This window comes from Danio rerio, chromosome 9 (genome assembly GCF_049306965.1).
Source record: "Danio rerio strain Tuebingen ecotype United States chromosome 9, GRCz12tu, whole genome shotgun sequence".
NCBI classification, from domain to species: Eukaryota; Metazoa; Chordata; class Actinopteri; order Cypriniformes; family Danionidae; genus Danio; species Danio rerio.
Genome location: NC_133184.1, coordinates 17,167,172 through 17,239,260, shown reverse-complemented (window position 1 = coordinate 17,239,260; position 72,089 = coordinate 17,167,172).

Sequence of the window (72,089 nt, the reverse complement as noted above, 5' to 3'; positions counted from 1 at the left end):
AAAACAGATCCAGCCATAAAATGCATCATTCTTTTTTGTTTTAGACAACATTTCATGCACTGTTAAACATGTTAAAGCAAGTTGCAAGTGAAAATCTATGTCTCTGACTGAGTTTGCATTACTGTGATTTGACCTCTCTGCTGGCTGAGATAAGCTCATTTTCAACGTCCAATTCAGAATATAATAAAACCAGATCCAGCCATAAAATGCATCATTCTTTTTTGTTTTAGACAACATTTCATGCACTGTTAAACATGTTAAAGCAAGTTGCAAGTGAAAATCTATGTCTCTGACTGAGTTTGCATTACTGTGATTTGACTTTTCTGCTGGCTGAGATAAGCTCATTTTCAACGTCCAATTCAGAAAGTGATAAAAACAGATCCAGCCATAAAATGGATTATTCTTTTTTGTTTTAGACAACATTTCATGCACTGTTAAACATGTTAAAGCAAGTTGCAAGTGAAAATCTATGTCTCTGACTGAGTTTGCATTACTGTGATTTGACCTATCTGCTGGCTGAGATAAGCTCATTTTCAACGTCCAATTCAGAAAGTGATAAAAACAGATCCAGCCATAAATTGCATCATTCTTTTTTGTTTTAGACAACATTTCATGCACTGTTAAACATGTTAAAGCAAGTTGCAAGTGAAAATCTATGTCTCTGACTGAGTTTGCATTACTGTGATTTGACCTCTCTGCTGGCTGAGATAAGCTCATTTTCAACGTCCAATTCAGAATGTAATAAAACCTGATCCAGCTATAAAATGCATCATTCTTTTTTTGTTTTAGACAACATTTCATGCACTGTTAAACATGTTAAAGCAAGTTGCAAGTGAAAATCTATGTCTCTGACTGAGTTTGCATTACTGTGATTTGACCTCTCTGCTGGCTGAGATAAGCTCATTTTCAACGTCCAATTCAGAAAGTGATAAAAACAGATCCAGCCATAAAATGGATCATTCTTTTTTGTTTTAGACAACATTTCATGCACTGTTAAACATGTTAAAGCAAGTTGCAAGTGAAAATCTATGTCTCTGACTGAGTTTGCATTACTGTGATTTGACCTCTCTGCTGGCTGAGATAAGCTCATTTTCAACATCCAATTCAGAATGTAATAAAACCAGATCCAGCTATAAAATGCATCATTCTTTTTTTTTAAACAACATTTCATGCACTGTTAAACATGTTAAAGCAAGTTGCAAGTGAAAATCTATGTCTCTGACTGAGTTTGCATTACTGTGATTTGACCTCTCTGCTGGCTGAGATAAGCTCATTTTCAACGTCCAATTCAGAATGTAATAAAACCAGATCCAGCCATAAAATGCATCATTCTTTTTTTGTTTTAGACAACATTTCATGCACTGTTAAACATGTTAAAGCAAGTTGCAAGTGAAAATCTATGTCTCTGACTGAGTTTGCATTACTGTGATTTAACCTCTCTGCTGGCTGAGATAAGCTCATTTTCAACGTCCAATTCAGAATGTAATAAAACCTGATCCAGCTATAAAATGCATCATTCTTTTTTGTTTTAGACAACATTTCATGCACTGTTAAACATGTTAAAGCAAGTTGCAAGTGAAAATCTATGTCTCTGACTGAGTTTGCATTACTGTGATTTGACCTCTCTGCTGGCTGAGATAAGCTCATTTTCAACGTCCAATTCAGAATGTAATAAAACCAGATCCAGCCATAAAATGCATCATTCTTTTTTGTTTTAGACAACATTTCATGCACTGTTAAACATGTTAAAGCAAGTTGCAAGTGAAAATCTATGTCTCTGACTGAGTTTGCATTACTGTGATTTGACCTCTCTGCTGGCTGAGATAAGCTCATTTTCAACGTCCAACTCAGAAAGTGATAAAAACAGATCCAGCCATAAAATGCATCATTCTTTTTTGTTTTAGACAACATTTCATGCACTGTTAAACATGTTAAAGCAAGTTGCAAGTGAAAATCTATGTCTCTGACTGAGTTTGCATTACTGTGATTTGACCTCTCTGCTGGCTGAGATAAGCTCATTTTCAACGTCCAATTCAGAATGTAATAAAACCAGATCCAGCTATAAAATGCATCATTCTTTTTTGTTTTAGACAACATTTCATGCACTGTTAAACATGTTAAAGCAAGTTGCAAGTGAAAATCTATGTCTCTGACTGAGTTTGCATTACTGTGATTTGACCTCTCTGCTGGCTGAGATAAGCTCATTTTCAACGTCCAATTCAGAATGTAATAAAACCAGATCCAGCCATAAAATGCATCATTCTTTTTTGTTTTAGACAACATTTCATGCACTGTTAAACATGTTAAAGCAAGTTGCAAGTGAAAATCTATGTCTCTGACTGAGTTTGCATTACTATGATTTGACCTCTCTGCTGGCTGAGATAAGCTCATTTTCAACGTCCAATTCAGAAAGTGATAAAAACAGATCCAGCCATAAAATGCATCATTCTTTTTTGTTTTAGACAACATTTCATGCACTGTTAAACATGTTAAAGCAAGTTGCAAGTGAAAATCTATGTCTCTGACTGAGTTTGCATTACTGTGATTTGACCTCTCTGCTGGCTGAGATAAGCTCATTTTCAACGTCCAATTCAGAATGTAATAAAACCTGATCCAGCTATAAAATGCATCATTCTTTTTTGTTTTAGACAACATTTCATGCACTGTTAAACATGTTAAAGCAAGTTGCAAGTGAAAATCTATGTCTCTGACTGAGTTTGCATTACTGTGATTTGACCTCTCTGCTGGCTGAGATAAGCTCATTTTCAACGTCCAATTCAGAATATAATAAAACCAGATCCAGCCATAAAATGCATCATTCTTTTTTGTTTTAGACAACATTTCATGCACTGTTAAACATGTTAAAGCAAGTTGCAAGTGAAAATCTATGTCTCTGACTGAGTTTGCATTACTGTGATTTGACCTCTCTGCTGGCTGAGATAAGCTCATTTTCAACGTCCAATTCAGAAAGTGATAAAAATAGATCCAGCCATAAAATGGATCATTCTTTTTTGTTTTAGACAACATTTCATGCACTGTTAAATATGTTAAAGCAAGTTGCAAGTGAAAATCTATGTCTCTGACTGAGTTTGCATTACTGTGATTTGACCTATCTGCTGGCTGAGATAAGCTCATTTTCAACGTCCAATTCAGAAAGTGATAAAAACAGATCCAGCCATAAAATGCATCATTCTTTTTTGTTTTAGACAACATTTCATGCACTGTTAAACATGTTAAAGCAAGTTGCAAGTGAAAATCTATGTCTCTGACTGAGTTTGCATTACTGTGATTTCTCCTCTCTGCTGGCTGAGATAAGCTCATTTTCAACGTCCAATTCAGAATGTAATAAAACCAGATCCAGCTATAAAATGCATCATTCTTTTTTTGTTAAACAACATTTCATGCACTGTTAAACATGTTAAAGCAAGTTGCAAGTGAAAATCTATGTCTCTGACTGAGTTTGCATTACTGTGATTTGACCTCTCTTCTGGCTGAGATAAGCTCATTTTCAACGTCCAATTCAGAATGTAATAAAACCAGATCCAGCCATAAAATGCATCATTCTTTTTTGTTTTAGACAACATTTCATGCACTGTTAAACATGTTAAAGCAAGTTGCAAGTGAAAATCTATGTCTCTGACTGAGTTTGCATTACTGTGATTTAACCTCTCTGCTGGCTGAGATAAGCTCATTTTCAACGTCCAATTCAGAATGTAATAAAACCTGATCCAGCTATAAAATGCATCATTCTTTTTTGTTTTAGACAACATTTCATGCACTGTTAAACATGTTAAAGCAAGTTGCAAGTGAAAATCTATGTCTCTGACTGAGTTTGCATTACTGTGATTTGACCTCTCTGCTGGCTGAGATAAGCTCATTTTCAACGTCCAATTCAGAATGTAATAAAACCAGATCCAGCCATAAAATGCATCATTCTTTTTTGTTTTAGACAACATTTCATGCACTGTTAAACATGTTAAAGCAAGTTGCAAGTGAAAATCTATGTCTCTGACTGAGTTTGCATTACTGTGATTTGACCTCTCTGCTGGCTGAGATAAGCTCATTTTCAACGTCCAATTCAGAATGTAATAAAACCAGATCCAGCCATAAAATGCATCATTCTTTTTTGTTTTAGACAACATTTCATGCACTGTTAAACATGTTAAAGCAAGTTGCAAGTGAAAATCTATGTCTCTGACTGAGTTTGCATTACTGTGATTTGACCTCTCTGCTGGCTGAGATAAGCTCATTTTTTTAACGTCCAATTCAGAAAGTGATAAAAACAGATCCAGCCATAAAATGCATCATTCTTTTTTGTTTTAGACAACATTTCATGCACTGTTAAACATGTTAAAGCAAGTTGCAAGTGAAAATCTATGTCTCTGACTGAGTTTGCATTACTGTGATTTGACCTCTCTGCTGGCTGAGATAAGCTCATTTTCAACGTCCAATTCAGAATGTATTAAAACCAGATCGAGCTATAAAATGCATCATTCTTTTTTGTTTTAGACAACATTTCATGCACTGTTAAACATGTTAAAGCAAGTTGCAAGTGAAAATCTATGTCTCTGACTGAGTTTGCATTACTGTGATTTGACCTCTCTGCTGGCTGAGATAAGCTCATTTTCAACGTCCAATTCAGAATGTAATAAAACCAGATCCAACCATAAAATGCATCATTCTTTTTTGTTTTAGACAACATTTCATGCACTGTTAAACATGTTAAAGCAAGTTGCAAGTGAAAATCTATGTCTCTGACTGAGTTTGCATTACTGTGATTTGACCTATCTGCTGGCTGAGATAAGCTCATTTTCAACGTCCAATTCAGAATGTAATAAAACCTGATCCAGCTATAAAATGCATCATTCTTTTTTGTTTTAGACAACATTTCATGCACTGTTAAACATGTTACAGCAAGTTGCAAGTGAAAATCTATGTCTCTGACTGAGTTTGCATTACTGTGATTTGACCTCTCTGCTGGCTGAGATAAGCTCATTTTCAACGTCCAATTCAGAATGTAATAAAACCAGATCCAGCTATAAAATGCATCATTCTTTTTTTTTAAACAACATTTCATGCACTGTTAAACATGTTAAAGCAAGTTGCAAGTGAAAATCTATGTCTCTGACTGAGTTTGCATTACTGTGATTTGACCTCTCTGCTGGCTGAGATAAGCTCATTTTCAACGTCCAATTCAGAATGTAATAAAACCAGATCCAGCTATAAAATGCATCATTCTTTTTTGTTTTAGACAACATTTCATGCACTGTTAAACATGTTAAAGCAAGTTGCAAGTGAAAATCTATGTCTCTGACTGAGTTTGCATTACTGTGATTTGACCTCTCTGCTGGCTGAGATAAGCTCATTTTCAACGTCCAATTCAGAATGTAATAAAACCAGATCCAGCCATAAAATGCATCATTCTTTTTTGTTTTAGACAACATTTCATGCACTGTTAAACATGTTAAAGCAAGTTGCAAGTGAAAATCTATGTCTCTGACTGAGTTTGCATTACTGTGATTTGACCTCTCTGCTGGCTGAGATAAGCTCATTTTCAACGTCCAATTCAGAAAGTGATAAAAACAGATCCAGCCATAAAATGCATCATTCTTTTTTGTTTTAGACAACATTTCATGCACTGTTAAACATGTTAAAGCAAGTTGCAAGTGAAAATCTATGTCTCTGACTGAGTTTGCATTACTGTGATTTGACCTCTCTGCTGGCTGAGATAAGCTCATTTTCAACGTCCAATTCAGAATGTAATAAAACCAGATCCAGCTATAAAATGCATCATTCTTTTTTGTTTTAGACAACATTTCATGCACTGTTAAACATGTTAAAGCAAGTTGCAAGTGAAAATCTATGTCTCTGACTGAGTTTGCATTACTGTGATTTGACCTCTCTGCTGGCTGAGATAAGCTCATTTTCAACGTCCAATTCAGAATGTAATAAAACCAGATCCAACCATAAAATGCATCATTCTTTTTGGTTTTAGACAACATTTCATGCACTGTTAAACATGTTAAAGCAAGTTGCAAGTGAAAATCTATGTCTCTGACTGAGTTTGCATTACTGTGATTTGACCTATCTGCTGGCTGAGATAAGCTCATTTTCAACGTCCAATTCAGAATGTAATAAAACCTGATCCAGCTATAAAATGCATCATTCTTTTTTGTTTTAGACAACATTTCATGCACTGTTAAACATGTTACAGCAAGTTGCAAGTGAAAATCTATGTCTCTGACTGAGTTTGCATTATTGTGATTTGACCTCTCTGCTGGCTGAGATAAGCTCATTTTCAACGTCCAATTCAGAATGTAATAAAACCAGATCCAGCCATAAAATGCATCATTCTTTTTTGTTTTAGACAACATTTCATGCACTGTTAAACATGTTAAAGCAAGTTGCAAGTGAAAATCTATGTCTCTGACTGAGTTTGCATTACTGTGATTTGACCTCTCTGCTGGCTGAGATAAGCTCATTTTCAACGTCCAATTCAGAATGTAATAAAACCAGATCCAGCCATAAAATGCATCATTCTTTTTTGTTTTAGACAACATTTCATGCACTGTTAAACATGTTAAAGCAAGTTGCAAGTGAAAATCTATGTCTCTGACTGAGTTTGCATTACTGTGATTTGACCTCTCTGCTGGCTGAGATAAGCTCATTTTCAACGTCCAATTCAGAAAGTGATAAAAACAGATCCAGCCATAAAATGCATCATTCTTTTTTGTTTTAGACAACATTTCATGCACTGTTAAACATGTTAAAGCAAGTTGCAAGTGAAAATCTATGTCTCTGACTGAGTTTGCATTACTGTGATTTGACCTCTCTGCTGGCTGAGATAAGCTCATTTTCAACGTCCAATTCAGAATGTAATAAAACCTGATCCAGCTATAAAATGCATCATTCTTTTTTGTTTTAGACAACATTTCATGCACTGTTAAACATGTTAAAGCAAGTTGCAAGTGAAAATCTATGTCTCTGACTGAGTTTGCATTACTGTGATTTGACCTCTCTGCTGGCTGAGATAAGCTCATTTTCAACGTCCAACTCAGAATGTAATAAAACCAGATCCAGCCATAAAATGCATCATTCTTTTTTATTTTAGACAACATTTCATGCACTGTTAAACATTTTAAAGCAAGTTGCAAGTGAAAATCTATGTCTCTGACTGAGTTTGCATTACTGTGATTTGACCTTTCTGCTGGCTGAGATAAGCTCATTTTCAACGTCCAATTCAGAAAGTGATAAAAACAGATCCAGCCATAAAATGCATCATTCTTTTTTGTTTTAGACAACATTTCATGCACTGTTAAACATGTTAAAGCAAGTTGCAAGTGAAAATCTATGTCTCTGACTGAGTTTGCATTACTGTGATTTGACCTCTCTGCTGGCTGAGATAAGCTCATTTTCAACGTCCAATTCAGAAAGTGATAAAAACAGATCCAGCCATAAAATGGATCATTCTTTTTTGTTTTAGACAACATTTCATGCACTGTTAAATATGTTAAAGCAAGTTGCAAGTGAAAATCTATGTCTCTGACTGAGTTTGCATTACTGTGATTTGACCTCTCTGCTGGCTGAGATAAGCTCATTTTCAACGTCCAATTCAGAATGTAATAAAACCTGATCCAGCTATAAAATGCATCATTCTTTTTTGTTTTAGACAACATTTCATGCACTGTTAAACATGTTAAAGCAAGTTGCAAGTGAAAATCTATGTCTCTGACTGAGTTTGCATTACTGTGATTTGACCTCTCTGCTGGCTGAGATAAGCTCATTTTCAACGTCCAATTCAGAAAGTAATAAAAACAGATCCAGCCATAAAATGGATCATTCTTTTTTGTTTTAGACAACATTTCATGCACTGTTAAACATGTTAAAGCAAGTTGCAAGTGAAAATCTATGTCTCTGACTGAGTTTGCATTACTGTGATTTGACCTATCTGCTGGCTGAGATAAGCTCATTTTCAACGTCCAATTCAGAAAGTGATAAAAACAGATCCAGCCATAAAATGCATCATTCTTTTTTGTTTTAAACAACATTTCATGCACTGTTAAACATGTTAAAGCAAGTTGCAAGTGAAAATCTATGTCTCTGACTGAGTTTGCATTACTGTGATTTGACCTCTCTTCTGGCTGAGATAAGCTCATTTTCAACGTCCAATTCAGAATGTAATAAAACCAGATCCAGCCATAAAATGCATCATTCTTTTTTGTTTTAGACAACATTTCATGCACTGTTAAACATGTTAAAGCAAGTTGCAAGTGAAAATCTATGTCTCTGACTGAGTTTGCATTACTGTGATTTAACCTCTCTGCTGGCTGAGATAAGCTCATTTTCAACGTCCAATTCAGAATGTAATAAAACCTGATCCAGCTATAAAATGCATCATTCTTTTTTGTTTTAGACAACATTTCATGCACTGTTAAACATGTTAAAGCAAGTTGCAAGTGAAAATCTATGTCTCTGACTGAGTTTGCATTACTGTGATTTGACCTCTCTGCTGGCTGAGATAAGCTCATTTTCAACGTCCAATTCAGAATGTAATAAAACCAGATCCAGCCATAAAATGCATCATTCTTTTTTGTTTTAGACAACATTTCATGCACTGTTAAACATGTTAAAGCAAGTTGCAAGTGAAAATCTATGTCTCTGACTGAGTTTGCATTACTGTGATTTGACCTCTCTGCTGGCTGAGATAAGCTCATTTTCAACGTCCAATTCAGAATGTAATAAAACCAGATCCAGCCATAAAATGCATCATTCTTTTTTGTTTTAGACAACATTTCATGCACTGTTAAACATGTTAAAGCAAGTTGCAAGTGAAAATCTATGTCTCTGACTGAGTTTGCATTACTGTGATTTGACCTCTCTGCTGGCTGAGATAAGCTCATTTTTTTAACGTCCAATTCAGAAAGTGATAAAAACAGATCCAGCCATAAAATGCATCATTCTTTTTTGTTTTAGACAACATTTCATGCACTGTTAAACATGTTAAAGCAAGTTGCAAGTGAAAATCTATGTCTCTGACTGAGTTTGCATTACTGTGATTTGACCTCTCTGCTGGCTGAGATAAGCTCATTTTCAACGTCCAATTCAGAATGTAATAAAACCAGATCGAGCTATAAAATGCATCATTCTTTTATGTTTTAGACAACATTTCATGCACTGTTAAACATGTTAAAGCAAGTTGCAAGTGAAAATCTATGTCTCTGACTGAGTTTGCATTACTGTGATTTGACCTCTCTGCTGGCTGAGATAAGCTCATTTTCAACGTCCAATTCAGAATGTAATAAAACCAGATCCAACCATAAAATGCATCATTCTTTTTTGTTTTAGACAACATTTCATGCACTGTTAAACATGTTACAGCAAGTTGCAAGTGAAAATCTATGTCTCTGACTGAGTTTGAATTACTGTGATTTGACCTCTCTGCTGGCTGAGATAAGCTCATTTTCAACGTCCAATTCAGAATGTAATAAAACCAGATCCAGCTATAAAATGCATCATTCTTTTTTTTTAAACAACATTTCATGCACTGTTAAACATGTTAAAGCAAGTTGCAAGTGAAAATCTATGTCTCTAACTGAGTTTGCATTACTGTGATTTGACCTCTCTGCTGGCTGAGATAAGCTCATTTTCAACGTCCAATTCAGAATGTAATAAAACCAGATCCAGCCATAAAATGCATCATTCTTTTTTGTTTTAGACAACATTTCATGCACTGTTAAACATGTTAAAGCAAGTTGCAAGTGAAAATCTATGTCTCTGACTGAGTTTGCATTACTGTGATTTAACCTCTCTGCTGGCTGAGATAAGCTCATTTTCAACGTCCAATTCAGAATGTAATAAAACCTGATCCAGCTATAAAATGCATCATTCTTTTTTGTTTTAGACAACATTTCATGCACTGTTAAACATGTTAAAGCAAGTTGCAAGTGAAAATCTATGTCTCTGACTGAGTTTGCATTACTGTGATTTGACCTCTCTGCTGGCTGAGATAAGCTCATTTTCAACGTCCAATTCAGAATGTAATAAAACCAGATCCAGCCATAAAATGCATCATTCTTTTTTGTTTTAGACAACATTTCATGCACTGTTAAACATGTTAAAGCAAGTTGCAAGTGAAAATCTATGTCTCTGACTGAGTTTGCATTACTGTGATTTGACCTCTCTGCTGGCTGAGATAAGCTCATTTTCAACGTCCAATTCAGAAAGTGATAAAAACAGATCCAGCCATAAAATGCATCATTCTTTTTTGTTTTAGACAACATTTCATGCACTGTTAAACATGTTAAAGCAAGTTGCAAGTGAAAATCTATGTCTCTGACTGAGTTTGCATTACTGTGATTTGACCTCTCTGCTGGCTGAGATAAGCTCATTTTCAACGTCCAATTCAGAATGTAATAAAACCAGATCCAGCTATAAAATGCATCATTCTTTTTTGTTTTAGACAACATTTCATGCACTGTTAAACATGTTAAAGCAAGTTGCAAGTGAAAATCTATGTCTCTGACTGAGTTTGCATTACTGTGATTTGACCTCTCTGCTGGCTGAGATAAGCTCATTTTCAACGTCCAATTCAGAATGTAATAAAACCAGATCCAACCATAAAATGCATCATTCTTTTTTGTTTTAGACAACATTTCATGCACTGTTAAACATGTTAAAGCAAGTTGCAAGTGAAAATCTATGTCTCTGACTGAGTTTGCATTACTGTGATTTGACCTCTCTGCTGGCTGAGATAAGCTCATTTTCAACGTCCAATTCAGAATGTAATAAAACCAGATCCAGCCATAAAATGCATCATTCTTTTTTGTTTTAGACAACATTTCATGCACTGTTAAACATGTTAAAGCAAGTTGCAAGTGAAAATCTATGTCTCTGACTGAGTTTGCATTACTGTGATTTGACCTCTCTGCTGGCTGAGATAAGCTCATTTTCAACGTCCAATTCAGAATGTAATAAAACCTGATCCAGCTATAAAATGCATCATTCTTTTTTGTTTTAGACAACATTTCATGCACTGTTAAACATGTTAAAGCAAGTTGCAAGTGAAAATCTATGTCTCTGACTGAGTTTGCATTACTGTGATTTGACCTCTCTGCTGGCTGAGATAAGCTCATTTTCAACGTCCAATTCAGAATGTAATAAAACCAGATCCAACCATAAAATGCATCATTCTTTTTTGTTTTAGACAACATTTCATGCACTGTTAAACATGTTAAAGCAAGTTGCAAGTGAAAATCTATGTCTCTGACTGAGTTTGCATTACTGTGATTTGACCTATCTGCTGGCTGAGATAAGCTCATTTTCAACGTCCAATTCAGAATGTAATAAAACCTGATCCAGCTATAAAATGCATCATTCTTTTTTGTTTTAGACAACATTTCATGCACTGTTAAACATGTTAAAGCAAGTTGCAAGTGAAAATCTATGTCTCTGACTGAGTTTGCATTACTGTGATTTGACCTCTCTGCTGGCTGAGATAAGCTCATTTTCAACGTCCAATTCAGAATGTAATAAAACCAGATCCAGCCATAAAATGCATCATTCTTTTTTGTTTTAGACAACATTTCATGCACTGTTAAACATTTTAAAGCAAGTTGCAAGTGAAAATCTATGTCTCTGACTGAGTTTGCATTACTGTGATTTGACCTTTCTGCTGGCTGAGATAAGCTCATTTTCAACGTCCAATTCAGAAAGTGATAAAAACAGATCCAGCCATAAAATGCATCATTCTTTTTTGTTTTAGACAACATTTCATGCACTGTTAAACATGTTAAAGCAAGTTGCAAGTGAAAATCTATGTCTCTGACTGAGTTTGCATTACTGTGATTTGACCTCTCTGCTGGCTGAGATAAGCTCATTTTCAACGTCCAATTCAGAAAGTGATAAAACCAGATCCAGCCATAAAATGCATCATTCTTTTTTGTTTTAGACAACATTTCATGCACTGTTAAACATGTTAAAGCAAGTTGCAAGTGAAAATCTATGTCTCTGACTGAGTTTGCATTACTGTGATTTGACCTCTCTGCTGGCTGAGATAAGCTCATTTTCAACGTCCAATTCAGAATATAATAAAACCAGATCCAGCCATAAAATGCATCATTCTTTTTTGTTTTAGACAACATTTCATGCACTGTTAAACATGTTAAAGCAAGTTGCAAGTGAAAATCTATGTCTCTGACTGAGTTTGCATTACTGTGATTTGACCTCTCTGCTGGCTGAGATAAGCTCATTTTCAACGTCCAATTCAGAAAGTGATAAAAACAGATCCAGCCATAAAATGCATCATTCTTTTTTGTTTTAGACAACATTTCATGCACTGTTAAACATGTTAAAGCAAGTTGCAAGTGAAAATCTATGTCTCTGACTGAGTTTGCATTACTGTGATTTGACCTCTCTGCTGGCTGAGATAAGCTCATTTTCAACGTCCAATTCAGAATGTAATAAAACCTGATCCAGCTATAAAATGCATCATTCTTTTTTGTTTTAGACAACATTTCATGCACTGTTAAACATGTTAAAGCAAGTTGCAAGTGAAAATCTATGTCTCTGACTGAGTTTGCATTACTGTGATTTGACCTCTCTGCTGGCTGAGATAAGCTCATTTTCAACGTCCAATTCAGAAAGTGATAAAAACAGATCCAGCCATGAAATGGATCATTCTTTTTTGTTTTAGACAACATTTCATGCACTGTTAAACATGTTAAAGCAAGTTGCAAGTGAAAATCTATGTCTCTGACTGAGTTTGCATTACTGTGATTTGACCTCTCTGCTGGCTGAGATAAGCTCATTTTCAACGTCCAATTCAGAATATAATAAAACCAGATCCAGCCATAAAATGCATCATTCTTTTTTGTTTTAGACAACATTTCATGCACTGTTAAACATGTTAAAGCAAGTTGCAAGTGAAAATCTATGTCTCTGACTGAGTTTGCATTACTGTGATTTGACCTTTCTGCTGGCTGAGATAAGCTCATTTTCAACGTCCAATTCAGAAAGTGATAAAAACAGATCCAGCCATAAAATGCATCATTCTTTTTTGTTTTAGACAACATTTCATGCACTGTTAAACATGTTAAAGCAAGTTGCAAGTGAAAATCTATGTCTCTGACTGAGTTTGCATTACTGTGATTTGACCTCTCTGCTGGCTGAGATAAGCTCATTTTCAACGTCCAATTCAGAATGTAATAAAACCTGATCCAGCTATAAAATGCATCATTCTTTTTTGTTTTAGACAACATTTCATGCACTGTTAAACATGTTAAAGCAAGTTGCAAGTGAAAATATATGTCTCTGACTGAGTTTGCATTACTGTGATTTGACCTCTCTGCTGGCTGAGATAAGCTCATTTTCAACGTCCAATTCAGAAAGTGATAAAAACAGATCCAGCCATGAAATGGATCATTCTTTTTTGTTTTAGACAACATTTCATGCACTGTTAAACATGTTAAAGCAAGTTGCAAGTGAAAATCTATGTCTCTGACTGAGTTTGCATTACTGTGATTTGACCTATCTGCTGGCTGAGATAAGCTCATTTTCAATGTCCAATTCAGAAAGTGATAAAAACAGATCCAGCCATAAAATGCATCATTCTTTTTTGTTTTAGACAACATTTCATGCACTGTTAAACATGTTAAAGCAAGTTGCAAGTGAAAATCTATGTCTCTGACTGAGTTTGAATTACTGTGATTTGACCTCTCTGCTGGCTGAGATAAGCTCATTTTCAACGTCCAATTCAGAATATAATAAAACCAGATCCAGCCATAAAATGCATCATTCTTTTTTGTTTTAGACAACATTTCATGCACTGTTAAACATGTTAAAGCAAGTTGCAAGTGAAAATCTATGTCTCTGACTGAGTTTGCATTACTGTGATTTGACCTCTCTGCTGGCTGAGATAAGCTCATTTTTAACGTCCAATTCAGAAAGTGATAAAAACAGATCCAGCCATAAAATGCATCATTCTTTTTTGTTTTAGACAACATTTCATGCACTGTTAAACATGTTAAAGCAAGTTGCAAGTGAAAATCTATGTCTCTGACTGAGTTTGCATTACTGTGATTTGACCTATCTGCTGGCTGAGATAAGCTCATTTTCAACGTCCAATTCAGAAAGTGATAAAAACAGATCCAGCCATAAAATGCATCATTCTTTTTTGTTTTAGACAACATTTCATGCACTGTTAAACATGTTAAAGCAAGTTGCAAGTGAAAATCTATGTCTCTGACTGAGTTTGCATTACTGTGATTTGACCTCTCTGCTGGCTGAGATAAGCTCATTTTCAACGTCCAATTCAGAATGTAATAAAACCTGATCCAGCTATAAAATGCATCATTCTTTTTTTTTAAACAACATTTCATGCACTGTTAAACATGTTAAAGCAAGTTGCAAGTGAAAATCTATGTCTCTGACTGAGCTTGCATTACTGTGATTTGACCTCTCTGCTGGCTGAGATAAGCTCATTTTCAACGTCCAATTCAGAATGTAATAAAACCAAATCCAGCCATAAAATGCATCATTCTTTTTTGTTTTAGACAACATTTCATGCACTGTTAAACATGTTAAAGCAAGTTGCAAGTGAAAATCTATGTCTCTGACTGAGTTTGCATTACTGTGATTTGACCTCTCTGCTGGCTGAGATAAGCTCATTTTCAACGTCCAATTCAGAATGTAATAAAACCAGATCCAGCCATAAAATGCATCATTCTTTTTTGTTTTAGACAACATTTCATGCACTGTTAAACATGTTAAAGCAAGTTGCAAGTGAAAATCTATGTCTCTGACTGAGTTTGCATTACTGTGATTTGACCTCTCTGCTGGCTGAGATAAGCTCATTTTCAACGTCCAGTTCAGAAAGTGATAAAAACAGATCCAGCCATAAAATGCATCATTCTTTTTTGTTTTAGACAACATTTCATGCACTGTTAAACATGTTAAAGCAAGTTGCAAGTGAAAATCTATGTCTCTGACTGAGTTTGCATTACTGTGATTTGACCTCTCTGCTGGCTGAGATAAGCTCATTTTCAACGTCCAATTCAGAATGTAATAAAACCTGATCCAGCTATAAAATGCATCATTCTTTTTTGTTTTAGACAACATTTCATGCACTGTTAAACATGTTAAAGCAAGTTGCAAGTGAAAATCTATGTCTCTGACTGAGTTTGCATTACTGTGATTTGACCTCTCTGCTGGCTGAGATAAGCTCATTTTCAACGTCCAATTCAGAATGTAATAAAACCAGATCCAACCATAAAATGCATCATTCTTTTTTGTTTTAGACAACATTTCATGCACTGTTAAACATGTTAAAGCAAGTTGCAAGTGAAAATCTATGTCTCTGACTGAGTTTGCATTACTGTGATTTGACCTATCTGCTGGCTGAGATAAGCTCATTTTCAACGTCCAATTCAGAATGTAATAAAACCTGATCCAGCTATAAAATGCATCATTCTTTTTTGTTTTAGACAACATTTCATGCACTGTTAAACATGTTAAAGCAAGTTGCAAGTGAAAATCTATGTCTCTGACTGAGTTTGCATTACTGTGATTTGACCTCTCTGCTGGCTGAGATAAGCTCATTTTCAACGTCCAATTCAGAATGTAATAAAACCAGATCCAGCCATAAAATGCATCATTCTTTTTTGTTTTAGACAACATTTCATGCACTGTTAAACATTTTAAAGCAAGTTGCAAGTGAAAATCTATGTCTCTGACTGAGTTTGCATTACTGTGATTTGACCTTTCTGCTGGCTGAGATAAGCTCATTTTCAACGTCCAATTCAGAAAGTGATAAAAACAGATCCAGCAATAAAATGCATCATTCTTTTTTGTTTTAGACAACATTTCATGCACTGTTAAACATGTTAAAGCAAGTTGCAAGTGAAAATCTATGTCTCTGACTGAGTTTGCATTACTGTGATTTGACCTCTCTGCTGGCTGAGATAAGCTCATTTTCAACGTCCAATTCAGAAAGTGATAAAACCAGATCCAGCCATAAAATGCATCATTCTTTTTTGTTTTAGACAACATTTCATGCACTGTTAAACATGTTAAAGCAAGTTGCAAGTGAAAATCTATGTCTCTGACTGAGTTTGCATTACTGTGATTTGACCTCTCTGCTGGCTGAGATAAGCTCATTTTCAACGTCCAATTCAGAATATAATAAAACCAGATCCAGCCATAAAATGCATCATTCTTTTTTGTTTTAGACAACATTTCATGCACTGTTAAACATGTTAAAGCAAGTTGCAAGTGAAAATCTATGTCTCTGACTGAGTTTGCATTACTGTGATTTGACCTTTCTGCTGGCTGAGATAAGCTCATTTTCAACGTCCAATTCAGAAAGTGATAAAAACAGATCCAGCCATAAAATGCATCATTCTTTTTTGTTTTAGACAACATTTCATGCACTGTTAAACATGTTAAAGCAAGTTGCAAGTGAAAATCTATGTCTCTGACTGAGTTTGCATTACTGTGATTTGACCTCTCTGCTGGCTGAGATAAGCTCATTTTCAACGTCCAATTCAGAATGTAATAAAACCTGATCCAGCTATAAAATGCATCATTCTTTTTTGTTTTAGACAACATTTCATGCACTGTTAAACATGTTAAAGCAAGTTGCAAGTGAAAATCTATGTCTCTGACTGAGTTTGCATTACTGTGATTTGACCTCTCTGCTGGCTGAGATAAGCTCATTTTCAACGTCCAATTCAGAAAGTGATAAAAACAGATCCAGCCATGAAATGGATCATTCTTTTTTGTTTTAGACAACATTTCATGCACTGTTAAACATGTTAAAGCAAGTTGCAAGTGAAAATCTATGTCTCTGACTGAGTTTGCATTACTGTGATTTGACCTATCTGCTGGCTGAGATAAGCTCATTTTCAATGTCCAATTCAGAAAGTGATAAAAACAGATCCAGCCATAAAATGCATCATTCTTTTTTGTTTTAGACAACATTTCATGCACTGTTAAACATGTTAAAGCAAGTTGCAAGTGAAAATCTATGTCTCTGACTGAGTTTGAATTACTGTGATTTGACCTCTCTGCTGGCTGAGATAAGCTCATTTTCAACGTCCAATTCAGAATATAATAAAACCAGATCCAGCCATAAAATGCATCATTCTTTTTTGTTTTAGACAACATTTCATGCACTGTTAAACATGTTAAAGCAAGTTGCAAGTGAAAATCTATGTCTCTGACTGAGTTTGCATTACTGTGATTTGACCTCTCTGCTGGCTGAGATAAGCTCATTTTTAACGTCCAATTCAGAAAGTGATAAAAACAGATCCAGCCATAAAATGCATCATTCTTTTTTGTTTTAGACAACATTTCATGCACTGTTAAACATGTTAAAGCAAGTTGCAAGTGAAAATCTATGTCTCTGACTGAGTTTGCATTACTGTGATTTGACCTATCTGCTGGCTGAGATAAGCTCATTTTCAACGTCCAATTCAGAAAGTGATAAAAACAGATCCAGCCATAAAATGCATCATTCTTTTTTGTTTTAGACAACATTTCATGCACTGTTAAACATGTTAAAGCAAGTTGCAAGTGAAAATCTATGTCTCTGACTGAGTTTGCATTACTGTGATTTGACCTCTCTGCTGGCTGAGATAAGCTCATTTTCAACGTCCAATTCAGAATGTAATAAAACCTGATCCAGCTATAAAATGCATCATTCTTTTTTTTTAAACAACATTTCATGCACTGTTAAACATGTTAAAGCAAGTTGCAAGTGAAAATCTATGTCTCTGACTGAGCTTGCATTACTGTGATTTGACCTCTCTGCTGGCTGAGATAAGCTCATTTTCAACGTCCAATTCAGAATGTAATAAAACCAAATCCAGCCATAAAATGCATCATTCTTTTTTGTTTTAGACAACATTTCATGCACTGTTAAACATGTTAAAGCAAGTTGCAAGTGAAAATCTATGTCTCTGACTGAGTTTGCATTACTGTGATTTGACCTCTCTGCTGGCTGAGATAAGCTCATTTTCAACGTCCAATTCAGAATGTAATAAAACCAGATCCAGCCATAAAATGCATCATTCTTTTTTGTTTTAGACAACATTTCATGCACTGTTAAACATGTTAAAGCAAGTTGCAAGTGAAAATCTATGTCTCTGACTGAGTTTGCATTACTGTGATTTGACCTCTCTGCTGGCTGAGATAAGCTCATTTTCAACGTCCAGTTCAGAAAGTGATAAAAACAGATCCAGCCATAAAATGCATCATTCTTTTTTGTTTTAGACAACATTTCATGCACTGTTAAACATGTTAAAGCAAGTTGCAAGTGAAAATCTATGTCTCTGACTGAGTTTGCATTACTGTGATTTGACCTCTCTGCTGGCTGAGATAAGCTCATTTTCAACGTCCAATTCAGAATGTAATAAAACCTGATCCAGCTATAAAATGCATCATTCTTTTTTGTTTTAGACAACATTTCATGCACTGTTAAACATGTTAAAGCAAGTTGCAAGTGAAAATCTATGTCTCTGACTGAGTTTGCATTACTGTGATTTGACCTCTCTGCTGGCTGAGATAAGCTCATTTTCAACGTCCAATTCAGAATGTAATAAAACCAGATCCAACCATAAAATGCATCATTCTTTTTTGTTTTAGACAACATTTCATGCACTGTTAAACATGTTAAAGCAAGTTGCAAGTGAAAATCTATGTCTCTGACTGAGTTTGCATTACTGTGATTTGACCTATCTGCTGGCTGAGATAAGCTCATTTTCAACGTCCAATTCAGAATGTAATAAAACCTGATCCAGCTATAAAATGCATCATTCTTTTTTGTTTTAGACAACATTTCATGCACTGTTAAACATGTTAAAGCAAGTTGCAAGTGAAAATCTATGTCTCTGACTGAGTTTGCATTACTGTGATTTGACCTCTCTGCTGGCTGAGATAAGCTCATTTTCAACGTCCAATTCAGAATGTAATAAAACCAGATCCAGCCATAAAATGCATCATTCTTTTTTGTTTTAGACAACATTTCATGCACTGTTAAACATTTTAAAGCAAGTTGCAAGTGAAAATCTATGTCTCTGACTGAGTTTGCATTACTGTGATTTGACCTTTCTGCTGGCTGAGATAAGCTCATTTTCAACGTCCAATTCAGAAAGTGATAAAAACAGATCCAGCAATAAAATGCATCATTCTTTTTTGTTTTAGACAACATTTCATGCACTGTTAAACATGTTAAAGCAAGTTGCAAGTGAAAATCTATGTCTCTGACTGAGTTTGCATTACTGTGATTTGACCTCTCTGCTGGCTGAGATAAGCTCATTTTCAACGTCCAATTCAGAAAGTGATAAAACCAGATCCAGCCATAAAATGCATCATTCTTTTTTGTTTTAGACAACATTTCATGCACTGTTAAACATGTTAAAGCAAGTTGCAAGTGAAAATCTATGTCTCTGACTGAGTTTGCATTACTGTGATTTGACCTCTCTGCTGGCTGAGATAAGCTCATTTTCAACGTCCAATTCAGAATATAATAAAACCAGATCCAGCCATAAAATGCATCATTCTTTTTTGTTTTAGACAACATTTCATGCACTGTTAAACATGTTAAAGCAAGTTGCAAGTGAAAATCTATGTCTCTGACTGAGTTTGCATTACTGTGATTTGACCTTTCTGCTGGCTGAGATAAGCTCATTTTCAACGTCCAATTCAGAAAGTGATAAAAACAGATCCAGCCATAAAATGCATCATTCTTTTTTGTTTTAGACAACATTTCATGCACTGTTAAACATGTTAAAGCAAGTTGCAAGTGAAAATCTATGTCTCTGACTGAGTTTGCATTACTGTGATTTGACCTCTCTGCTGGCTGAGATAAGCTCATTTTCAACGTCCAATTCAGAATGTAATAAAACCTGATCCAGCTATAAAATGCATCATTCTTTTTTGTTTTAGACAACATTTCATGCACTGTTAAACATGTTAAAGCAAGTTGCAAGTGAAAATCTATGTCTCTGACTGAGTTTGCATTACTGTGATTTGACCTCTCTGCTGGCTGAGATAAGCTCATTTTCAACGTCCAATTCAGAAAGTGATAAAAACAGATCCAGCCATGAAATGGATCATTCTTTTTTGTTTTAGACAACATTTCATGCACTGTTAAACATGTTAAAGCAAGTTGCAAGTGAAAATCTATGTCTCTGACTGAGTTTGCATTACTGTGATTTGACCTATCTGCTGGCTGAGATAAGCTCATTTTCAACGTCCAATTCAGAAAGTGATAAAAACAGATCCAGCCATAAAATGCATCATTCTTTTTTGTTTTAGACAACATTTCATGCACTGTTAAACATGTTAAAGCAAGTTGCAAGTGAAAATCTATGTCTCTGACTGAGTTTGCATTACTGTGATTTGACCTCTCTGCTGGCTGAGATAAGCTCATTTTCAACGTCCAATTCAGAATGTAATAAAACCTGATCCAGCTATAAAATGCATCATTCTTTTTTTTTAAACAACATTTCATGCACTGTTAAACATGTTAAAGCAAGTTGCAAGTGAAAATCTATGTCTCTGACTGAGCTTGCATTACTGTGATTTGACCTCTCTGCTGGCTGAGATAAGCTCATTTTCAACGTCCAATTCAGAATGTAATAAAACCAAATCCAGCCATAAAATGCATCATTCTTTTTTGTTTTAGACAACATTTCATGCACTGTTAAACATGTTAAAGCAAGTTGCAAGTGAAAATCTATGTCTCTGACTGAGTTTGCATTACTGTGATTTGACCTCTCTGCTGGCTGAGATAAGCTCATTTTCAACGTCCAATTCAGAATGTAATAAAACCAGATCCAGCCATAAAATGCATCATTCTTTTTTGTTTTAGACAACATTTCATGCACTGTTAAACATGTTAAAGCAAGTTGCAAGTGAAAATCTATGTCTCTGACTGAGTTTGCATTACTGTGATTTGACCTCTCTGCTGGCTGAGATAAGCTCATTTTCAACGTCCAGTTCAGAAAGTGATAAAAACAGATCCAGCCATAAAATGCATCATTCTTTTTTGTTTTAGACAACATTTCATGCACTGTTAAACATGTTAAAGCAAGTTGCAAGTGAAAATCTATGTCTCTGACTGAGTTTGCATTACTGTGATTTGACCTCTCTGCTGGCTGAGATAAGCTCATTTTCAACGTCCAATTCAGAATGTAATAAAACCTGATCCAGCTATAAAATGCATCATTCTTTTTTGTTTTAGACAACATTTCATGCACTGTTAAACATGTTAAAGCAAGTTGCAAGTGAAAATCTATGTCTCTGACTGAGTTTGCATTACTGTGATTTGACCTCTCTGCTGGCTGAGATAAGCTCATTTTCAACGTCCAATTCAGAATGTAATAAAACCAGATCCAACCATAAAATGCATCATTCTTTTTTGTTTTAGACAACATTTCATGCACTGTTAAACATGTTAAAGCAAGTTGCAAGTGAAAATCTATGTCTCTGACTGAGTTTGCATTACTGTGATTTGACCTATCTGCTGGCTGAGATAAGCTCATTTTCAACGTCCAATTCAGAATGTAATAAAACCTGATCCAGCTATAAAATGCATCATTCTTTTTTGTTTTAGACAACATTTCATGCACTGTTAAACATGTTAAAGCAAGTTGCAAGTGAAAATCTATGTCTCTGACTGAGTTTGCATTACTGTGATTTGACCTCTCTGCTGGCTGAGATAAGCTCATTTTCAACGTCCAATTCAGAATGTAATAAAACCAGATCCAGCCATAAAATGCATCATTCTTTTTTGTTTTAGACAACATTTCATGCACTGTTAAACATTTTAAAGCAAGTTGCAAGTGAAAATCTATGTCTCTGACTGAGTTTGCATTACTGTGATTTGACCTTTCTGCTGGCTGAGATAAGCTCATTTTCAACGTCCAATTCAGAAAGTGATAAAAACAGATCCAGCCATAAAATGCATCATTCTTTTTTGTTTTAGACAACATTTCATGCACTGTTAAACATGTTAAAGCAAGTTGCAAGTGAAAATCTATGTCTCTGACTGAGTTTGCATTACTGTGATTTGACCTCTCTGCTGGCTGAGATAAGCTCATTTTCAACGTCCAATTCAGAAAGTGATAAAACCAGATCCAGCCATAAAATGCATCATTCTTTTTTGTTTTAGACAACATTTCATGCACTGTTAAACATGTTAAAGCAAGTTGCAAGTGAAAATCTATGTCTCTGACTGAGTTTGCATTACTGTGATTTGACCTCTCTGCTGGCTGAGATAAGCTCATTTTCAACGTCCAATTCAGAATATAATAAAACCAGATCCAGCCATAAAATGCATCATTCTTTTTTGTTTTAGACAACATTTCATGCACTGTTAAACATGTTAAAGCAAGTTGCAAGTGAAAATCTATGTCTCTGACTGAGTTTGCATTACTGTGATTTGACCTTTCTGCTGGCTGAGATAAGCTCATTTTCAACGTCCAATTCAGAAAGTGATAAAAACAGATCCAGCCATAAAATGCATCATTCTTTTTTGTTTTAGACAACATTTCATGCACTGTTAAACATGTTAAAGCAAGTTGCAAGTGAAAATCTATGTCTCTGACTGAGTTTGCATTACTGTGATTTGACCTCTCTGCTGGCTGAGATAAGCTCATTTTCAACGTCCAATTCAGAATGTAATAAAACCAGATCCAACCATAAAATGCATCATTCTTTTTTGTTTTAGACAACATTTCATGCACTGTTAAACATGTTAAAGCAAGTTGCAAGTGAAAATCTATGTCTCTGACTGAGTTTGCATTACTGTGATTTGACCTATCTGCTGGCTGAGATAAGCTCATTTTCAACGTCCAATTCAGAATGTAATAAAACCTGATCCACCTATAAAATGCATCATTCTTTTTTGTTTTAGACAACATTTCATGCACTGTTAAACATGTTAAAGCAAGTTGCAAGTGAAAATCTATGTCTCTGACTGAGTTTGCATTACTGTGATTTGACCTCTCTGCTGGCTGAGATAAGCTCATTTTCAACGTCCAATTCAGAATGTAATAAAACCAGATCCAGCCATAAAATGCATCATTCTTTTTTGTTTTAGACAACATTTCATGCACTGTTAAACATTTTAAAGCAAGTTGCAAGTGAAAATCTATGTCTCTGACTGAGTTTGTATTACTGTGATTTGAACTTTCTGCTGGCTGAGATAAGCTCATTTTCAACGTCCAATTCAGAAAGTGATAAAAACAGATCCAGCCATAAAATGCATCATTCTTTTTTGTTTTAGACAACATTTCATGCACTGTTAAACATGTTAAAGCAAGTTGCAAGTGAAAATCTATGTCTCTGACTGAGTTTGCATTACTGTGATTTGACCTTTCTGCTGGCTGAGATAAGCTCATTTTCAACGTCCAATTCAGAAAGTGATAAAAACAGATCCAGCCATAAAATGCATCATTCTTTTTTGTTTTAGACAACATTTCATGCACTGTTAAACATGTTAAAGCAAGTTGCAAGTGAAAATCTATGTCTCTGACTGAGTTTGCATTACTGTGATTTGACCTCTCTGCTGGCTGAGATAAGCTCATTTTCAACGTCCAATTCAGAATGTAATAAAACCTGATCCAGCTATAAAATGCATCATTCTTTTTTGTTTTAGACAACATTTCATGCACTGTTAAACATGTTAAAGCAAGTTGCAAGTGAAAATCTATGTCTCTGACTGAGTTTGCATTACTGTGATTTGACCTCTCTGCTGGCTGAGATAAGCTCATTTTCAACGTCCAATTCAGAAAGTGATAAAAACAGATCCAGCCATGAAATGGATCATTCTTTTTTGTTTTAGACAACATTTCATGCACTGTTAAACATGTTAAAGCAAGTTGCAAGTGAAAATCTATGTCTCTGACTGAGTTTGCATTACTGTGATTTGACCTATCTGCTGGCTGAGATAAGCTCATTTTCAACGTCCAATTCAGAAAGTGATAAAAACAGATCCAGCCATAAAATGCATCATTCTTTTTTGTTTTAGACAACATTTCATGCACTGTTAAACATGTTAAAGCAAGTTGCAAGTGAAAATCTATGTCTCTGACTGAGTTTGAATTACTGTGATTTGACCTCTCTGCTGGCTGAGATAAGCTCATTTTCAACGTCCAATTCAGAATATAATAAAACCAGATCCAGCCATAAAATGCATCATTCTTTTTTGTTTTAGACAACATTTCATGCACTGTTAAACATGTTAAAGCAAGTTGCAAGTGAAAATCTATGTCTCTGACTGAGTTTGCATTACTGTGATTTGACCTCTCTGCTGGCTGAGATAAGCTCATTTTTAACGTCCAATTCAGAAAGTGATAAAAACAGATCCAGCCATAAAATGCATCATTCTTTTTTGTTTTAGACAACATTTCATGCACTGTTAAACATGTTAAAGCAAGTTGCAAGTGAAAATCTATGTCTCTGACTGAGTTTGCATTACTGTGATTTGACCTATCTGCTGGCTGAGATAAGCTCATTTTCAACGTCCAATTCAGAAAGTGATAAAAACAGATCCAGCCATAAAATGCATCATTCTTTTTTGTTTTAGACAACATTTCATGCACTGTTAAACATGTTAAAGCAAGTTGCAAGTGAAAATCTATGTCTCTGACTGAGTTTGCATTACTGTGATTTGACCTCTCTGCTGGCTGAGATAAGCTCATTTTCAACGTCCAATTCAGAATGTAATAAAACCTGATCCAGCTATAAAATGCATCATTCTTTTTTTTTAAACAACATTTCATGCACTGTTAAACATGTTAAAGCAAGTTGCAAGTGAAAATCTATGTCTCTGACTGAGCTTGCATTACTGTGATTTGACCTCTGCTGGCTGAGATAAGCTCATTTTCAACGTCCAATTCAGAATGTAATAAAACCAGATCCAGCCATAAAATGCATCATTCTTTTTTGTTTTAGACAACATTTCATGCACTGTTAAACATGTTAAAGCAAGTTGCAAGTGAAAATCTATGTCTCTGACTGAGTTTGCATTACTGTGATTTGACCTCTCTGCTGGCTGAGATAAGCTCATTTTCAACGTCCAATTCAGAAAGTGATAAAAACAGATCCAGACATAAAATGCATCATTCTTTTTTGTTTTAGACAACATTTCATGCACTGTTAAACATGTTAAAGCAAGTTGCAAGTGAAAATCTATGTCTCTGACTGAGTTTGCATTACTGTGATTTGACCTCTCTGCTGGCTGAGATAAGCTCATTTTCAACGTCCAATTCAGAAAGTGATAAAAACAGATCCAGCCATAAAATGCATCATTCTTTTTTGTTTTAGACAACATTTCATGCACTGTTAAACATGTTAAAGCAAGTTGCAAGTGAAAATCTATGTCTCTGACTGAGTTTGCATTACTGTGATTTGACCTCTCTGCTGGCTGAGATAAGCTCATTTTCAACGTCCAATTCAGAATGTAATAAAACCTGATCCAGCTATAAAATGCATCATTCTTTTTTTTTAAACAACATTTCATGCACTGTTAAACATGTTAAAGCAAGTTGCAAGTGAAAATCTATGTCTCTGACTGAGTTTGCATTACTGTGATTTGACCTCTCTGCTGGCTGAGATAAGCTCATTTTCAACGTCCAATTCAGAATGTAATAAAACCAAATCCAGCCATAAAATGCATCATTCTTTTTTGTTTTAGACAACATTTCATGCACTGTTAAACATGTTAAAGCAAGTTGCAAGTGAAAATCTATGTCTCTGACTGAGTTTGCATTACTGTGATTTGACCTCTCTGCTGGCTGAGATAAGCTCATTTTCAACGTCCAATTCAGAATGTAATAAAACCAGATCCAGCCATAAAATGCATCATTCTTTTTTGTTTTAGACAACATTTCATGCACTGTTAAACATTTTAAAGCAAGTTGCAAGTGAAAATCTATGTCTCTGACTGAGTTTGCATTACTGTGATTTGACCTTTCTGCTGGCTGAGATAAGCTCATTTTCAACGTCCAATTCAGAAAGTGATAAAAACAGATCCAGCCATAAAATGCATCATTCTTTTTTGTTTTAGACAACATTTCATGCACTGTTAAACATGTTAAAGCAAGTTGCAAGTGAAAATCTATGTATCTGACTGAGTTTGCATTACTGTGATTTGACCTCTCTGCTGGCTGAGATAAGCTCATTTTCAACGTCCAATTCAGAAAGTGATAAAAACAGATCCAGCCATAAAATGCATCATTCTTTTTTGCTTTAGACAACATTTCATGCACTGTTAAACATGTTAAAGCAAGTTGCAAGTGAAAATCTATGTCTCTGACTGAGTTTGCATTACTGTGATTTGACCTATCTGCTGGCTGAGATAAGCTCATTTTCAACGTCCAATTCAGAAAGTGATAAAAACAGATCCAGCCATAAAATGCATCATTCTTTTTTGTTTTAGACAACATTTCATGCACTGTTAAACATGTTAAAGCAAGTTGCAAGTGAAAATCTATGTCTCTGACTGAGTTTGAATTACTGTGATTTGACCTCTCTGCTGGCTGAGATAAGCTCATTTTCAACGTCCAATTCAGAATATAATAAAACCAGATCCAGCCATAAAATGCATCATTCTTTTTTGTTTTAGACAACATTTCATGCACTGTTAAACATGTTAAAGCAAGTTGCAAGTGAAAATCTATGTCTCTGACTGAGTTTGCATTACTGTGATTTGACCTCTCTGCTGGCTGAGATAAGCTCATTTTTAACGTCCAATTCAGAAAGTGATAAAAACAGATCCAGCCATAAAATGCATCATTCTTTTTTGTTTTAGACAACATTTCATGCACTGTTAAACATGTTAAAGCAAGTTGCAAGTGAAAATCTATGTCTCTGACTGAGTTTGCATTACTGTGATTTGACCTATCTGCTGGCTGAGATAAGCTCATTTTCAACGTCCAATTCAGAAAGTGATAAAAACAGATCCAGCCATAAAATGCATCATTCTTTTTTGTTTTAGACAACATTTCATGCACTGTTAAACATGTTAAAGCAAGTTGCAAGTGAAAATCTATGTCTCTGACTGAGTTTGCATTACTGTGATTTGACCTCTCTGCTGGCTGAGATAAGCTCATTTTCAACGTCCAATTCAGAATGTAATAAAACCTGATCCAGCTATAAAATGCATCATTCTTTTTTTTAAACAACATTTCATGCACTGTTAAACATGTTAAAGCAAGTTGCAAGTGAAAATCTATGTCTCTGACTGAGCTTGCATTACTGTGATTTGACCTCTCTGCTGGCTGAGATAAGCTCATTTTCAACGTCCAATTCAGAATGTAATAAAACCAAATCCAGCCATAAAATGCATCATTCTTTTTTGTTTTAGACAACATTTCATGCACTGTTAAACATGTTAAAGCAAGTTGCAAGTGAAAATCTATGTCTCTGACTGAGTTTGCATTACTGTGATTTGACCTCTCTGCTGGCTGAGATAAGCTCATTTTCAACGTCCAATTCAGAATGTAATAAAACCAGATCCAGCCATAAAATGCATCATTCTTTTTTGTTTTAGACAACATTTCATGCACTGTTAAACATGTTAAAGCAAGTTGCAAGTGAAAATCTATGTCTCTGACTGAGTTTGCATTACTGTGATTTGACCTCTCTGCTGGCTGAGATAAGCTCATTTTCAACGTCCAGTTCAGAAAGTGATAAAAACAGATCCAGCCATAAAATGCATCATTCTTTTTTGTTTTAGACAACATTTCATGCACTGTTAAACATGTTAAAGCAAGTTGCAAGTGAAAATCTATGTCTCTGACTGAGTTTGCATTACTGTGATTTGACCTCTCTGCTGGCTGAGATAAGCTCATTTTCAACGTCCAATTCAGAATGTAATAAAACCTGATCCAGCTATAAAATGCATCATTCTTTTTTGTTTTAGACAACATTTCATGCACTGTTAAACATGTTAAAGCAAGTTGCAAGTGAAAATCTATGTCTCTGACTGAGTTTGCATTACTGTGATTTGACCTCTCTGCTGGCTGAGATAAGCTCATTTTCAACGTCCAATTCAGAATGTAATAAAACCAGATCCAACCATAAAATGCATCATTCTTTTTTGTTTTAGACAACATTTCATGCACTGTTAAACATGTTAAAGCAAGTTGCAAGTGAAAATCTATGTCTCTGACTGAGTTTGCATTACTGTGATTTGACCTATCTGCTGGCTGAGATAAGCTCATTTTCAACGTCCAATTCAGAATGTAATAAAACCTGATCCAGCTATAAAATGCATCATTCTTTTTTGTTTTAGACAACATTTCATGCACTGTTAAACATGTTAAAGCAAGTTGCAAGTGAAAATCTATGTCTCTGACTGAGTTTGCATTACTGTGATTTGACCTCTCTGCTGGCTGAGATAAGCTCATTTTCAACGTCCAATTCAGAATGTAATAAAACCAGATCCAGCCATAAAATGCATCATTCTTTTTTGTTTTAGACAACATTTCATGCACTGTTAAACATTTTAAAGCAAGTTGCAAGTGAAAATCTATGTCTCTGACTGAGTTTGCATTACTGTGATTTGACCTTTCTGCTGGCTGAGATAAGCTCATTTTCAACGTCCAATTCAGAAAGTGATAAAAACAGATCCAGCCATAAAATGCATCATTCTTTTTTGTTTTAGACAACATTTCATGCACTGTTAAACATGTTAAAGCAAGTTGCAAGTGAAAATCTATGTCTCTGACTGAGTTTGCATTACTGTGATTTGACCTCTCTGCTGGCTGAGATAAGCTCATTTTCAACGTCCAATTCAGAAAGTGATAAAACCAGATCCAGCCATAAAATGCATCATTCTTTTTTGTTTTAGACAACATTTCATGCACTGTTAAACATGTTAAAGCAAGTTGCAAGTGAAAATCTATGTCTCTGACTGAGTTTGCATTACTGTGATTTGACCTCTCTGCTGGCTGAGATAAGCTCATTTTCAACGTCCAATTCAGAATATAATAAAACCAGATCCAGCCATAAAATGCATCATTCTTTTTTGTTTTAGACAACATTTCATGCACTGTTAAACATGTTAAAGCAAGTTGCAAGTGAAAATCTATGTCTCTGACTGAGTTTGCATTACTGTGATTTGACCTTTCTGCTGGCTGAGATAAGCTCATTTTCAACGTCCAATTCAGAAAGTGATAAAAACAGATCCAGCCATAAAATGCATCATTCTTTTTTGTTTTAGACAACATTTCATGCACTGTTAAACATGTTAAAGCAAGTTGCAAGTGAAAATCTATGTCTCTGACTGAGTTTGCATTACTGTGATTTGACCTCTCTGCTGGCTGAGATAAGCTCATTTTCAACGTCCAATTCAGAATGTAATAAAACCAGATCCAACCATAAAATGCATCATTCTTTTTTGTTTTAGACAACATTTCATGCACTGTTAAACATGTTAAAGCAAGTTGCAAGTGAAAATCTATGTCTCTGACTGAGTTTGCATTACTGTGATTTGACCTATCTGCTGGCTGAGATAAGCTCATTTTCAACGTCCAATTCAGAATGTAATAAAACCTGATCCAGCTATAAAATGCATCATTCTTTTTTGTTTTAGACAACATTTCATGCACTGTTAAACATGTTAAAGCAAGTTGCAAGTGAAAATCTATGTCTCTGACTGAGTTTGCATTACTGTGATTTGACCTCTCTGCTGGCTGAGATAAGCTCATTTTCAACGTCCAATTCAGAATGTAATAAAACCAGATCCAGCCATAAAATGCATCATTCTTTTTTGTTTTAGACAACATTTCATGCACTGTTAAACATTTTAAAGCAAGTTGCAAGTGAAAATCTATGTCTCTGACTGAGTTTGCATTACTGTGATTTGAACTTTCTGCTGGCTGAGATAAGCTCATTTTCAACGTCCAATTCAGAAAGTGATAAAAACAGATCCAGCCATAAAATGCATCATTCTTTTTTGTTTTAGACAACATTTCATGCACTGTTAAACATGTTAAAGCAAGTTGCAAGTGAAAATCTATGTCTCTGACTGAGTTTGCATTACTGTGATTTGACCTTTCTGCTGGCTGAGATAAGCTCATTTTCAACGTCCAATTCAGAAAGTGATAAAAACAGATCCAGCCATAAAATGCATCATTCTTTTTTGTTTTAGACAACATTTCATGCACTGTTAAACATGTTAAAGCAAGTTGCAAGTGAAAATCTATGTCTCTGACTGAGTTTGCATTACTGTGATTTGACCTCTCTGCTGGCTGAGATAAGCTCATTTTCAACGTCCAATTCAGAATGTAATAAAACCTGATCCAGCTATAAAATGCATCATTCTTTTTTGTTTTAGACAACATTTCATGCACTGTTAAACATGTTAAAGCAAGTTGCAAGTGAAAATCTATGTCTCTGACTGAGTTTGCATTACTGTGATTTGACCTCTCTGCTGGCTGAGATAAGCTCATTTTCAACGTCCAATTCAGAAAGTGATAAAAACAGATCCAGCCATGAAATGGATCATTCTTTTTTGTTTTAGACAACATTTCATGCACTGTTAAACATGTTAAAGCAAGTTGCAAGTGAAAATCTATGTCTCTGACTGAGTTTGCATTACTGTGATTTGACCTATCTGCTGGCTGAGATAAGCTCATTTTCAACGTCCAATTCAGAAAGTGATAAAAACAGATCCAGCCATAAAATGCATCATTCTTTTTTGTTTTAGACAACATTTCATGCACTGTTAAACATGTTAAAGCAAGTTGCAAGTGAAAATCTATGTCTCTGACTGAGTTTGAATTACTGTGATTTGACCTCTCTGCTGGCTGAGATAAGCTCATTTTCAACGTCCAATTCAGAATATAATAAAACCAGATCCAGCCATAAAATGCATCATTCTTTTTTGTTTTAGACAACATTTCATGCACTGTTAAACATGTTAAAGCAAGTTGCAAGTGAAAATCTATGTCTCTGACTGAGTTTGCATTACTGTGATTTGACCTCTCTGCTGGCTGAGATAAGCTCATTTTTAACGTCCAATTCAGAAAGTGATAAAAACAGATCCAGCCATAAAATGCATCATTCTTTTTTGTTTTAGACAACATTTCATGCACTGTTAAACATGTTAAAGCAAGTTGCAAGTGAAAATCTATGTCTCTGACTGAGTTTGCATTACTGTGATTTGACCTATCTGCTGGCTGAGATAAGCTCATTTTCAACGTCCAATTCAGAAAGTGATAAAAACAGATCCAGCCATAAAATGCATCATTCTTTTTTGTTTTAGACAACATTTCATGCACTGTTAAACATGTTAAAGCAAGTTGCAAGTGAAAATCTATGTCTCTGACTGAGTTTGCATTACTGTGATTTGACCTCTCTGCTGGCTGAGATAAGCTCATTTTCAACGTCCAATTCAGAATGTAATAAAACCTGATCCAGCTATAAAATGCATCATTCTTTTTTTTTAAACAACATTTCATGCACTGTTAAACATGTTAAAGCAAGTTGCAAGTGAAAATCTATGTCTCTGACTGAGCTTGCATTACTGTGATTTGACCTCTGCTGGCTGAGATAAGCTCATTTTCAACGTCCAATTCAGAATGTAATAAAACCAGATCCAGCCATAAAATGCATCATTCTTTTTTGTTTTAGACAACATTTCATGCACTGTTAAACATGTTAAAGCAAGTTGCAAGTGAAAATCTATGTCTCTGACTGAGTTTGCATTACTGTGATTTGACCTCTCTGCTGGCTGAGATAAGCTCATTTTCAACGTCCAATTCAGAAAGTGATAAAAACAGATCCAGACATAAAATGCATCATTCTTTTTTGTTTTAGACAACATTTCATGCACTGTTAAACATGTTAAAGCAAGTTGCAAGTGAAAATCTATGTCTCTGACTGAGTTTGCATTACTGTGATTTGACCTCTCTGCTGGCTGAGATAAGCTCATTTTCAACGTCCAATTCAGAAAGTGATAAAAACAGATCCAGCCATAAAATGCATCATTCTTTTTTGTTTTAGACAACATTTCATGCACTGTTAAACATGTTAAAGCAAGTTGCAAGTGAAAATCTATGTCTCTGACTGAGTTTGCATTACTGTGATTTGACCTCTCTGCTGGCTGAGATAAGCTCATTTTCAACGTCCAATTCAGAATGTAATAAAACCTGATCCAGCTATAAAATGCATCATTCTTTTTTTTTAAACAACATTTCATGCACTGTTAAACATGTTAAAGCAAGTTGCAAGTGAAAATCTATGTCTCTGACTGAGTTTGCATTACTGTGATTTGACCTCTCTGCTGGCTGAGATAAGCTCATTTTCAACGTCCAATTCAGAATGTAATAAAACCAAATCCAGCCATAAAATGCATCATTCTTTTTTGTTTTAGACAACATTTCATGCACTGTTAAACATGTTAAAGCAAGTTGCAAGTGAAAATCTATGTCTCTGACTGAGTTTGCATTACTGTGATTTGACCTCTCTGCTGGCTGAGATAAGCTCATTTTCAACGTCCAATTCAGAATGTAATAAAACCAGATCCAGCCATAAAATGCATCATTCTTTTTTGTTTTAGACAACATTTCATGCACTGTTAAACATGTTACAGCAAGTTGCAAGTGAAAATCTATGTCTCTGACTGAGTTTGCATTACTGTGATTTGACCTCTCTGCTGGCTGAGATAAGCTCATTTTCAACGTCCAATTCAGAATGTAATAAAACCTGATCCAGCTATAAAATGCATCATTCTTTTTTTTTAAACAACATTTCATGCACTGTTAAACATGTTAAAGCAAGTTGCAAGTGAAAATCTATGTCTCTGACTGAGTTTGCATTACTGTGATTTGACCTCTCTGCTGGCTGAGATAAGCTCATTTTCAACGTCCAATTCAGAATGTAATAAAACCAAATCCAGCCATAAAATGCATCATTCTTTTTTGTTTTAGACAACATTTCATGCACTGTTAAACATGTTAAAGCAAGTTGCAAGTGAAAATCTATGTCTCTGACTGAGTTTGCATTACTGTGATTTGACCTCTCTGCTGGCTGAGATAAGCTCATTTTCAACGTCCAATTCAGAATGTAATAAAACCAGATCCAGCCATAAAATGCATCATTCTTTTTTGTTTTAGACAACATTTCATGCACTGTTAAACATGTTACAGCAAGTTGCAAGTGAAAATCTATGTCTCTGACTGAGTTTGCATTACTGTGATTTGACCTCTCTGCTGGCTGAGATAAGCTCATTTTCAACGTCCAATTCAGAATGTAATAAAACCTGATCCAGCTATAAAATGCATCATTCTTTTTTGTTTTAGACAACATTTCATGCACTGTTAAACATGTTACAGCAAGTTGCAAGTGAAAATCTATGTCTCTGACTGAGTTTGCATTACTGTGATTTGACCTCTCTGCTGGCTGAGATAAGCTCATTTTCAACGTCCAATTCAGAATGTAATAAAACCAGATCCAGCCATAAAATGCATCATTCTTTTTTGTTTTAGACAACATTTCATGCACTGTTAAACATGTTTAAGCAAGTTGCAAGTGAAAATCTATGTCTCTGACTGAGTTTGCATTACTGTGATTTGACCTCTCTGCTGGCTGAGATAAGCTCATTTTCAACGTCCAATTCAGAATATAATAAAACCAGATCCAGCCATAAAATGCATCATTCTTTTTTGTTTTAAACAACATTTCATGCACTGTTAAACATGTTAAAGCAAGTTGCAAGTGAAAATTTATGTCTCTGACTGAGTTTGCATTACTGTGATTTGACCTCTCTGCTGGCTGAGATAAGCTCATTTTCAACGTCCAATTCAGAAAGTGATAAAAACAGATCCAGCCATAAAATGCATCATTCTTTTTTGTTTTAGACAACATTTCATGCACTGTTAAACATGTTAAAGCAAGTTGCAAGTCAAAATCTATGTCTCTGACTGAGTTTGCATTACTGTGATTTGACCTCTCTGCTGGCTGAGATAAGCTCATTTTCAACGTCCAATTCAGAAAGTGATAAAAACAGATCCAGCCATAAAATGCATCATTCTTTTTTGTTTTAGACAACATTTCATGCACTGTTAAACATGTTAAAGCAAGTTGCAAGTGAAAATCTATGTCTCTGACTGAGTTTGCATTACTGTGATTTGACCTATCTGCTGGCTGAGATAAGCTCATTTTCAACGTCCAATTCAGAAAGTGATAAAAACAGATCCAGCCATAAAATGCATCATTCTTTTTTGTTTTAGACAACATTTCATGCACTGTTAAACATGTTAAAGCAAGTTGCAAGTGAAAATCTATGTCTCTGACTGAGTTTGCATTACTGTGATTTGACCTCTCTGCTGGCTGAGATAAGCTCATTTTCAACGTCCAATTCAGAATGTAATAAAACCAGATCCAGCTATAAAATGCATCATTCTTTTTTTTTAAACAACATTTCATGCACTGTTAAACATGTTAAAGCAAGTTGCAAGTGAAAATCTATGTCTCTGACTGAGCTTGCATTACTGTGATTTGACCTCTCTGCTGGCTGAGATAAGCTCATTTTCAACGTCCAATTCAGAATGTAATAAAACTAAATCCAGCCATAAAATGCATCATTCTTTTTTGTTTTAGACAACATTTCATGCACTGTTAAACATGTTAAAACAAGTTGCAAGTGAAAATCTATGTCTCTGACTGAGTTTGCATTACTGTGATTTAACCTCTCTGCTGGCTGAGATAAGCTCATTTTCAACGTCCAATTCAGAATGTAATAAAACCAGATCCAGCTATAAAATGCATCATTCTTTTTTGTTTTAGACAACATTTCATGCACTGTTAAACATGTTACAGCAAGTTGCAAGTGAAAATCTATGTCTCTGACTGAGTTTGCATTACTGTGATTTGACCTCTCTGCTGGCTGAGATAAGCTCATTTTCAACGTCCAATTCAGAATGTAATAAAACCAGATCCAGCTATAAAATGCATCATTCTTTTTTTTTAAACAACATTTCATGCACTGTTAAACATGTTAAAGCAAGTTGCAAGTGAAAATCTATGTCTCTGACTGAGTTTGCATTACTGTGATTTGACCTCTCTGCTGGCTGAGATAAGCTCATTTTCAACGTCCAATTCAGAATGTAATAAAACCAGATCCAGCTATAAAATGCATCATTCTTTTTTGTTTTAGACAACATTTCATGCACTGTTAAACATGTTAAAGCAAGTTGCAAGTGAAAATCTATGTCTCTGACTGAGTTTGCATTACTGTGATTTGACCTCTCTGCTGGCTGAGATAAGCTCATTTTCAACGTCCAATTCAGAATGTAATAAAACCAGATCCAGCCATAAAATGCATCATTCTTTTTTGTTTTAGACAACATTTCATGCACTGTTAAACATGTTAAAGCAAGTTGCAAGTGAAAATCTATGTCTCTGACTGAGTTTGCATTACTGTGATTTGACCTCTCTGCTGGCTGAGATAAGCTCATTTTCAACGTCCAATTCAGAAAGTGATAAAAACAGATCCAGCCATAAAATGCATCATTCTTTTTTGTTTTAGACAACATTTCATGCACTGTTACACATGTTAAAGCAAGTTGCAAGTGAAAATCTATGTCTCTGACTGAGTTTGCATTACTGTGATTTGACCTCTCTGCTGGCTGAGATAAGCTCATTTTCAACGTCCAATTCAGAATGTAATAAAACCTGATCCAGCTATAAAATGCATCATTCTTTTTTGTTTTAGACAACATTTCATGCACTGTTAAACATGTTAAAGCAAGTTGCAAGTGAAAATCTATGTCTCTGACTGAGTTTGCATTACTGTGATTTGACCTCTCTGCTGGCTGAGATAAGCTCATTTTCAACGTCCAATTCAGAATGTAATAAAACCAGATCCAGCCATAAAATGCATCATTCTTTTTTGTTTTAGACAACATTTCATGCACTGTTAAACATGTTAAAGCAAGTTGCAAGTGAAAATCTATGTCTCTGACTGAGTTTGCATTACTGTGATTTGACCTCTCTGCTGGCTGAGATAAGCTCATTTTCAACGTCCAATTCAGAAAGTGATAAAAACAGATCCAGCCATAAAATGCATCATTCTTTTTTGTTTTAGACAACATTTCATGCACTGTTAAACATGTTAAAGCAAGTTGCAAGTGAAAATCTATGTCTCTGACTGAGTTTGCATTACTGTGATTTGACCTCTCTGCTGGCTGAGATAAGCTCATTTTCAACGTCCAATTCAGAATGTAATAAAACCAGATCCAGCTATAAAATGCATCATTCTTTTTTGTTTTAGACAACATTTCATGCACTGTTAAACATGTTAAAGCAAGTTGCAAGTGAAAATCTATGTCTCTGACTGAGTTTGCATTACTGTGATTTGACCTCTCTGCTGGCTGAGATAAGCTCATTTTCAACGTCCAATTCAGAATGTAATAAAACCAGATCCAACCATAAAATGCATCATTCTTTTTGGTTTTAGACAACATTTCATGCACTGTTAAACATGTTAAAGCAAGTTGCAAGTGAAAATCTATGTCTCTGACTGAGTTTGCATTACTGTGATTTGACCTATCTGCTGGCTGAGATAAGCTCATTTTCAACGTCCAATTCAGAATGTAATAAAACCTGATCCAGCTATAAAATGCATCATTCTTTTTTGTTTTAGACAACATTTCATGCACTGTTAAACATGTTACAGCAAGTTGCAAGTGAAAATCTATGTCTCTGACTGAGTTTGCATTATTGTGATTTGACCTCTCTGCTGGCTGAGATAAGCTCATTTTCAACGTCCAATTCAGAATGTAATAAAACCAGATCCAGCCATAAAATGCATCATTCTTTTTTGTTTTAGACAACATTTCATGCACTGTTAAACATGTTAAAGCAAGTTGCAAGTGAAAATCTATGTCTCTGACTGAGTTTGCATTACTGTGATTTGACCTCTCTGCTGGCTGAGATAAGCTCATTTTCAACGTCCAATTCAGAATGTAATAAAACCAGATCCAGCCATAAAATGCATCATTCTTTTTTGTTTTAGACAACATTTCATGCACTGTTAAACATGTTAAAGCAAGTTGCAAGTGAAAATCTATGTCTCTGACTGAGTTTGCATTACTGTGATTTGACCTCTCTGCTGGCTGAGATAAGCTCATTTTCAACGTCCAATTCAGAAAGTGATAAAAACAGATCCAGCCATAAAATGCATCATTCTTTTTTGTTTTAGACAACATTTCATGCACTGTTAAACATGTTAAAGCAAGTTGCAAGTGAAAATCTATGTCTCTGACTGAGTTTGCATTACTGTGATTTGACCTCTCTGCTGGCTGAGATAAGCTCATTTTCAACGTCCAATTCAGAATGTAATAAAACCTGATCCAGCTATAAAATGCATCATTCTTTTTTGTTTTAGACAACATTTCATGCACTGTTAAACATGTTAAAGCAAGTTGCAAGTGAAAATCTATGTCTCTGACTGAGTTTGCATTACTGTGATTTGACCTCTCTGCTGGCTGAGATAAGCTCATTTTCAACGTCCAATTCAGAATGTAATAAAACCAGATCCAGCCATAAAATGCATCATTCTTTATTGTTTTAGACAACATTTCATGCACTGTTAAACATTTTAAAGCAAGTTGCAAGTGAAAATCTATGTCTCTGACTGAGTTTGCATTACTGTGATTTGACCTTTCTGCTGGCTGAGATAAGCTCATTTTCAACGTCCAATTCAGAAAGTGATAAAAACAGATCCAGCCATAAAATGCATCATTCTTTTTTGTTTTAGACAACATTTCATGCACTGTTAAACATGTTAAAGCAAGTTGCAAGTGAAAATCTATGTCTCTGACTGAGTTTGCATTACTGTGATTTGACCTCTCTGCTGGCTGAGATAAGCTCATTTTCAACGTCCAATTCAGAATATAATAAAACCAGATCCAGCCATAAAATGCATCATTCTTTTTTGTTTTAGACAACATTTCATGCACTGTTAAACATGTTAAAGCAAGTTGCAAGTGAAAATCTATGTCTCTGACTGAGTTTGCATTACTGTGATTTGACCTCTCTGCTGGCTGAGATAAGCTCATTTTCAACGTCCAATTCAGAATATAATAAAACCAGATCCAGCCATAAAATGCATCATTCTTTTTTGTTTTAGACAACATTTCATGCACTGTTAAACATGTTAAAGCAAGTTGCAAGTGAAAATCTATGTCTCTGACTGAGTTTGCATTACTGTGATTTGACCTCTCTGCTGGCTGAGATAAGCTCATTTTCAACGTCCAATTCAGAAAGTGATAAAAACAGATCCAGCCATAAAATGGATCATTCTTTTTTGTTTTAGACAACATTTCATGCACTGTTAAATATGTTAAAGCAAGTTGCAAGTGAAAATCTATGTCTCTGACTGAGTTTGCATTACTGTGATTTGACCTATCTGCTGGCTGAGATAAGCTCATTTTCAACGTCCAATTCAGAAAGTGATAAAAACAGATCCAGCCATAAAATGCATCATTCTTTTTTGTTTTAGACAACATTTCATGCACTGTTAAACATGTTAAAGCAAGTTGCAAGTGAAAATCTATGTCTCTGACTGAGTTTGCATTACTGTGATTTGACCTCTCTGCTGGCTGAGATAAGCTCATTTTCAACGTCCAATTCAGAATATAATAAAACCAGATCCAGCCATAAAATGCATCATTCTTTTTTGTTTTAGACAACATTTCATGCACTGTTAAACATGTTAAAGCAAGTTGCAAGTGAAAATCTATGTCTCTGACTGAGTTTGTATTACTGTGATTTGACCTCTCTGCTGGCTGAGATAAGCTCATTTTCAACGTCCAATTCAGAATATAATAAAACCAGATCCAGCCATAAAATGCATCATTCTTTTTTGTTTTAGACAACATTTCATGCACTGTTAAACATGTTAAAGCAAGTTGCAAGTGAAAATCTATGTCTCTGACTGAGTTTGCATTACTGTGATTTGACCTCTCTGCTGGCTGAGATAAGCTCATTTTCAACGTCCAATTCAGAAAGTGATAAAAACAGATCCAGCCATAAAATGGATCATTCTTTTTTGTTTTAGACAACATTTCATGCACTGTTAAATATGTTAAAGCAAGTTGCAAGTGAAAATCTATGCCTCTGACTGAGTTTGCATTACTGTGATTTGACCTATCTGCTGGCTGAGATAAGCTCATTTTCAACGTCCAATTCAGAAAGTGATAAAAACAGATCCAGCCATAAAATGCATCATTCTTTTTTGTTTTAGACAACATTTCATGCACTGTTAAACATGTTAAAGCAAGTTGCAAGTGAAAATCTATGTCTCTGACTGAGTTTGCATTACTGTGATTTGACCTCTCTGCTGGCTGAGATAAGCTCATTTTCAACGTCCAATTCAGAATGTAATAAAACCTGATCCAGCTATAAAATGCATCATTCTTTTTTGTTTTAGACAACATTTCATGCACTGTTAAACATGTTAAAGCAAGTTGCAAGTGAAAATCTATGTCTCTGACTGAGTTTGCATTACTGTGATTTGACCTCTCTGCTGGCTGAGATAAGCTCATTTTCAACGTCCAATTCAGAAAGTAATAAAAACAGATCCAGCCATAAAATGGATCATTCTTTTTTGTTTTAGACAACATTTCATGCACTGTTAAACATGTTAAAGCAAGTTGCAAGTGAAAATCTATGTCTCTGACTGAGTTTGCATTACTGTGATTTGACCTATCTGCTGGCTGAGATAAGCTCATTTTCAACGTCCAATTCAGAAAGTGATAAAAACAGATCCAGCCATAAAATGCATCATTCTTTTTTGTTTTAAACAACATTTCATGCACTGTTAAACATGTTAAAGCAAGTTGCAAGTGAAAATCTATGTCTCTGACTGAGTTTGCATTACTGTGATTTGACCTCTCTTCTGGCTGAGATAAGCTCATTTTCAACGTCCAATTCAGAATGTAATAAAACCAGATCCAGCCATAAAATGCATCATTCTTTTTTGTTTTAGACAACATTTCATGCACTGTTAAACATGTTAAAGCAAGTTGCAAGTGAAAATCTATGTCTCTGACTGAGTTTGCATTACTGTGATTTAACCTCTCTGCTGGCTGAGATAAGCTCATTTTCAACGTCCAATTCAGAATGTAATAAAACCTGATCCAGCTATAAAATGCATCATTCTTTTTTGTTTTAGACAACATTTCATGCACTGTTAAACATGTTAAAGCAAGTTGCAAGTGAAAATCTATGTCTCTGACTGAGTTTGCATTACTGTGATTTGACCTCTCTGCTGGCTGAGATAAGCTCATTTTCAACGTCCAATTCAGAATGTAATAAAACCAGATCCAGCCATAAAATGCATCATTCTTTTTTGTTTTAGACAACATTTCATGCACTGGTAAACATGTTAAAGCAAGTTGCAAGTGAAAATCTATGTCTCTGACTGAGTTTGCATTACTGTGATTTGACCTCTCTGCTGGCTGAGATAAGCTCATTTTCAACGTCCAATTCAGAATGTAATAAAACCAGATCCAGCCATAAAATGCATCATTCTTTTTTGTTTTAGACAACATTTCATGCACTGTTAAACATGTTAAAGCAAGTTGCAAGTGAAAATCTATGTCTCTGACTGAGTTTGCATTACTGTGATTTGACCTCTCTGCTGGCTGAGATAAGCTCATTTTTTTAACGTCCAATTCAGAAAGTGATAAAAACAGATCCAGCCATAAAATGCATCATTCTTTTTTGTTTTAGACAACATTTCATGCACTGTTAAACATGTTAAAGCAAGTTGCAAGTGAAAATCTATGTCTCTGACTGAGTTTGCATTACTGTGATTTGACCTCTCTGCTGGCTGAGATAAGCTCATTTTCAACGTCCAATTCAGAATGTAATAAAACCAGATCGAGCTATAAAATGCATCATTCTTTTATGTTTTAGACAACATTTCATGCACTGTTAAACATGTTAAAGCAAGTTGCAAGTGAAAATCTATGTCTCTGACTGAGTTTGCATTACTGTGATTTGACCTCTCTGCTGGCTGAGATAAGCTCATTTTCAACGTCCAATTCAGAATGTAATAAAACCAGATCCAACCATAAAATGCATCATTCTTTTTTGTTTTAGACAACATTTCATGCACTGTTAAACATGTTACAGCAAGTTGCAAGTGAAAATCTATGTCTCTGACTGAGTTTGAATTACTGTGATTTGACCTCTCTGCTGGCTGAGATAAGCTCATTTTCAACGTCCAATTCAGAATGTAATAAAACCAGATCCAGCTATAAAATGCATCATTCTTTTTTTTTAAACAACATTTCATGCACTGTTAAACATGTTAAAGCAAGTTGCAAGTGAAAATCTATGTCTCTAACTGAGTTTGCATTACTGTGATTTGACCTCTCTGCTGGCTGAGATAAGCTCATTTTCAACGTCCAATTCAGAATGTAATAAAACCAGATCCAGCCATAAAATGCATCATTCTTTTTTGTTTTAGACAACATTTCATGCACTGTTAAACATGTTAAAGCAAGTTGCAAGTGAAAATCTATGTCTCTGACTGAGTTTGCATTACTGTGATTTAACCTCTCTGCTGGCTGAGATAAGCTCATTTTCAACGTCCAATTCAGAATGTAATAAAACCTGATCCAGCTATAAAATGCATCATTCTTTTTTGTTTTAGACAACATTTCATGCACTGTTAAACATGTTAAAGCAAGTTGCAAGTGAAAATCTATGTCTCTGACTGAGTTTGCATTACTGTGATTTGACCTCTCTGCTGGCTGAGATAAGCTCATTTTCAACGTCCAATTCAGAATGTAATAAAACCAGATCCAGCCATAAAATGCATCATTCTTTTTTGTTTTAGACAACATTTCATGCACTGTTAAACATGTTAAAGCAAGTTGCAAGTGAAAATCTATGTCTCTGACTGAGTTTGCATTACTGTGATTTGACCTCTCTGCTGGCTGAGATAAGCTCATTTTCAACGTCCAATTCAGAATGTAATAAAACCAGATCCAACCATAAAATGCATCATTCTTTTTTGTTTTAGACAACATTTCATGCACTGTTAAACATGTTAAAGCAAGTTGCAAGTGAAAATCTATGTCTCTGACTGAGTTTGCATTACTGTGATTTGACCTCTCTGCTGGCTGAGATAAGCTCATTTTCAACGTCCAATTCAGAATGTAATAAAACCAGATCCAGCCATAAAATGCATCATTCTTTTTTGTTTTAGACAACATTTCATGCACTGTTAAACATGTTAAAGCAAGTTGCAAGTGAAAATCTATGTCTCTGACTGAGTTTGCATTACTGTGATTTGACCTCTCTGCTGGCTGAGATAAGCTCATTTTCAACGTCCAATTCAGAATGTAATAAAACCAGATCCAGCTATAAAATGCATCATTCTTTTTTGTTTTAGACAACATTTCATGCACTGTTAAACATGTTAAAGCAAGTTGCAAGTGAAAATCTATGTCTCTGACTGAGTTTGCATTACTGTGATTTGACCTCTCTGCTGGCTGAGATAAGCTCATTTTCAACGTCCAATTCAGAATGTAATAAAACCAGATCCAACCATAAAATGCATCATTCTTTTTTGTTTTAGACAACATTTCATGCACTGTTAAACATGTTAAAGCAAGTTGCAAGTGAAAATCTATGTCTCTGACTGAGTTTGCATTACTGTGATTTGACCTATCTGCTGGCTGAGATAAGCTCATTTTCAACGTCCAATTCAGAATGTAATAAAACCTGATCCAGCTATAAAATGCATCATTCTTTTTTGTTTTAGACAACATTTCATGCACTGTTAAACATGTTAAAGCAAGTTGCAAGTGAAAATCTATGTCTCTGACTGAGTTTGCATTACTGTGATTTGACCTCTCTGCTGGCTGAGATAAGCTCATTTTCAACGTCCAATTCAGAATGTAATAAAACCAGATCCAGCCATAAAATGCATCATTCTTTTTTGTTTTAGACAACATTTCATGCACTGTTAAACATTTTAAAGCAAGTTGCAAGTGAAAATCTATGTCTCTGACTGAGTTTGCATTACTGTGATTTGACCTTTCTGCTGGCTGAGATAAGCTCATTTTCAACGTCCAATTCAGAAAGTGATAAAAACAGATCCAGCCATAAAATGCATCATTCTTTTTTGTTTTAGACAACATTTCATGCACTGTTAAACATGTTAAAGCAAGTTGCAAGTGAAAATCTATGTCTCTGACTGAGTTTGCATTACTGTGATTTGACCTCTCTGCTGGCTGAGATAAGCTCATTTTCAACGTCCAATTCAGAAAGTGATAAAACCAGATCCAGCCATAAAATGCATCATTCTTTTTTGTTTTAGACAACATTTCATGCACTGTTAAACATGTTAAAGCAAGTTGCAAGTGAAAATCTATGTCTCTGACTGAGTTTGCATTACTGTGATTTGACCTCTCTGCTGGCTGAGATAAGCTCATTTTCAACGTCCAATTCAGAATATAATAAAACCAGATCCAGCCATAAAATGCATCATTCTTTTTTGTTTTAGACAACATTTCATGCACTGTTAAACATGTTAAAGCAAGTTGCAAGTGAAAATCTATGTCTCTGACTGAGTTTGCATTACTGTGATTTGACCTTTCTGCTGGCTGAGATAAGCTCATTTTCAACGTCCAATTCAGAAAGTGATAAAAACAGATCCAGCCATAAAATGCATCATTCTTTTTTGTTTTAGACAACATTTCATGCACTGTTAAACATGTTAAAGCAAGTTGCAAGTGAAAATCTATGTCTCTGACTGAGTTTGCATTACTGTGATTTGACCTCTCTGCTGGCTGAGATAAGCTCATTTTCAACGTCCAATTCAGAATGTAATAAAACCTGATCCAGCTATAAAATGCATCATTCTTTTTTGTTTTAGACAACATTTCATGCACTGTTAAACATGTTAAAGCAAGTTGCAAGTGAAAATCTATGTCTCTGACTGAGTTTGCATTACTGTGATTTGACCTCTCTGCTGGCTGAGATAAGCTCATTTTCAACGTCCAATTCAGAAAGTGATAAAAACAGATCCAGCCATGAAATGGATCATTCTTTTTTGTTTTAGACAACATTTCATGCACTGTTAAACATGTTAAAGCAAGTTGCAAGTGAAAATCTATGTCTCTGACTGAGTTTGCATTACTGTGATTTGACCTCTCTGCTGGCTGAGATAAGCTCATTTTCAACGTCCAATTCAGAATATAATAAAACCAGATCCAGCCATAAAATGCATCATTCTTTTTTGTTTTAGACAACATTTCATGCACTGTTAAACATGTTAAAGCAAGTTGCAAGTGAAAATCTATGTCTCTGACTGAGTTTGCATTACTGTGATTTGACCTTTCTGCTGGCTGAGATAAGCTCATTTTCAACGTCCAATTCAGAAAGTGATAAAAACAGATCCAGCCATAAAATGCATCATTCTTTTTTGTTTTAGACAACATTTCATGCACTGTTAAACATGTTAAAGCAAGTTGCAAGTGAAAATCTATGTCTCTGACTGAGTTTGCATTACTGTGATTTGACCTCTCTGCTGGCTGAGATAAGCTCATTTTCAACGTCCAATTCAGAATGTAATAAAACCTGATCCAGCTATAAAATGCATCATTCTTTTTTGTTTTAGACAACATTTCATGCACTGTTAAACATGTTAAAGCAAGTTGCAAGTGAAAATATATGTCTCTGACTGAGTTTGCATTACTGTGATTTGACCTCTCTGCTGGCTGAGATAAGCTCATTTTCAACGTCCAATTCAGAAAGTGATAAAAACAGATCCAGCCATGAAATGGATCATTCTTTTTTGTTTTAGACAACATTTCATGCACTGTTAAACATGTTAAAGCAAGTTGCAAGTGAAAATCTATGTCTCTGACTGAGTTTGCATTACTGTGATTTGACCTATCTGCTGGCTGAGATAAGCTCATTTTCAATGTCCAATTCAGAAAGTGATAAAAACAGATCCAGCCATAAAATGCATCATTCTTTTTTGTTTTAGACAACATTTCATGCACTGTTAAACATGTTAAAGCAAGTTGCAAGTGAAAATCTATGTCTCTGACTGAGTTTGAATTACTGTGATTTGACCTCTCTGCTGGCTGAGATAAGCTCATTTTCAACGTCCAATTCAGAATATAATAAAACCAGATCCAGCCATAAAATGCATCATTCTTTTTTGTTTTAGACAACATTTCATGCACTGTTAAACATGTTAAAGCAAGTTGCAAGTGAAAATCTATGTCTCTGACTGAGTTTGCATTACTGTGATTTGACCTCTCTGCTGGCTGAGATAAGCTCATTTTTAACGTCCAATTCAGAAAGTGATAAAAACAGATCCAGCCATAAAATGCATCATTCTTTTTTGTTTTAGACAACATTTCATGCACTGTTAAACATGTTAAAGCAAGTTGCAAGTGAAAATCTATGTCTCTGACTGAGTTTGCATTACTGTGATTTGACCTATCTGCTGGCTGAGATAAGCTCATTTTCAACGTCCAATTCAGAAAGTGATAAAAACAGATCCAGCCATAAAATGCATCATTCTTTTTTGTTTTAGACAACATTTCATGCACTGTTAAACATGTTAAAGCAAGTTGCAAGTGAAAATCTATGTCTCTGACTGAGTTTGCATTACTGTGATTTGACCTCTCTGCTGGCTGAGATAAGCTCATTTTCAACGTCCAATTCAGAATGTAATAAAACCAGATCCAGCCATAAAATGCATCATTCTTTTTTGTTTTAGACAACATTTCATGCACTGTTAAACATGTTAAAGCAAGTTGCAAGTGAAAATCTATGTCTCTGACTGAGTTTGCATTACTGTGATTTGACCTCTCTGCTGGCTGAGATAAGCTCATTTTCAACGTCCAATTCAGAATGTAATAAAACCAGATCCAGCTATAAAATGCATCATTCTTTTTTGTTTTAGACAACATTTCATGCACTGTTAAACATGTTAAAGCAAGTTGCAAGTGAAAATCTATGTCTCTGACTGAGTTTGCATTACTGTGATTTGACCTCTCTGCTGGCTGAGATAAGCTCATTTTCAACGTCCAATTCAGAATGTAATAAAACCAGATCCAACCATAAAATGCATCATTCTTTTTTGTTTTAGACAACATTTCATGCACTGTTAAACATGTTAAAGCAAGTTGCAAGTGAAAATCTATGTCTCTGACTGAGTTTGCATTACTGTGATTTGACCTATCTGCTGGCTGAGATAAGCTCATTTTCAACGTCCAATTCAGAATGTAATAAAACCTGATCCAGCTATAAAATGCATCATTCTTTTTTGTTTTAGACAACATTTCATGCACTGTTAAACATGTTAAAGCAAGTTGCAAGTGAAAATCTATGTCTCTGACTGAGTTTGCATTACTGTGATTTGACCTCTCTGCTGGCTGAGATAAGCTCATTTTCAACGTCCAATTCAGAATGTAATAAAACCAGATCCAGCCATAAAATGCATCATTCTTTTTTGTTTTAGACAACATTTCATGCACTGTTAAACATTTTAAAGCAAGTTGCAAGTGAAAATCTATGTCTCTGACTGAGTTTGCATTACTGTGATTTGACCTTTCTGCTGGCTGAGATAAGCTCATTTTCAACGTCCAATTCAGAAAGTGATAAAAACAGATCCAGCCATAAAATGCATCATTCTTTTTTGTTTTAGACAACATTTCATGCACTGTTAAACATGTTAAAGCAAGTTGCAAGTGAAAATCTATGTCTCTGACTGAGTTTGCATTACTGTGATTTGACCTCTCTGCTGGCTGAGATAAGCTCATTTTCAACGTCCAATTCAGAAAGTGATAAAACCAGATCCAGCCATAAAATGCATCATTCTTTTTTGTTTTAGACAACATTTCATGCACTGTTAAACATGTTAAAGCAAGTTGCAAGTGAAAATCTATGTCTCTGACTGAGTTTGCATTACTGTGATTTGACCTCTCTGCTGGCTGAGATAAGCTCATTTTCAACGTCCAATTCAGAATATAATAAAACCAGATCCAGCCATAAAATGCATCATTCTTTTTTGTTTTAGACAACATTTCATGCACTGTTAAACATGTTAAAGCAAGTTGCAAGTGAAAATCTATGTCTCTGACTGAGTTTGCATTACTGTGATTTGACCTTTCTGCTGGCTGAGATAAGCTCATTTTCAACGTCCAATTCAGAAAGTGATAAAAACAGATCCAGCCATAAAATGCATCATTCTTTTTTGTTTTAGACAACATTTCATGCACTGTTAAACATGTTAAAGCAAGTTGCAAGTGAAAATCTATGTCTCTGACTGAGTTTGCATTACTGTGATTTGACCTCTCTGCTGGCTGAGATAAGCTCATTTTCAACGTCCAATTCAGAATGTAATAAAACCTGATCCAGCTATAAAATGCATCATTCTTTTTTGTTTTAGACAACATTTCATGCACTGTTAAACATGTTAAAGCAAGTTGCAAGTGAAAATCTATGTCTCTGACTGAGTTTGCATTACTGTGATTTGACCTCTCTGCTGGCTGAGATAAGCTCATTTTCAACGTCCAATTCAGAAAGTGATAAAAACAGATCCAGCCATGAAATGGATCATTCTTTTTTGTTTTAGACAACATTTCATGCACTGTTAAACATGTTAAAGCAAGTTGCAAGTGAAAATCTATGTCTCTGACTGAGTTTGCATTACTGTGATTTGACCTCTCTGCTGGCTGAGATAAGCTCATTTTCAACGTCCAATTCAGAATATAATAAAACCAGATCCAGCCATAAAATGCATCATTCTTTTTTGTTTTAGACAACATTTCATGCACTGTTAAACATGTTAAAGCAAGTTGCAAGTGAAAATCTATGTCTCTGACTGAGTTTGCATTACTGTGATTTGACCTTTCTGCTGGCTGAGATAAGCTCATTTTCAACGTCCAATTCAGAAAGTGATAAAAACAGATCCAGCCATAAAATGCATCATTCTTTTTTGTTTTAGACAACATTTCATGCACTGTTAAACATGTTAAAGCAAGTTGCAAGTGAAAATCTATGTCTCTGACTGAGTTTGCATTACTGTGATTTGACCTCTCTGCTGGCTGAGATAAGCTCATTTTCAACGTCCAATTCAGAATGTAATAAAACCTGATCCAGCTATAAAATGCATCATTCTTTTTTGTTTTAGACAACATTTCATGCACTGTTAAACATGTTAAAGCAAGTTGCAAGTGAAAATATATGTCTCTGACTGAGTTTGCATTACTGTGATTTGACCTCTCTGCTGGCTGAGATAAGCTCATTTTCAACGTCCAATTCAGAAAGTGATAAAAACAGATCCAGCCATGAAATGGATCATTCTTTTTTGTTTTAGACAACATTTCATGCACTGTTAAACATGTTAAAGCAAGTTGCAAGTGAAAATCTATGTCTCTGACTGAGTTTGCATTACTGTGATTTGACCTATCTGCTGGCTGAGATAAGCTCATTTTCAATGTCCAATTCAGAAAGTGATAAAAACAGATCCAGCCATAAAATGCATCATTCTTTTTTGTTTTAGACAACATTTCATGCACTGTTAAACATGTTAAAGCAAGTTGCAAGTGAAAATCTATGTCTCTGACTGAGTTTGAATTACTGTGATTTGACCTCTCTGCTGGCTGAGATAAGCTCATTTTCAACGTCCAATTCAGAATATAATAAAACCAGATCCAGCCATAAAATGCATCATTCTTTTTTGTTTTAGACAACATTTCATGCACTGTTAAACATGTTAAAGCAAGTTGCAAGTGAAAATCTATGTCTCTGACTGAGTTTGCATTACTGTGATTTGACCTCTCTGCTGGCTGAGATAAGCTCATTTTTAACGTCCAATTCAGAAAGTGATAAAAACAGATCCAGCCATAAAATGCATCATTCTTTTTTGTTTTAGACAACATTTCATGCACTGTTAAACATGTTAAAGCAAGTTGCAAGTGAAAATCTATGTCTCTGACTGAGTTTGCATTACTGTGATTTGACCTATCTGCTGGCTGAGATAAGCTCATTTTCAACGTCCAATTCAGAAAGTGATAAAAACAGATCCAGCCATAAAATGCATCATTCTTTTTTGTTTTAGACAACATTTCATGCACTGTTAAACATGTTAAAGCAAGTTGCAAGTGAAAATCTATGTCTCTGACTGAGTTTGCATTACTGTGATTTGACCTCTCTGCTGGCTGAGATAAGCTCATTTTCAACGTCCAATTCAGAATGTAATAAAACCTGATCCAGCTATAAAATGCATCATTCTTTTTTTTAAACAACATTTCATGCACTGTTAAACATGTTAAAGCAAGTTGCAAGTGAAAATCTATGTCTCTGACTGAGCTTGCATTACTGTGATTTGACCTCTCTGCTGGCTGAGATAAGCTCATTTTCAACGTCCAATTCAGAATGTAATAAAACCAAATCCAGCCATAAAATGCATCATTCTTTTTTGTTTTAGACAACATTTCATGCACTGTTAAACATGTTAAAGCAAGTTGCAAGTGAAAATCTATGTCTCTGACTGAGTTTGCATTACTGTGATTTGACCTCTCTGCTGGCTGAGATAAGCTCATTTTCAACGTCCAATTCAGAATGTAATAAAACCAGATCCAGCCATAAAATGCATCATTCTTTTTTGTTTTAGACAACATTTCATGCACTGTTAAACATGTTAAAGCAAGTTGCAAGTGAAAATCTATGTCTCTGACTGAGTTTGCATTACTGTGATTTGACCTCTCTGCTGGCTGAGATAAGCTCATTTTCAACGTCCAGTTCAGAAAGTGATAAAAACAGATCCAGCCATAAAATGCATCATTCTTTTTTGTTTTAGACAACATTTCATGCACTGTTAAACATGTTAAAGCAAGTTGCAAGTGAAAATCTATGTCTCTGACTGAGTTTGCATTACTGTGATTTGACCTCTCTGCTGGCTGAGATAAGCTCATTTTCAACGTCCAATTCAGAATGTAATAAAACCTGATCCAGCTATAAAATGCATCATTCTTTTTTGTTTTAGACAACATTTCATGCACTGTTAAACATGTTAAAGCAAGTTGCAAGTGAAAATCTATGTCTCTGACTGAGTTTGCATTACTGTGATTTGACCTCTCTGCTGGCTGAGATAAGCTCATTTTCAACGTCCAATTCAGAATGTAATAAAACCAGATCCAACCATAAAATGCATCATTCTTTTTTGTTTTAGACAACATTTCATGCACTGTTAAACATGTTAAAGCAAGTTGCAAGTGAAAATCTATGTCTCTGACTGAGTTTGCATTACTGTGATTTGACCTATCTGCTGGCTGAGATAAGCTCATTTTCAACGTCCAATTCAGAATGTAATAAAACCTGATCCAGCTATAAAATGCATCATTCTTTTTTGTTTTAGACAACATTTCATGCACTGTTAAACATGTTAAAGCAAGTTGCAAGTGAAAATCTATGTCTCTGACTGAGTTTGCATTACTGTGATTTGACCTCTCTGCTGGCTGAGATAAGCTCATTTTCAACGTCCAATTCAGAATGTAATAAAACCAGATCCAGCCATAAAATGCATCATTCTTTTTTGTTTTAGACAACATTTCATGCACTGTTAAACATTTTAAAGCAAGTTGCAAGTGAAAATCTATGTCTCTGACTGAGTTTGCATTACTGTGATTTGACCTTTCTGCTGGCTGAGATAAGCTCATTTTCAACGTCCAATTCAGAAAGTGATAAAAACAGATCCAGCAATAAAATGCATCATTCTTTTTTGTTTTAGACAACATTTCATGCACTGTTAAACATGTTAAAGCAAGTTGCAAGTGAAAATCTATGTCTCTGACTGAGTTTGCATTACTGTGATTTGACCTCTCTGCTGGCTGAGATAAGCTCATTTTCAACGTCCAATTCAGAAAGTGATAAAACCAGATCCAGCCATAAAATGCATCATTCTTTTTTGTTTTAGACAACATTTCATGCACTGTTAAACATGTTAAAGCAAGTTGCAAGTGAAAATCTATGTCTCTGACTGAGTTTGCATTACTGTGATTTGACCTCTCTGCTGGCTGAGATAAGCTCATTTTCAACGTCCAATTCAGAATATAATAAAACCAGATCCAGCCATAAAATGCATCATTCTTTTTTGTTTTAGACAACATTTCATGCACTGTTAAACATGTTAAAGCAAGTTGCAAGTGAAAATCTATGTCTCTGACTGAGTTTGCATTACTGTGATTTGACCTTTCTGCTGGCTGAGATAAGCTCATTTTCAACGTCCAATTCAGAAAGTGATAAAAACAGATCCAGCCATAAAATGCATCATTCTTTTTTGTTTTAGACAACATTTCATGCACTGTTAAACATGTTAAAGCAAGTTGCAAGTGAAAATCTATGTCTCTGACTGAGTTTGCATTACTGTGATTTGACCTCTCTGCTGGCTGAGATAAGCTCATTTTCAACGTCCAATTCAGAATGTAATAAAACCTGATCCAGCTATAAAATGCATCATTCTTTTTTTTTAAACAACATTTCATGCACTGTTAAACATGTTAAAGCAAGTTGCAAGTGAAAATCTATGTCTCTGACTGAGCTTGCATTACTGTGATTTGACCTCTCTGCTGGCTGAGATAAGCTCATTTTCAACGTCCAATTCAGAATGTAATAAAACCAAATCCAGCCATAAAATGCATCATTCTTTTTTGTTTTAGACAACATTTCATGCACTGTTAAACATGTTAAAGCAAGTTGCAAGTGAAAATCTATGTCTCTGACTGAGTTTGCATTACTGTGATTTGACCTCTCTGCTGGCTGAGATAAGCTCATTTTCAACGTCCAATTCAGAATGTAATAAAACCAGATCCAGCCATAAAATGCATCATTCTTTTTTGTTTTAGACAACATTTCATGCACTGTTAAACATGTTAAAGCAAGTTGCAAGTGAAAATCTATGTCTCTGACTGAGTTTGCATTACTGTGATTTGACCTCTCTGCTGGCTGAGATAAGCTCATTTTCAACGTCCAGTTCAGAAAGTGATAAAAACAGATCCAGCCATAAAATGCATCATTCTTTTTTGTTTTAGACAACATTTCATGCACTGTTAAACATGTTAAAGCAAGTTGCAAGTGAAAATCTATGTCTCTGACTGAGTTTGCATTACTGTGATTTGACCTCTCTGCTGGCTGAGATAAGCTCATTTTCAACGTCCAATTCAGAATGTAATAAAACCTGATCCAGCTATAAAATGCATCATTCTTTTTTGTTTTAGACAACATTTCATGCACTGTTAAACATGTTAAAGCAAGTTGCAAGTGAAAATCTATGTCTCTGACTGAGTTTGCATTACTGTGATTTGACCTCTCTGCTGGCTGAGATAAGCTCATTTTCAACGTCCAATTCAGAATGTAATAAAACCAGATCCAACCATAAAATGCATCATTCTTTTTTGTTTTAGACAACATTTCATGCACTGTTAAACATGTTAAAGCAAGTTGCAAGTGAAAATCTATGTCTCTGACTGAGTTTGCATTACTGTGATTTGACCTATCTGCTGGCTGAGATAAGCTCATTTTCAACGTCCAATTCAGAATGTAATAAAACCTGATCCAGCTATAAAATGCATCATTCTTTTTTGTTTTAGACAACATTTCATGCACTGTTAAACATGTTAAAGCAAGTTGCAAGTGAAAATCTATGTCTCTGACTGAGTTTGCATTACTGTGATTTGACCTCTCTGCTGGCTGAGATAAGCTCATTTTCAACGTCCAATTCAGAATGTAATAAAACCAGATCCAGCCATAAAATGCATCATTCTTTTTTGTTTTAGACAACATTTCATGCACTGTTAAACATTTTAAAGCAAGTTGCAAGTGAAAATCTATGTCTCTGACTGAGTTTGCATTACTGTGATTTGACCTTTCTGCTGGCTGAGATAAGCTCATTTTCAACGTCCAATTCAGAAAGTGATAAAAACAGATCCAGCCATAAAATGCATCATTCTTTTTTGTTTTAGACAACATTTCATGCACTGTTAAACATGTTAAAGCAAGTTGCAAGTGAAAATCTATGTCTCTGACTGAGTTTGCATTACTGTGATTTGACCTCTCTGCTGGCTGAGATAAGCTCATTTTCAACGTCCAATTCAGAAAGTGATAAAACCAGATCCAGCCATAAAATGCATCATTCTTTTTTGTTTTAGACAACATTTCATGCACTGTTAAACATGTTAAAGCAAGTTGCAAGTGAAAATCTATGTCTCTGACTGAGTTTGCATTACTGTGATTTGACCTCTCTGCTGGCTGAGATAAGCTCATTTTCAACGTCCAATTCAGAATATAATAAAACCAGATCCAGCCATAAAATGCATCATTCTTTTTTGTTTTAGACAACATTTCATGCACTGTTAAACATGTTAAAGCAAGTTGCAAGTGAAAATCTATGTCTCTGACTGAGTTTGCATTACTGTGATTTGACCTTTCTGCTGGCTGAGATAAGCTCATTTTCAACGTCCAATTCAGAAAGTGATAAAAACAGATCCAGCCATAAAATGCATCATTCTTTTTTGTTTTAGACAACATTTCATGCACTGTTAAACATGTTAAAGCAAGTTGCAAGTGAAAATCTATGTCTCTGACTGAGTTTGCATTACTGTGATTTGACCTCTCTGCTGGCTGAGATAAGCTCATTTTCAACGTCCAATTCAGAATGTAATAAAACCAGATCCAACCATAAAATGCATCATTCTTTTTTGTTTTAGACAACATTTCATGCACTGTTAAACATGTTAAAGCAAGTTGCAAGTGAAAATCTATGTCTCTGACTGAGTTTGCATTACTGTGATTTGACCTATCTGCTGGCTGAGATAAGCTCATTTTCAACGTCCAATTCAGAATGTAATAAAACCTGATCCAGCTATAAAATGCATCATTCTTTTTTGTTTTAGACAACATTTCATGCACTGTTAAACATGTTAAAGCAAGTTGCAAGTGAAAATCTATGTCTCTGACTGAGTTTGCATTACTGTGATTTGACCTCTCTGCTGGCTGAGATAAGCTCATTTTCAACGTCCAATTCAGAATGTAATAAAACCAGATCCAGCCATAAAATGCATCATTCTTTTTTGTTTTAGACAACATTTCATGCACTGTTAAACATTTTAAAGCAAGTTGCAAGTGAAAATCTATGTCTCTGACTGAGTTTGCATTACTGTGATTTGACCTTTCTGCTGGCTGAGATAAGCTCATTTTCAACGTCCAATTCAGAAAGTGATAAAAACAGATCCAGCCATAAAATGCATCATTCTTTTTTGTTTTAGACAACATTTCATGCACTGTTAAACATGTTAAAGCAAGTTGCAAGTGAAAATCTATGTCTCTGACTGAGTTTGCATTACTGTGATTTGACCTCTCTGCTGGCTGAGATAAGCTCATTTTCAACGTCCAATTCAGAAAGTGATAAAACCAGATCCAGCCATAAAATGCATCATTCTTTTTTGTTTTAGACAACATTTCATGCACTGTTAAACATGTTAAAGCAAGTTGCAAGTGAAAATCTATGTCTCTGACTGAGTTTGCATTACTGTGATTTGACCTCTCTGCTGGCTGAGATAAGCTCATTTTCAACGTCCAATTCAGAATATAATAAAACCAGATCCAGCCATAAAATGCATCATTCTTTTTTGTTTTAGACAACATTTCATGCACTGTTAAACATGTTAAAGCAAGTTGCAAGTGAAAATCTATGTCTCTGACTGAGTTTGCATTACTGTGATTTGACCTTTCTGCTGGCTGAGATAAGCTCATTTTCAACGTCCAATTCAGAAAGTGATAAAAACAGATCCAGCCATAAAATGCATCATTCTTTTTTGTTTTAGACAACATTTCATGCACTGTTAAACATGTTAAAGCAAGTTGCAAGTGAAAATCTATGTCTCTGACTGAGTTTGCATTACTGTGATTTGACCTCTCTGCTGGCTGAGATAAGCTCATTTTCAACGTCCAATTCAGAATGTAATAAAACCTGATCCAGCTATAAAATGCATCATTCTTTTTTGTTTTAGACAACATTTCATGCACTGTTAAACATGTTAAAGCAAGTTGCAAGTGAAAATCTATGTCTCTGACTGAGTTTGCATTACTGTGATTTGACCTCTCTGCTGGCTGAGATAAGCTCATTTTCAACGTCCAATTCAGAAAGTGATAAAAACAGATCCAGCCATGAAATGGATCATTCTTTTTTGTTTTAGACAACATTTCATGCACTGTTAAACATGTTAAAGCAAGTTGCAAGTGAAAATCTATGTCTCTGACTGAGTTTGCATTACTGTGATTTGACCTATCTGCTGGCTGAGATAAGCTCATTTTCAACGTCCAATTCAGAAAGTGATAAAAACAGATCCAGCCATAAAATGCATCATTCTTTTTTGTTTTAGACAACATTTCATGCACTGTTAAACATGTTAAAGCAAGTTGCAAGTGAAAATCTATGTCTCTGACTGAGTTTGAATTACTGTGATTTGACCTCTCTGCTGGCTGAGATAAGCTCATTTTCAACGTCCAATTCAGAATATAATAAAACCAGATCCAGCCATAAAATGCATCATTCTTTTTTGTTTTAGACAACATTTCATGCACTGTTAAACATGTTAAAGCAAGTTGCAAGTGAAAATCTATGTCTCTGACTGAGTTTGCATTACTGTGATTTGACCTCTCTGCTGGCTGAGATAAGCTCATTTTTAACGTCCAATTCAGAAAGTGATAAAAACAGATCCAGCCATAAAATGCATCATTCTTTTTTGTTTTAGACAACATTTCATGCACTGTTAAACATGTTAAAGCAAGTTGCAAGTGAAAATCTATGTCTCTGACTGAGTTTGCATTACTGTGATTTGACCTATCTGCTGGCTGAGATAAGCTCATTTTCAACGTCCAATTCAGAAAGTGATAAAAACAGATCCAGCCATAAAATGCATCATTCTTTTTTGTTTTAGACAACATTTCATGCACTGTTAAACATGTTAAAGCAAGTTGCAAGTGAAAATCTATGTCTCTGACTGAGTTTGCATTACTGTGATTTGACCTCTCTGCTGGCTGAGATAAGCTCATTTTCAACGTCCAATTCAGAATGTAATAAAACCTGATCCAGCTATAAAATGCATCATTCTTTTTTTTTAAACAACATTTCATGCACTGTTAAACATGTTAAAGCAAGTTGCAAGTGAAAATCTATGTCTCTGACTGAGCTTGCATTACTGTGATTTGACCTCTGCTGGCTGAGATAAGCTCATTTTCAACGTCCAATTCAGAATGTAATAAAACCAGATCCAGCCATAAAATGCATCATTCTTTTTTGTTTTAGACAACATTTCATGCACTGTTAAACATGTTAAAGCAAGTTGCAAGTGAAAATCTATGTCTCTGACTGAGTTTGCATTACTGTGATTTGACCTCTCTGCTGGCTGAGATAAGCTCATTTTCAACGTCCAATTCAGAAAGTGATAAAAACAGATCCAGACATAAAATGCATCATTCTTTTTTGTTTTAGACAACATTTCATGCACTGTTAAACATGTTAAAGCAAGTTGCAAGTGAAAATCTATGTCTCTGACTGAGTTTGCATTACTGTGATTTGACCTCTCTGCTGGCTGAGATAAGCTCATTTTCAACGTCCAATTCAGAAAGTGATAAAAACAGATCCAGCCATAAAATGCATCATTCTTTTTTGTTTTAGACAACATTTCATGCACTGTTAAACATGTTAAAGCAAGTTGCAAGTGAAAATCTATGTCTCTGACTGAGTTTGCATTACTGTGATTTGACCTCTCTGCTGGCTGAGATAAGCTCATTTTCAACGTCCAATTCAGAATGTAATAAAACCTGATCCAGCTATAAAATGCATCATTCTTTTTTTTAAACAACATTTCATGCACTGTTAAACATGTTAAAGCAAGTTGCAAGTGAAAATCTATGTCTCTGACTGAGTTTGCATTACTGTGATTTGACCTCTCTGCTGGCTGAGATAAGCTCATTTTCAACGTCCAATTCAGAATGTAATAAAACCAAATCCAGCCATAAAATGCATCATTCTTTTTTGTTTTAGACAACATTTCATGCACTGTTAAACATGTTAAAGCAAGTTGCAAGTGAAAATCTATGTCTCTGACTGAGTTTGCATTACTGTGATTTGACCTCTCTGCTGGCTGAGATAAGCTCATTTTCAACGTCCAATTCAGAATGTAATAAAACCAGATCCAGCCATAAAATGCATCATTCTTTTTTGTTTTAGACAACATTTCATGCACTGTTAAACATTTTAAAGCAAGTTGCAAGTGAAAATCTATGTCTCTGACTGAGTTTGCATTACTGTGATTTGACCTTTCTGCTGGCTGAGATAAGCTCATTTTCAACGTCCAATTCAGAAAGTGATAAAAACAGATCCAGCCATAAAATGCATCATTCTTTTTTGTTTTAGACAACATTTCATGCACTGTTAAACATGTTAAAGCAAGTTGCAAGTGAAAATCTATGTCTCTGACTGAGTTTGCATTACTGTGATTTGACCTCTCTGCTGGCTGAGATAAGCTCATTTTCAACGTCCAATTCAGAAAGTGATAAAAACAGATCCAGCCATAAAATGCATCATTCTTTTTTGTTTTAGACAACATTTCATGCACTGTTAAACATGTTAAAGCAAGTTGCAAGTGAAAATCTATGTCTCTGACTGAGTTTGCATTACTGTGATTTGACCTATCTGCTGGCTGAGATAAGCTCATTTTCAACGTCCAATTCAGAAAGTGATAAAAACAGATCCAGCCATAAAATGCATCATTCTTTTTTGTTTTAGACAACATTTCATGCACTGTTAAACATGTTAAAGCAAGTTGCAAGTGAAAATCTATGTCTCTGACTGAGTTTGCATTACTGTGATTTGACCTCTCTGCTGGCTGAGATAAGCTCATTTTCAACGTCCAATTCAGAATGTAATAAAACCAGATCCAGCTATAAAATGCATCATTCTTTTTTTTWAAACAACATTTCATGCACTGTTAAACATGTTAAAGCAAGTTGCAAGTGAAAATCTATGTCTCTGACTGAGCTTGCATTACTGTGATTTGACCTCTCTGCTGGCTGAGATAAGCTCATTTTCAACGTCCAATTCAGAATGTAATAAAACTAAATCCAGCCATAAAATGCATCATTCTTTTTTGTTTTAGACAACATTTCATGCACTGTTAAACATGTTAAAACAAGTTGCAAGTGAAAATCTATGTCTCTGACTGAGTTTGCATTACTGTGATTTAACCTCTCTGCTGGCTGAGATAAGCTCATTTTCAACGTCCAATTCAGAATGTAATAAAACCAGATCCAGCCATAAAATGCATCATTCTTTTTTGTTTTAGACAACATTTCATGCACTGTTAAACATGTTAAAGCAAGTTGCAAGTGAAAATCTATGTCTCTGACTGAGTTTGCATTACTGTGATTTGACCTCTCTGCTGGCTGAGATAAGCTCATTTTCAACGTCCAATTCAGAAAGTGATAAAACCAGATCCAGCCATAAAATGCATCATTCTTTTTTGTTTTAGACAACATTTCATGCACTGTTAAACATGTTAAAGCAAGTTGCAAGTGAAAATCTATGTCTCTGACTGAGTTGGCATTACTGTGATTTGACCTCTCTGCTGGCTGAGATAAGCTCATTTTCAACGTCCAATTCAGAATGTAATAAAACCAGATCCAGCTATAAAATGCATCATTCTTTTTTTGTTTTAGACAACATTTCATGCACTGTTAAACATGTTAAAGCAAGTTGCAAGTGAAAATCTATGTCTCTGACTGAGTTTGCATTACTGTGATTTGACCTCTCTGCTGGCTGAGATGAGCTCATTTTCAACGTCCAATTCAGAATGTAATAAAACCAGATCCAACCATAAAATGCATCATTCTTTTTTGTTTTAGACAACATTTCATGCACTGTTAAACATGTTAAAGCAAGTTGCAAGTGAAAATCTATGTCTCTGACTGAGTTTGCATTACTGTGATTTGACCTCTCTGCTGGCTGAGATAAGCTCATTTTCAACGTCCAATTCAGAAAGTGATAAAAACAGATCCAGCCATAAAATGCATCATTCTTTTTTGTTTTAGACAACATTTCATGCACTGTTAAACATGTTAAAGCAAGTTGCAAGTGAAAATCTATGTCTCTGACTGAGTTTGCATTACTGTGATTTGACCTCTCTGCTGGCTGAGATAAGCTCATTTTCAACGTCCAATTCAGAATGTAATAAAACCTGATCCAGCTATAAAATGCATCATTCTTTTTTTTAAACAACATTTCATGCACTGTTAAACATGTTAAAGCAAGTTGCAAGTGAAAATCTATGTCTCTGACTGAGTTTGCATTACTGTGATTTGACCTCTCTGCTGGCTGAGATAAGCTCATTTTCAACGTCCAATTCAGAATGTAATAAAACCAAATCCAGCCATAAAATGCATCATTCTTTTTTGTTTTAGACAACATTTCATGCACTGTTAAACATGTTAAAGCAAGTTGCAAGTGAAAATCTATGTCTCTGACTGAGTTTGCATTACTGTGATTTGACCTCTCTGCTGGCTGAGATAAGCTCATTTTCAACGTCCAATTCAGAATGTAATAAAACCAGATCCAGCCATAAAATGCATCATTCTTTTTTGTTTTAGACAACATTTCATGCACTGTTAAACATTTTAAAGCAAGTTGCAAGTGAAAATCTATGTCTCTGACTGAGTTTGCATTACTGTGATTTGACCTTTCTGCTGGCTGAGATAAGCTCATTTTCAACGTCCAATTCAGAAAGTGATAAAAACAGATCCAGCCATAAAATGCATCATTCTTTTTTGTTTTAGACAACATTTCATGCACTGTTAAACATGTTAAAGCAAGTTGCAAGTGAAAATCTATGTCTCTGACTGAGTTTGCATTACTGTGATTTGACCTCTCTGCTGGCTGAGATAAGCTCATTTTCAACGTCCAATTCAGAAAGTGATAAAAACAGATCCAGCCATAAAATGCATCATTCTTTTTTGTTTTAGACAACATTTCATGCACTGTTAAACATGTTAAAGCAAGTTGCAAGTGAAAATCTATGTCTCTGACTGAGTTTGCATTACTGTGATTTGACCTATCTGCTGGCTGAGATAAGCTCATTTTCAACGTCCAATTCAGAAAGTGATAAAAACAGATCCAGCCATAAAATGCATCATTCTTTTTTGTTTTAGACAACATTTCATGCACTGTTAAACATGTTAAAGCAAGTTGCAAGTCAAAATCTATGTCTCTGACTGAGTTTGCATTACTGTGATTTGACCTCTCTGCTGGCTGAGATAAGCTCATTTTCAACGTCCAATTCAGAATGTAATAAAACCAGATCCAGCTATAAAATGCATCATTCTTTTTTTTTAAACAACATTTCATGCACTGTTAAACATGTTAAAGCAAGTTGCAAGTGAAAATCTATGTCTCTGACTGAGCTTGCATTACTGTGATTTGACCTCTCTGCTGGCTGAGATAAGCTCATTTTCAACGTCCAATTCAGAATGTAATAAAACTAAATCCAGCCATAAAATGCATCATTCTTTTTTGTTTTAGACAACATTTCATGCACTGTTAAACATGTTAAAACAAGTTGCAAGTGAAAATCTATGTCTCTGACTGAGTTTGCATTACTGTGATTTAACCTCTCTGCTGGCTGAGATAAGCTCATTTTCAACGTCCAATTCAGAATGTAATAAAACCAGATCCAGCCATAAAATGCATCATTCTTTTTTGTTTTAGACAACATTTCATGCACTGTTAAACATGTTAAAGCAAGTTGCAAGTGAAAATCTATGTCTCTGACTGAGTTTGCATTACTGTGATTTGACCTCTCTGCTGGCTGAGATAAGCTCATTTTCAACGTCCAATTCAGAAAGTGATAAAACCAGATCCAGCCATAAAATGCATCATTCTTTTTTGTTTTAGACAACATTTCATGCACTGTTAAACATGTTAAAGCAAGTTGCAAGTGAAAATCTATGTCTCTGACTGAGTTGGCATTACTGTGATTTGACCTCTCTGCTGGCTGAGATAAGCTCATTTTCAACGTCCAATTCAGAATGTAATAAAACCAGATCCAGCTATAAAATGCATCATTCTTTTTTTGTTTTAGACAACATTTCATGCACTGTTAAACATGTTAAAGCAAGTTGCAAGTGAAAATCTATGTCTCTGACTGAGTTTGCATTACTGTGATTTGACCTCTCTGCTGGCTGAGATGAGCTCATTTTCAACGTCCAATTCAGAATGTAATAAAACCAGATCCAACCATAAAATGCATCATTCTTTTTTGTTTTAGACAACATTTCATGCACTGTTAAACATGTTAAAGCAAGTTGCAAGTGAAAATCTATGTCTCTGACTGAGTTTGCATTACTGTGATTTGACCTCTCTGCTGGCTGAGATAAGCTCATTTTCAACGTCCAATTCAGAATGTAATAAAACCTGATCCAGCTATAAAATGCATCATTCTTTTTTGTTTTAGACAACATTTCATGCACTGTTAAACATGTTACAGCAAGTTGCAAGTGAAAATCTATGTCTCTGACTGAGTTTGCATTACTGTGATTTGACCTCTCTGCTGGCTGAGATAAGCTCATTTTCAACGTCCAATTCAGAATGTAATAAAACCAGATCCAGCCATAAAATGCATCATTCTTTTTTGTTTTAGACAACATTTCATGCACTGTTAAACATGTTAAAGCAAGTTGCAAGTGAAAATCTATGTCTCTGACTGAGTTTGCATTACTGTGATTTGACCTCTCTGCTGGCTGAGATAAGCTCATTTTCAACGTCCAATTCAGAATATAATAAAACCAGATCCAGCCATAAAATGCATCATTCTTTTTTGTTTTAAACAACATTTCATGCACTGTTAAACATGTTAAAGCAAGTTGCAAGTGAAAATTTATGTCTCTGACTGAGTTTGCATTACTGTGATTTGACCTCTCTGCTGGCTGAGATAAGCTCATTTTCAACGTCCAATTCAGAAAGTGATAAAAACAGATCCAGCCATAAAATGCATCATTCTTTTTTGTTTTAGACAACATTTCATGCACTGTTAAACATGTTAAAGCAAGTTGCAAGTCAAAATCTATGTCTCTGACTGAGTTTGCATTACTGTGATTTGACCTCTCTGCTGGCTGAGATAAGCTCATTTTCAACGTCCAATTCAGAAAGTGATAAAAACAGATCCAGCCATAAAATGCATCATTCTTTTTTGTTTTAGACAACATTTCATGCACTGTTAAACATGTTAAAGCAAGTTGCAAGTGAAAATCTATGTCTCTGACTGAGTTTGCATTACTGTGATTTGACCTATCTGCTGGCTGAGATAAGCTCATTTTCAACGTCCAATTCAGAAAGTGATAAAAACAGATCCAGCCATAAAATGCATCATTCTTTTTTGTTTTAGACAACATTTCATGCACTGTTAAACATGTTAAAGCAAGTTGCAAGTGAAAATCTATGTCTCTGACTGAGTTTGCATTACTGTGATTTGACCTCTCTGCTGGCTGAGATAAGCTCATTTTCAACGTCCAATTCAGAATGTAATAAAACCAGATCCAGCTATAAAATGCATCATTCTTTTTTTTTAAACAACATTTCATGCACTGTTAAACATGTTAAAGCAAGTTGCAAGTGAAAATCTATGTCTCTGACTGAGCTTGCATTACTGTGATTTGACCTCTCTGCTGGCTGAGATAAGCTCATTTTCAACGTCCAATTCAGAATGTAATAAAACTAAATCCAGCCATAAAATGCATCATTCTTTTTTGTTTTAGACAACATTTCATGCACTGTTAAACATGTTAAAACAAGTTGCAAGTGAAAATCTATGTCTCTGACTGAGTTTGCATTACTGTGATTTAACCTCTCTGCTGGCTGAGATAAGCTCATTTTCAACGTCCAATTCAGAATGTAATAAAACCAGATCCAGCCATAAAATGCATCATTCTTTTTTGTTTTAGACAACATTTCATGCACTGTTAAACATGTTAAAGCAAGTTGCAAGTGAAAATCTATGTCTCTGACTGAGTTTGCATTACTGTGATTTGACCTCTCTGCTGGCTGAGATAAGCTCATTTTCAACGTCCAATTCAGAAAGTGATAAAAACAGATCCAGCCATAAAATGCATCATTCTTTTTTGTTTTAGACAACATTTCATGCACTGTTAAACATGTTAAAGCAAGTTGCAAGTGAAAATCTATGTCTCTGACTGAGTTGGCATTACTGTGATTTGACCTCTCTGCTGGCTGAGATAAGCTCATTTTCAACGTCCAATTCAGAATGTAATAAAACCAGATCCAGCTAAAAAAAGCATCATTCTTTTTTTGTTTTAGACAACATTTCATGCACTGTTAAACATGTTAAAGCAAGTTGCAAGTGAAAATCTATGTCTCTGACTGAGTTTGCATTACTGTGATTTGACCTCTCTGCTGGCTGAGATGAGCTCATTTTCAACGTCCAATTCAGAATGTAATAAAACCAGATCCAACCATAAAATGCATCATTCTTTTTTGTTTTAGACAACATTTCATGCACTGTTAAACATGTTAAAGCAAGTTGCAAGTGAAAATCTATGTCTCTGACTGAGTTTGCATTACTGTGATTTGACCTCTCTGCTGGCTGAGATAAGCTCATTTTCAACGTCCAATTCAGAATGTAATAAAACCTGATCCAGCTATAAAATGCATCATTCTTTTTTGTTTTAGACAACATTTCATGCACTGTTAAACATGTTACAGCAAGTTGCAAGTGAAAATCTATGTCTCTGACTGAGTTTGCATTACTGTGATTTGACCTCTCTGCTGGCTGAGATAAGCTCATTTTCAACGTCCAATTCAGAATGTAATAAAACCAGATCCAGCCATAAAATGCATCATTCTTTTTTGTTTTAGACAACATTTCATGCACTGTTAAACATGTTAAAGCAAGTTGCAAGTGAAAATCTATGTCTCTGACTGAGTTTGCATTACTGTGATTTGACCTCTCTGCTGGCTGAGATAAGCTCATTTTCAACGTCCAATTCAGAATATAATAAAACCAGATCCAGCCATAAAATGCATCATTCTTTTTTGTTTTAAACAACATTTCATGCACTGTTAAACATGTTAAAGCAAGTTGCAAGTGAAAATTTATGTCTCTGACTGAGTTTGCATTACTGTGATTTGACCTCTCTGCTGGCTGAGATAAGCTCATTTTCAACGTCCAATTCAGAAAGTGATAAAAACAGATCCAGCCATAAAATGCATCATTCTTTTTTGTTTTAGACAACATTTCATGCACTGTTAAACATGTTAAAGCAAGTTGCAAGTCAAAATCTATGTCTCTGACTGAGTTTGCATTACTGTGATTTGACCTCTCTGCTGGCTGAGATAAGCTCATTTTCAACGTCCAATTCAGAATGTAATAAAACCTGATCCAGCCATAAAATGCATCATTCTTTTTTGTTTTAGACAACATTTCATGCACTGTTAAACATGTTAAAGCAAGTTGCAAGTGAAAATCTATGTCTCTGACTGAGTTTGCATTACTGTGATTTGACCTCTCTGCTGGCTGAGATAAGCTCATTTTCAACATCCAATTCAGAATGTAATAAAACCAGATCCAACCATAAAATGCATCATTCTTTTTTGTTTTAGACAACATTTCATGCACTGTTAAACATGTTAAAGCAAGTTGCAAGTGAAAATCTATGTCTCTGACTGAGTTTGCATTACTGTGATTTGACCTCTCTGCTGGCTGAGATAAGCTCATTTTCAACGTCCAATTCAGAAAGTGATAAAAACAGATCCAGCCATAAAATGCATCATTCTTTTTTGTTTTAGACAACATTTCATGCACTGTTAAACATGTTAAAGCAAGTTGCAAGTGAAAATCTATGTCTCTGACTGAGTTTGCATTACTGTGATTTGACCTCTCTGCTGGCTGAGATAAGCTCATTTTCAACGTCCAATTCAGAATGTAATAAAACCAGATCCAGCTATAAAATGCATCATTCTTTTTTGTTTTAGACAACATTTCATGCACTGTTAAACATGTTAAAGCAAGTTGCAAGTGAAAATCTATGTCTCTGACTGAGTTTGCATTACTGTGATTTGACCTCTCTGCTGGCTGAGATAAGCTCATTTTCAACGTCCAATTCAGAATGTAATAAAACCTGATCCAGCTATAAAATGCATCATTCTTTTTTGTTTTAGACAACATTTCATGCACTGTTAAACATGTTAAAGCAAGTTGCAAGTGAAAATCTATGTCTCTGACTGAGTTTGCATTACTGTGATTTGACCTTTCTGCTGGCTGAGATAAGCTCATTTTCAACGTCCAATTCAGAATGTAATAAAACCTGATCCAGCTATAAAATGCATCATTCTTTTTTGTTTTAGACAACATTTCATGCACTGTTAAACATGTTAAAGCAAGTTGCAAGTGAATACTATGTCTCTGACTGAGTTTGCATTACTGTGATTTGACCTCTCTGCTGGCTGAGATAAGCTCATTTTCAACGTCCAATTCAGAAAGTGATAAAAACAAATCCAGCCATAAAATGCATCATTCTTTTTTGTTTTAGACAACATTTCATGCACTGTTAAACATGTTAAAGCAAGTTGCAAGTGCAATCTATGTCTCTGACTGAGTTTGCATTACTGTGATATGACCTCTCTGCTGGCTGAGATAAGCTCATTTTCAACGTCCAATTCAGAAAGTGATAAAAACAGATCCAGCCATAAAATGGATCATTCTTTTTTGTTTTAGACAACATTTCATGCACTGTTAAACATGTTAAAGCAAGTTGCAAGTGAAAATCTATGTCTCTGACTGAGTTTGCATTACTGTGATTTGACCTCTCTGCTGGCTGAGATAAGCTCATTTTCAACGTCCAATTCAGAATGTAATAAAACCAGATCCAGCCATAAAATGCATCATTCTTTTTTGTTTTAGACAACATTTCATGCACTGTTAAACATGTTAAAGCAAGTTGCAAGTGAAAATCTATGTCTCTGACTGAGTTTGCATTACTGTGATTTGACCTCTCTGCTGACTGAGATAAGCTCATTTTCAACGTCCAATTCAGAATGTAATAAAACCTGATCCAGCTATAAAATGCATCATTCTTTTTTGTTTTAGACAACATTTCATGCACTGTTAAACATGTTAAAGCAAGTTGCAAGTGAAAATCTATGTCTCTGACTGAGTTTGCATTACTGTGATTTGACCTCTCTGCTGGCTGAGATAAGCTCATTTTCAACGTCCAATTCAGAATGTAATAAAACCTGATCCAGCTATAAAATGCATCATTCTTTTTTGTTTTAGACAACATTTCATGCACTGTTAAACATGTTAAAGCAAGTTGCAAGTGAAAATCTATGTCTCTGACTGAGTTTGCATTACTGTGATTTGACCTCTCTGCTGGCTGAGATAAGCTCATTTTCAACATCCAATTCAGAATGTAATAAAACCAGATCCAACCATAAAATGCATCATTCTTTTTTGTTTTAGACAAAATTTCATGCACTGTTAAACATGTTAAAGCAAGTTGCAAGTGAAAATCTATGTCTCTGACTGAGTTTGCATTACTGTGATTTGACCTCTCTGCTGGCTGAGATAAGCTCATTTTCAACGTCCAGATCAGAATGTAATAAAACCAGATCCAGCCATAAAATGCATCATTCTTTTTTGTTTTAGACAACATTTCATGCACTGTTAAACATGTTAAAGCAAGTTGCAAGTGAAAATCTATGTCTCTGACTGAGTTTGCATTACTGTGATTTGACCTCTTTGCTGGCTGAGATAAGCTCATTTTCAACGTCCAATTCAGAATATAATAAAACCAGATCCAGCCATAAAATGCATCATTCTTTTTTGTTTTAAACAACATTTCATGCACTGTTAAACATGTTAAAGCAAGTTGCAAGTGAAAATTTATGTCTCTGACTGAGTTTGCATTACTGTGATTTGACCTCTCTGCTGGCTGAGATAAGCTCATTTTCAACGTCCAATTCAGAAAGTGATAAAAACAGATCCAGCCATAAAATGCATCATTCTTTTTTGTTTTAGACAACATTTCATGCACTGTTAAACATGTTAAAGCAAGTTGCAAGTCAAAATCTATGTCTCTGACTGAGTTTGCATTACTGTGATTTGACCTCTCTGCTGGCTGAGATAAGCTCATTTTCAACGTCCAATTCAGAAAGTGATAAAAACAGATCCAGCCATAAAATGCATCATTCTTTTTTGTTTTAGACAACATTTCATGCACTGTTAAACATGTTAAAGCAAGTTGCAAGTGAAAATCTATGTCTCTGACTGAGTTTGCATTACTGTGATTTGACCTCTCTGCTGGCTGAGATAAGCTCATTTTCAACGTCCAATTCAGAATGTAATAAAACCTGATCCAGCTATAAAATGCATCATTCTTTTTTTTTAAACAACATTTCATGCACTGTTAAACATGTTAAAGCAAGTTGCAAGTGAAAATCTATGTCTCTGACTGAGTTTGCATTACTGTGATTTGACCTCTCTGCTGGCTGAGATAAGCTCATTTTCAACGTCCAATTCAGAAAGTGATAAAAACAGATCCAGCCATAAAATGCATCATTCTTTTTTGTTTTAGACAACATTTCATGCACTGTTAAACATGTTAAAGCAAGTTGCAAGTGAAAATCTATGTCTCTGACTGAGTTTGCATTACTGTGATTTGACCTCTCTGCTGGCTGAGATAAGCTCATTTTCAACGTCCAATTCAGAATGTAATAAAACCAGATCCAGCTAAAAAATGCATCATTCTTTTTTTGTTTTAGACAACATATTATGCACTGTTAAACATGTTAAAGCAAGTTGCAAGTGAAAATCTATGTCTCTGACTGAGTTTGCATTACTGTGATTTGACCTCTCTGCGGTCAAGTAATAAAACCACTGTTAAACATGATAAAGCAAGTTGCAAGTGAAAATCTATGTCTCTGACTGAGTTTGCATTACTGTGATTTGACCTCTCTGCTGGCTGAGATAAGCTCATTTTCAACGTCCAATTCAGAATGTAATAAAACCTGATCCAGCTATAAAATGCATCATTCTTTTTTGTTTTAGACAACATTTCATGCACTGTTAAACATGTTAAAGCAAGTTGCAAGTGAAAATCTATGTCTCTGACTGAGTTTGCATTACTGTGATTTGACATCTCTGCTGGCTGAGATAAGCTCATTTTCAACGTCCAATTCAGAATGTAATAAAACCTGATCCAGCTATAAAATGCATCATTCTTTTTTGTTTTAGACAACATTTCATGCACTGTTAAACATGTTAAAGCAAGTTGCAAGTGAAAATCTATGTCTCTGACTGAGTTTGCATTACTGTGATTTGACCTTTCTGCTGGCTGAGATAAGCTCATTTTCAACGTCCAATTCAGAAAGTGATAAAAACAGATCCAGCCATAAAATGCATCATTCTTTTTTTGTTTTAGACAACATTTCATGCACTGTTAAACATGTTAAAGCAAGTTGCAAGTGAAAATCTATGTCTCTGACTGAGTTTGCATTACTGTGATTTGACCTCTCTGCTGGCTGAGATAAGTTCATTTTCAACGTCCAATTCAGAATGTAATAAAACCTGATCCAGCCATAAAATGCATCATTCTTTTTTATTTTAGACAAAATTTCATGCACTGTTAAACATGTTAAAGCAAGTTGCAAGTGAAAATCTATGTCTCTGACTGAGTTTGCATTACTGTGATTTGACCTCTCTGCTGGCTGAGATAAGCTCATTTTCAACGTCCAATTCAGAAAGTGATAAAAACAGATCCAGCCATAAAATGCATCATTCTTTTTTGTTTTAGACAACATTTCATGCACTGTTAAACATGTTAAAGCAAGTTGCAAGTGAAAATCTATGTCTCTGACTGAGTTTGCATTACTGTGATTTGACCTCTCTGCTGGCTGAGATAAGCTCATTTTCAACGTCCAATTCAGAATGAAATAAAACCTGATCCAGCTAAAAAATGCATCATTCTTTTTTTGTTTTAGACAACATTTCATGCACTGTTAAACATGTTAAAGCAAGTTGCAAGTGAAAATCTATGTCTCTGACTGAGTTTGCATTACTGTGATTTGACCTCTCTGCGGTCATGTAATAAAACCACTGTTAAACATGTTAAAGCAAGTTGCAAGTGAAAATCTATGTCTCTGACTGAGTTTGCATTACTGTGATTTGACCTCTCTGCTGGCTGAGATAAGCTCATTTTCAACGTCCAATTCAGAATGTAATAAAACCTGATCCAGCTATAAAATGCATCATTCTTTTTTGTTTTAGACAACATTTCATGCACTGTTAAACATGTTAAAGCAAGTTGCAAGTGAAAATCTATGTCTCTGACTGAGTTTGCATTACTGTGATTTGACCTTTCTGCTGGCTGAGATAAGCTCATTTTCAACGTCCAATTCAGAATGTAATAAAACCTGATCCAGCTATAAAATGCATCATTCTTTTTTGTTTTAGACAACATTTCATGCACTGTTAAACATGTTAAAGCAAGTTGCAAGTGAATACTATGTCTCTGACTGAGTTTGCATTACTGTGATTTGACCTCTCTGCTGGCTGAGATAAGCTCATTTTCAACGTCCAATTCAGAATGTAATAAAACCAGATCCAGCCATAAAATGCATCATTCTTTTTTGTTTTAGACAACATTTCATGCACTGTTAAACATGTTAAAGCAAGTTGCAAGTGAAAATCTATGTCTCTGACTGAGTTTGCATTACTGTGATTTGACCTCTCTGCTGGCTGAGATAAGCTCATTTTCAACGTCCAATTCAGAATGTAATAAAACCAGATCCAGCCATAAAATGCATCATTCTTTTTTGTTTTAGACAACATTTCATGCACTGTTAAACATGTTAAAGCAAGTTGCAAGTGAAAATCTATGTCTCTGACTGAGTTTGCATTACTGTGATTTGACCTCTCTGCTGGCTGAGATAAGCTCATTTTCAACGTCCAATTCAGAATGTAATAAAACCAGATCCAGCCATAAAATGCATCATTCTTTTTTGTTTTAGACAACATTTCATGCACTGTTAAACATGTTAAAGCAAGTTGCAAGTAAAAAATCTATGTCTCTGACTGAGTTTGCATTACTGTGATTTGACCTCTCTGCTGGCTGAGATAAGCTCATTTTCAACGTCCAATTCAGAATGTAATAAAACCAGATCCAGCCATAAAATGCATCATTCTTTTTTGTTTTAGACAACATTTCATGCACTGTTAAACATGTTAAAGCAAGTTGCAAGTGAAAATCTATGTCTCTGACTGAGTTTGCATTACTGTGATTTGACCTCTCTGCTGGCTGAGATAAGCTCATTTTCAACGTCCAATTCAGAATGTAATAAAACCTGATCCAGCTATAAAATGCATCATTCTTTTTTGTTTTAGACAACATTTCATGCACTGTTAAACATGTTAAAGCAAGTTGCAAGTGAAAATCTATGTCTCTGACTGAGTTTGCATTACTGTGATTTGACCTTTCTGCTGGCTGAGATAAGCTCATTTTCAACGTCCAATTCAGAAAGTGATAAAAACAGATCCAGCCATAAAATGCATCATTCTTTTTTTGTTTTAGACAACATTTCATGCACTGTTAAACATGTTAAAGCAAGTTGCAAGTGAAACTCTATGTCTCTGACTGAGTTTGCATTACTGTGATTTGACCTCTCTGCTGGCTGAGATAAGCTCATTTTCAACGTCCAATTCAGAATGTAATAAAACCAGATCCAGCCATAAAATGCATCATTCTTTTTTGTTTTAGACAACATTTCATGCACTGTTAAACATGTTAAAGCAAGTTGCAAGTGAAAATCTATGTCTCTGACTGAGTTTGCATTACTGTGATTTGACCTCTCTGCTGGCTGAGATAAGCTCATTTTCAACGTCCAATTCAGAAAGTGATAAAAACAGATCCAGCCATAAAATGCATTATTCTTTTTTGTTTTAGACAACATTTCATGCACTGTTAAACATGTTAAAGCAAGTTGCAAGTGAAAATCTATGTCTCTGACTGAGTTTGCATTACTGTGATTTGACCTCTCTGCTGGCTGAGATAAGCTCATTTTCAACGTCCAATTCAGAATGTAATAAAACCTGATCCAGCTAAAAAATGCATCATTCTTTTTTTGTTTTAGACAACATTTCATGCACTGTTAAACATGTTAAAGCAAGTTGCAAGTGAAAATCTATGTCTCTGACTGAGTTTGCATTACTGTGATTTGACCTCTCTGCTGGCTGAGATAAGCTCATTTTCAACGTCCAATTCAGAATGTAATAAAACCTGATCCAGCCATAAAATGCATCATTCTTTTTTGTTTTAGACATTTCATGCACTGTTAAACATGTTAAAGCAAGTTGCAAGTGAAAATCTAAGTCTCTGACTGAGTTTGCATTACTGTGATTTGACCTCTCTGCTGGCTGAGATAAGCTCATTTTCAACGTCCAATTCAGAATGTAATAAAACCTGATCCAGCTATAAAATGCATCATTCTTTTTTGTTTTAGACAACATTTCATGCACTGTTAAACATGTTAAAGCAAGTTGCAAGTGAAAATCTATGTCTCTGACTGAGTTTGCATTACTGTGATTTGACCTTTCTGCTGGCTGAGATAAGCTCATTTTCAACGTCCAATTCAGAAAGTGATAAAAACAGATCCAGCCATAAAATGCATCATTCTTTTTTTGTTTTAGACAACATTTCATGCACTGTTAAACATGTTAAAGCAAGTTGCAAGTGAAACTCTATGTCTCTGACTGAGTTTGCATTACTGTGATTTGACCTCTCTGCTGGCTGAGATAAGCTCATTTTCAACGTCCAATTCAGAATGTAATAAAACCAGATCCAGCCATAAAATGCATCATTCTTTTTTGTTTTAGACAACATTTCATGCACTGTTAAACATGTTAAAGCAAGTTGCAAGTCAAAATCTATGTCTCTGACTGAGTTTGCATTACTGTGATTTGACCTCTCTG